Below are 71965 nucleotides of genomic sequence, written 5' to 3' on the forward strand. Positions count from 1 at the left end.
TAGAGAGATGTGATCACAACAAAAGGATCACTCCCCAATCCATGATAAAAATGAAGACAAAATTGGATAGATGTGATCCTAGCAAAAGGATCACACCCCGATCCGAAAAAAGAAAGAAAGAAAAGAAAGATGGAATTGGAGAGATGTGATTCTAGCAAAAAGGATCACACCCCAATCCGAGAAGACAAATTTGGAGAGATCGTGATCCTATAAAAGTATCACACCCCAATTTGAGATAAAAGAAAAATTGAGGTGACATATGATGTCAGACTCCTATTCAAGATTTTGGCAACAAAGCCAAATGACAAAGTTTGAGGCCCAACAGGCCAGCCTCAAATTAAAGATCCACCGTAAATGAAACGGGGTTCAAAATAAGAAAACCACGGCGTGAGAAGCCGGGTTCAGATAAAAAGTCCACCGCTAATGAAGTGTGGCTCAAAGTAGAAAGCCACGGTATGCGAAGCCGGGCTCAAACAAGACTGGCAAAAAGTCTAGTCCAACAGTAAAGCCACGGTACTTTAAGCCGGGCTAAAATCAGAAAGGCAACGATACTGCCTTCAAAAGTGTAGACAAGGCAAAAGCCGAGTCAATTTAAAGAAAGCCATCGCAAATGAAGCGGGGCACAAAATAAAAGCCTCGGTATACGTATTCGGGCTTAAAATGGAGGAGGCGAACTCCTCCTACAAGAATCCAAGACTATGGCAAAAGAAGCCAAGTCCATCAAAAACAAGAGAAGTCATGGTATTCGAAGCCGGACTAATGGTTCAAGAAGGCACGAAAGATTTTCCCAAAATTAACATTGGCAGCAAGACAAATCCAAAAAGGGGGAAGTCGTAGTAAGAAAATTCGTGCTCCCTAAAGTACAATACACATTTGCAAAAGGTGAAATCCATGCTAATAGAGACCTCGGTATGCGAAACCGAGCCAAATCTAGAACCACGACACTTAACGCCAGGAAGTGCAAAGTCAGGTTAATTATTAAGGAGGCACAAAGTGCCATCCTAAAACTTAGGCGAATGCCTATATAAAAGACTGACTATAAGCCTAGTCAAAACTAAAAAACCTCAGCAAGAGAAGCCGAGCTCAAAGTCAACAAAAAAAAGGCAAACACTGCCTCACTACTCAGAGACTTCAAGAGAAAAGAAGCCAATATAAAAAGCTAAGCCCAGAAGAGGTAGTCACACTAGACCCAAGGCAGGATCATAGCACCTCGGTAGGGTCGACTTATCAATCAAACTTAGGCACCCCAACAGTCCGAGCTTCCGAACTGCCGGGCTGGGGGGAAACTGTTATGGAATATTTCCATATCCTAACCACCTACCCAAGGATCCCTTAAAGGATAATTCTCCAATTATCCTAACAATATAAAACAGTAAGGCAGCTAAGGATAGAGGCTCTATCCCAACAGAAAGGAAGTTAAATCCTACTACAACTGGGAGATCTACACAAGCCCAAGAGGTAACCCTTATAAATAAGAGGTTAAAGACCCCAGGTAGATACTCAGAACTCATTTACTACTTCTGCCCACACTGTGCACACACCCACCCCTTGGCTATAAGCCTATTGCTTGTGCGCAGTGATTGGGACATCGGCTATAAGCCTAGTATACACTTGATATACATTATCTCTGAGCGCATACCCTATGGTATAGCAATACGGTCTATCCAGGACTGAACACTATTGAATCACACTCAATTGTGTGTGATCTAATCCAATATTTCTTGAACAGATAATATCATTTTTAATTAAATTAATATTAAGAATTTATGATTTAGGGTTTAGTATAGAGACGAACTTAAAAATTGAGTGTGAGAAAAAGTATGGAGGAGAGAAAAATTAAGGGATAAAAAAGAAAACCCTCGTTTTTAGTGATCAAGTCGGAAAAGAAACGTGGGGCTGCCAAATTTGATCAAGCCGTGATTAAAATAAAATAAAAAAGTAAATATTCTTTTAGTCCTTAGTAAATTTCTCGATATCTGTTTTAGTCTCTAGTAAATAAAAAAGTTATTCATGATCACTAACAAATTCAAAATGAACCTATTTAGTTGAAATCGTGTTCCCTTACAAATTCAAAAAGATCCACATTAATCCAGTATTAAAATGGATCAATTTTGAATTTCTTATATACCACAAATAACCTTTTTATTTACTAGGACTAAACCAGACATCATAAAATTTGGTGAGAAAAATAAAAAAAATAAAATCAAAACCCTCCTCCGTGAGCATGACCTTCAAATTTCAATCACCAAATGGTCCGAGATTTGTCACACTTAAATGAATCGCACTCTCATCTCACGCTTCATGCTCCATAAGATTCAAACTTTAATAAGCTTTTCATCAAACAGAAGAAAATAAACGGCTGTGATCCACCGCAGGGTCCCGCATCAATAGTCACGAGAAGAATCACATGAATTGAAAGAACCCTAACGCAAGCAAGCTGGCGGGGCACGTGTCGAGTAGCAGAAGCCGCTCCATCGGATCAGAGCGTCTCCTCGAACCGTGACCCACACCGAAAGGGCTATTGGATCATCGTATCAAACTCGTTTCGAGAATAAAGATATCGGAAGCGGGACCCACCCCCGCAACCAAGAGCAACGCAAGTACGCCACTTGTTCGTAGTGCAGGATGAGACATAGGAGAAATTTTTTTTGTTAAAAGGGAAAAATATTTTAGACTTAAAAAAGTTATAAAAACAAATGGGATAGGATATTGTGACATCTAAGTTATGTTACACCCATGTGACACCCAGTCAATTTCACCGTTAGATCGCTTATGTTGATCCAACGATTATATTTATTTCCATCTTTGTATGGTCATGATTTTTTAAATTTAATATTTTATATTTATTTCTACCTTTGTATGGTTATGATTTCTCATATTTAATGCTTTCACTTTAAATTTGGGAAATCATGACCATACAAAGATGGAAATAAATATAACCGTTGGATCAACATAAGCGATCTAACGGTAAGATTGACTGGGTGTCACATGAATGTAACATAACTTGGGTGTCACAATATCCTATCCTAAAACAAATATAGGAAAGAGAGAATTTCTTTTCTTTTTGATAAAAATAAGTACTGAATTCCATACTGCCGCATCATTAAAAAAATTTCCGAGACATAGAGAGATAGATACATGTAACTGCCTCGGTTTCAGTTAATACGACAAAAACCCAAACTCTTCCTAATCCCTTAATTAATTTTAAAAAGTAGTTGGTTCTTTGAAAATTGAAAGTAGGCAGATATAACTTAATTTTCTTTGGGCGATAACATTTTCACTTATATTATAATATATGTATCAAATTCGAAAACGAAGCACCCTTTCAGACTCTGACAAAAAACATGCCGTCACGCCTACTACTGGACAAAACACGTGTCATGGTCAGTGGTACTTTGGGAATTTGGTTGAAGCGAGGAGGGTAGTTTGGAGAATTGGCGCGGAGGGTGTGTTTGGCAAAAGCGTGGAGACGTAAACGTTTGTCGCCACGTGCCTTGGCGTCGGCCACACGCAGGGAAACTCTTTTGTCTCCTTCTTTCAATCTTTTCATATTGATCGAAATTTTTTCCAGTGTTATGCATGTACTGAATTGTCCGTGTATCTTTAACTCATAATATAACATCTATTTCATTTTTTTAATTCATTAATAAATAATTTATCTTAAAATCAGATAAAAGAGTTATTTAATAAAAAAATAAAATATATATCACATTATAAACAAAAATATATATAAAAAATTGAGTACATTCGTAGCATACCGAAGATATTCTCCGTATTGATCTAAGATTGTAGCTTCTTTTTCTTTCTTTAAATCAAGATTTTTCGTTAGGTACGGCTATTGCCAGACCCTGTTTTTGACTACATCCAGATCTAACGTCTCTTCAGAAAATGTACTTTTTGCCTTTTGGCGTAGGAAACTGAAGGCCTCAATTCGTTACAACAAAATTATTATCCCCGTGAAAAAGTTTAGTACATTTTGCGTAGGAGTAATGGATAATTTGATCTGCTACTTCGTCAAGTTTCATAAATGAATTCAATTTTTTTTTTTTTTTGCTGTAAATTATTATGCCTGTAATAAATGCATACTCGAATAACAAATTTGAGTCCTCAATTTTTTTAAGAGTAGATAACTTTTCTTTAATTTCTTAAATTAACATGGTACATAGTAAGATATTTGTAAATTCCTAAGGGTTTTATAAGAGTTATGTTATAGGAAAAGTGATTGTGTAATGTTATAGAGATTCGTTTTGCGTGCCGTAATTTTTCTTTTTTTTTTTTCTTCAAAAAATGTGGGCCCCACAAAATGTTGTGTGTGTAGGAAAGTTTGTTGTGTCATGTTAAATGACAAATACAAACCCTAATTAGTAATATAATAGTAATGAAGGTTAATACAACTCGTTATGTAATTTCACTTTAAGCTAAAATATTACAGGTAAAATAATATTATATCAATTAAACTAACTTTAGTATTTTTTAAATAAAAAAATCAAATGTCTATATTTTTATACTTAGTGTACTTTTTCCAAAAATATATTTTATTAATAAATTAATATTTTCTTATTTAGATTTTTTAATTTATACTTTTTATATAAACCATGTGTTTAAAAATAATCGTTGAAAGGTGTTATCCAATTAAAAATTCGAGCTTTATTCTTTTACTAGTAATATAGAATGTGAATTTTTTTTGAAAGTACAACTGGCAAATGTATGAGTCGATATTAGGTACATATTTAAAGAATTTAACGTTATATATATATATATAAATGATTAAGTGACGTGTGAAAAATATATAATTACATATTTAAATCAAAATTAAGTTAAATAATTAACGACTTATTTTGGTTGGATCAAAGATAAATTAATTGAAATATACATAAATTATTTTGTTCTTGCCATAAACGTTGAATTTTTTTATATATTTTTTTTTATCAGGACATATTGTAAACGAGGCCAAAACGGATTGGTCAATACGCAATAGCTGAATAATAGCCATCGATACACAAAGAGAAAAAGACAAAATAAGAAAGAGAAAATTCGACATTGAAAGAAATTTTTATGAAAAAAAAAAAAAAGGAATGGAAAGTAAATACGAAAAATGAGTGGGACCCATATAAACAGTTTAATTCGGCCGCCCGCTTTGTCGTCTCTCTCGTCTCCGTCCATTCCCGTCGTTCGTTTGCGTTTGACTCTCATCTCTTCTCTCTCTCTCTCTCTCTCTCTCTGTTTTGCACCTTCTTATCCTTCTCACACCTCACACACTCTGAAATCTGTGATCTCTCTGAGCTCCCTCTGTTCCCTTTTGTTTCATATATGAGAGTACCTTTCTTCTTCTTCTTCTTCCCCATAACCTTCAACTAGGAATCAATCAAAAGAGTTGCCACTGACACCAACCTAAGAGAGGCATACACACGTATATACGTACGTACATGTACGTATATATACACCCTTTTCCAACCCTCTTGTGATTGTTATTATGAGGCGGCACAGGAGAGCAGTTACCATGAGGATCACTGTTGCTGTTTCTTAGGCCTTTTTTTTTTTTTTTTGTGGGTTCCCCCTTTTAGTATTTGCTATACAGATAGAGAGACACGACGAGACATGGCTGGCAGTAATGAAGTCAACCTCAATGAATCTAGGGTAATAACGTCTCTCATGGATTCATACTTCATTAATCATAATCTTTTTATTTTTTATTTTTGGAAGCTCACATTATGGTTTGGTTTTGTTGCTTGCTTTCTTGTTGATGTTGGGTTGTGAATAAAGTTCTAACCTTTAACTTCCAAGTGCAAGGACTGCATCTTCTTTGGGGAACATATCTGAGTTAATGGGATGGATTGGTTTTTGGTTCTTCTCTTCTCACTGGGTTTTAGTTAATAATGGAGAGAAAATACACCAATAGGATCATATAGCTTTTTTGGGGTTGGTTTAAATTTTTAAATTTTAATTTTTTTTTTCCCTTGTACTTTCTATTTCTTCCTTGTAGGCCTTGGGTTTCTTGTTCTGGTAAGTTGGAAATTCTCGTCTTTTTCTGAAGATTTGTGTGGTTCATATTTAGGCGCATACCCCTTTATTTTCCTTCTTCTGCACTGGTTTTTCTCAATCCTGTTTCGAATAATTCCCTGCTTTTGCGAGTGATTTGATTCCCCAAAGTATGAAAAGATGCATCTCTGCTTTGTTTCACAGGAACACGATCAATTCACAGTTTGTTTTAAGAACTAGTACAAAGTGATGTTGGATAAACGTTCTAATATCCTTCAATGTTTTGGTTCATTTGTTTTTGCAGAGTGTTGTTCCGCTCAATACATGGGTGCTTATCTCCAATTTCAAGCTGGCTTACAATCTTCTTAGACGTGCGGATGGAACATTCAATCGAGAGTTAGCAGAGTTTCTTGATCGTAAGGTCCCAGCCAATACAATTCCTGTTGATGGGGTCTTCTCTTTCGATCATGTGGATACAAACACTGGCCTCTTCAATCGGGTATACCTACCAGCTTCTGAAACCGAGGCTCGTATCAAACACCTGGATAGGCCTTTGAGTACCACGGAGATTGTCCCTGTCATAATATTCTTCCATGGTGGAAGTTTCTGTCATTCCTCTGCTAATAGTGCTATCTATGACACCTTATGCCGCCGCTTTGTGAGCATTTGTAAGGCTGCTGTAGTCTCAGTGAATTACCGGCGATCACCGGAGCATCGGTATCCGTGTGCCTATGATGAGGGCTGGGCTGCACTTAGGTGGGTGAAGTCAAGAACATGGCTTCAGAGTGGAAAGGAATCAAAGGTTTACGTGTACATGGCTGGGGATAGTTCTGGTGGAAATATTGTTCATCATGTGGCAGTGAGGGCCGCAGAGGCAGGAATTGAGGTATTGGGAAATATTCTTCTTCATCCATTGTTTGGTGGGGAGAAGAGAACAGAATCAGAGATGAGACTTGATGGGAAGTACTTTGTGAGATTGCAAGACCGTGATTGGTATTGGAGAGCTTTTCTTCCTGAAGGAGAGGATAGAGACCATCCTGCTTGTAACCCATTTGGCCCGAGGGGTAAAAGCCTTGTAGGACTCAAGTTCCCTAAAAGTCTTGTTTGTGTGGCTGGTTTGGATCTTCTCCAAGATTGGCAATTGGCATATGCGGAAGGTCTTGAGAATTCTGGCCAAGAGGTCAAACTTCTTTACCTTAAGGAGGCTACTATTGGTTTCTACTTCTTGCCAAATAATGATCATTTCTATTGCCTCATGGAGGAGATTAAGAACTTTGTCAATTGTAACTGTTAATATACTTCGACCACTACTTAACTTTACCTACGGAGGCCATACATAGCAAAAGCTTGACATTTCACTTGGGTTCTCTTTTTTGCTATTTTTTGTATCGTTCTTTTCTTTTCTTTTTTGTTCGTTTCCCTACTTTGTAGTAATGGTGTGTAATTATAAGATTGTGTAGCATTACATCTTAGTGCCGTAACATCTGTGGTGGTCAATTTGAGAGTTCTGTCGCCTGGGGACTACTGCATCCTGTTCACTCTGCTGATGTCTTTTGAAAGGTAGCACCAGTTTCAGCAATCTGATGTACCAGAACTCAGTTCATTTGTGGGGTTTGGCTCAAACCACCGTATACAAAGCTTTACCCCATTTAACACTTTTTGACCTCAATAGGAGGATTGGAGATAGAAGATAAGGATTGGTTGATCTATCACTTTGATTAAGTGAATGCATTCCTCTTGTAGCACTAATTATTGAATGTGAACCGGAGAAGATCCCAACCTGTTATGAATCTGTATGTTATATAATACCTATGTTCTCGAGTTATATAATTGTCTTGGGTGTTTGTTTTTTTTGCATTTTAGTTGGATTCTCCTCCTGGCAGAAGCCAACGTTGTACTTGTCTCTGTTGCATCCTGCTATGTTTCCAATTAAGCAGTTTCAATTTCTCATGTCACAAATTGTGTGGCTTGTATTGAGCTCTTCGTGATATGTTACATTCATTGAGATGCTTGCACAAAAACTTGAGTAAATAAATAAGACCACAAATAAATAAATAAGTTTACCCTTTTGTATCTTCTAAAGGGCAATTCTTCTCATTTTTGCCGTTGGGACCTTCCAAAATATAAAGTAAGCTAGTGCACTAGTGGTAGGAAAAGGTGAAGCATTTGAATTATTCTCTGCTTTTCCCCGTTTGCACTATGGTTATGTTCGAAAAATAAGATTGGCCTGAAAAAGTTGATACCGAAATGTCAAGGGGGAAAAGAGAGATTTGCGTTTGGTTAATGATTTGTTATGTTACAAAGGAAGAATGAAAGGTGTAATGGAACCCTGGGGGAGGAGCGAGGACTATTCTTAATCCACCTAGCATGAAGCCAAACCCCATCTACCAAAAGGACATAAAAAGCTTTCACGCGAAGAATGATTGGAAGAGGAGTTTGAATCATAAATTTCGCCATCTTTCAACATCAGTCTGATTAATTCTTGTCATCTCCTAATTGCCTATTCCATGACATGTCTGTTTGGAGCTTGGGAAAACAGCAAAAACGGGAATTTGGCATTGTTTTCATGGGGGGAATCCATTTCTCTAGTGGTTGGGATTTTTGGATGTATTCTTTAGGGACCACTTTTTGGAACCCACGAACCCCAAAAGTCCAATTAAAAAATTAAACCTGTTGTTGGGATTGCTTTTAAACAATGGTCACTAAGTGGTAGGAACAGCTAAGCTTGGACAAGGACATGGAACCCTGTCTTTTATTGACTTTCTTGCTACATATATTTAAAACTTGGGTTTAGTGTTGATTTTGGTTTGAAGCTTGGCTTTCACCTTTCTTGTGCAGATTACCCTGCTTTATTTCATGTCATTTTGTGAACTGTCCTTAGTAAATTAGCTGTTTATGTCTTGAAAAATATTCCCTAATGCGACAGCGGGAGGAGTCATTGTCAACAAAATGGACTTTCTTTATTGGGGATTATGGACAAAAAACTTCATTTGTTTGGTCGCTACATTGCTTTTTAATACAATATATAAAAAGCTATTCATTGCTTGTGGTTTGCGCGTTCACAACATTATGATGATTCTTCTATTCAGGTGTGTCATTAGTGCCTAATTTTATTTAATTATACTAAAAATCATAGTTATTCAATCTTAGTTACTTTCAACTTTGCCAGAAACTGCTTGAGAGAGTAATGATTCTAAATCTTCGGTTATCAGAAGTCAAAAGTAATTTTCTATTTCCTAGATGAGACATGGACCTCCTAAGACCATTGCTGCTAGCCATGTGATCCACGACTCTTTTCAGAAAATGCTATATAGCTAGGCTTATCTTTTTTGAACAGCTTAAACCCTGTATGATCTCCTTATTACATTTTCAAAGTGTGACCTTGAAAATGTGACACACGCTTCCTAAAGATAAAATTAATGAGCTTTGAACGAGATTGATAAAACAAAATATTCACAATACGATATTCTTTATAGGCTTTGAATAATTGTAGGTAAATTGGACCACACCAAACCACCTGGCAGGAAGCAATCCTATGATTATTAGTCCATAAGCCTTAGGGTGGTTTCACTGTCTTGTCGAGTCTTGTTTTTCGTAATAAATTTTGGGTTTATATTTTTTCATGTTATTGAAGATGAAATATCTCGTGTTATAAATTTAAGGTGGGATGAGATCCATACTCATTAAAAAAAACTATAACAGGAGAATCGAATAATGAGAAACATGAATATTTTCTCCTATAATATAATAGAATAATTTCCATAAACTATATTAAGGTTGTAAAATTAGTGGCATCTCATAATTTGGGTCTGTTATGTATGCAAAATTGAATATGAATGAAATGTTATCTCACTAATGATAATGACTATTGAGAAAAAAGAAAGAAAGGAGCCAACAAAATTCAACACCTACCTATTCCCTTTATTTCTTCCCCTACCACAATACAAGCAGTTTTCTAATATGATCAACAAAGATAATAAAAAAAGGGAGATAGGGAATGGAAAATGAATGATGATTTTCAATTCCATGCCTCAATTTATAGATCTATAAATCATTATTGTTTTCCAATAGAGGTGACTCAGGTGAGAGTTGAAAATGACAGTTTAATATTCCATGGAATGAGATTTATTTATTCATATAATATACTCTTCTTCATTTTATTATAATGAGAATTTCATTAAATTTATCTTTTATTAATTTTTTTATTTTTAACCTACCTTTATGCATATATTAAATAATTTTAAATAATTGTGTGAAATTTTAGCTAATTATAGTTACGTAACTATGTGAAAAAAATATAATAAATTTGTGAAATGTATTTATTATCTAACGTATCATAAATAAAATATCATAAAAAAATATGAATATTTTATCCAAAGCACTATGCATGTTAATTTTTTCACAGATAAAACAATGTTTGCTCTCATTTAGCTATGATATTTATTATAAGGATATTAAGAAATTGAGTTCGATTATTATACATGATAAAAGTTAGTCCTTTTTTTTTCATGAAGGTATCTATGTTTAAATAAACCAAATCTGATTTAATTCCATATTAATTTTATGCACCAAATAATTGAATGAATTGAAAAGTCATTTCATTTTAAAATGTATCAAAATATAAATTGGAAATGCTCATTTATATTCCATATTCATATCATACAGAGTGATTATTAACGGCATAAGTTTTTTAAAATACCAGTAGATGGAACGTGAGAAAATACAAAAAGTGACTAAGGGCTTAGTAAATGCAGTTTATGCATAAGAGGAACACAGGCATTAGAATGAGTTTGGATGAGGAAAAAAAACTATAGAAGAGTGTCCTAGATGGAACGTGAGAAAATACAAAAAGATACAAAGGGCTTAGAAAATGCTGTTTACATACGTGGTCGTGGAAAACTACCATTAGAATGACAAATAAGATGAGGAAAAAAAACTATATAAGAGTGTCGTAAGAAAAACATGAGAAGATACAAACATGGAAAACGCTACAATCACACTCATCTATACGCTTGAGTTTGCTGGTTGAAAAGTTTTAAATAGTAGTATGAACTATGAACACATAAAAGCTCTGCCTTTTCAAAATTTAAAAACTTTAATCTTTTATGCAAAAAAAAAAACAAAAAACTTTAATCTTATAATAGTAACAGAGAAGTTAATCAGTAAACATATTTATTAATTAATCATACAATTCATCTTCAAATAAAAATATACAATTACTTGAAATTGTTGAATATGATTATTTATAAAACAAAGACCTGCCCGACCAACTATACTATTTAAAAAAAAAAAAATGCTCTGCATACTCTTTCAAGTTTTTGTGGGAATCAATTTGTTTTCGTGTGAAAGGAGAGACATATTATTCATTATGTGGTTATAATTTCTGCAATGACTACAAAAATTATAACTTTGCAGTAGATACAGATTTTTGATGAGACCCATAATTGTTAAATAAAATAAATAAATAAAGGGTTTTCGTTTTATCCTTTAACATAACACAATAAACTTTTCTACACTCACAACATTTTGTGGGGCCACACTTTTTAAAACAAAAAAATAAATAAAAAATTAAGGCACGCAAAACGAATCTCTATAACATTACACAATCACTTTTCCTACAACATAACTCTTATAAAACCTATAAATAAATGCGCAAATTCTTTCATGTCTATGCGGGAATCAATTTGTCTTCTCCTGTACAGACATATTGCCCATTATTTATATAACTTATAGTTGTGTTGGAAGGTTTTTCTCTCGATAAATCCACTTGACATCACATAAAATCTTCACGTTCATAAGCAAGTAATTTGTCAACAATAAGAAAATTAAAATAAAAGACAGGTTGTATATTTAAATGAAAATACTACTCTCAATTTATATAAGATAATTAGTTTATATTATCTTACTTCAAAAATCTCATCTATTTTTTTTTTAATCCTTTAATGATGGCTCCACATAACTTCTCTTCGTAGCATAAGAGAAGTATAACATTTTCCATATTTAAAAGAACAAGGAGAGAATCAAAATCAAAATCAAAAATCAAATATCAACTACCGCAAAAGACAGAATTTATAACAAATAGGTTGTTATTAATGATCTGATTTGGGGTCAAAATCAAGTAACAAGACACGTCTTCTATGGGTAAATGAGGTTGGGACCTACTTACGTTGTCGGGTGTATCTAGCAAACAAACTTCCAAAATCTCTCTCTCTCTCTCTCATTCTGCTGGTACCGAAATCAAAAGGTACATAATCCATATGCACAAGGAATTTTCTTTTATTAGAAAGAAGGAAAAAGAAATTGAACCAACCACGGATTGCCAAAGTTGCTGAAGTTCCTCAAAACAAAGAAAAAAGAAGAGAGAGACCTTTTTCTTTTTCTTCAGTACAGTTTATATGATATTTTTACGCCAAAATATTTATATTATATTTAAACTTTTTTTATTTAAGAAAGAATAAATAAATATATATTTTGCTTTTTTTTTTAAATAATATTAGAATAATGCAATAAAAATAAAATATAAGAAAAAATATTTATCCTTTTAAAAGATATAATTTCGTGTTATTTTAAATAAAATGATCGTGTCTTGGTATATATTTATTAACCTTTTTCATTCTTCCTCCTTTATAATACTCTCTTTTTTTCTCCTCCTAATTTCATGGGAGAAAGAATATAAAAAGTTAGCATTGCTAGAAGAGGGTTCATTTCATTTAAAATGATATAAAATTGTATCACTTAAAATGAAAAATATTTTTTCCTTTTAAATTTTTGACTAATAATTAATCAAAAACTTTCTATTGAACCAAAAAAAAAAGTAGTTTGGAGTTTTCTTCTTTAATTGATAAAAAAATGCACAATCAACATGAGAAAATATTTAATTTTTATGAAAAAGAAAATAATCTATCAACAAACATCTTGTTGTGACCGGGGAAAAGAAACAACATTTTCCTGGAAAATCTGTTTCAGAGGCAGATATACTCCAACAAATTCAACTAGGGAGGTGACACTAACCAAAATACTGTAGGTTGTGCGGAAGGGGTTCTGAAGTTTTGAGTTTGTGATGTTGAGTAGTAATTGGGAGTGAGTGTTCTTGAAGAGGCTACACATTGAAGATTTTGCACTTGAAAATGAGATCAATTTTTATTTTTTGGGTAATAAATGATGGAAAACATAGCTCCCGTGTAATAGCAGAAATTTTCTTCTCCTGCAACGAATTAACACTATACTACGAGTAATATATAGTTATAATTTTAAAAGTTATTTTTTCTCTCCTCAAAGACTGTCGATTGACATGGCAGAGAGAGAGAAAAAAATCAATTTTAATAATACAACTATGTACTACCCATAATATACCGTGTTCGTTGCAGGAGAAGTCTCTTTTACTACCACATGAGAAGTTGGGACCCATAAATGATATCCTTTTACTATTCTGGTTCTTAACCTTGCTTTGAGGTTTTGGGAAGGGTTTATGAATGTTTTTGGTGGTTTTTCTAATATTCTTAATCATAGCGGGGTTTAATACAAAAGCCTCTTCACTTTAATGGATTATTGAAGTTGGCGAGCATTTGAAATTGGTAACAAATTTCTTTGGATAAACAGATTGGATTATACATGACTTCTGTTTTATCTGGGCTTATAATGGTTTACGGAGGAAGCTACTCAAAATATGCATTATTGTTTTAGGATCCTACCTTCAAAGAGCAAAGATCCTTGTGATAAAAAGTGTATAAAAAATTAGAGAAATTCACACCTGAATATCTGGGCAGCGATGAGGTGTAGTCCAATTAGAGAAGACTAAATGATAAACTCACAATATAGGATTTCACGTCATATCTTAATCCAAAACCTTAAGGTATTAAATTTATGGATTCTTTCATTTATATGTAATATGCTTAGCTCATTACCAACCAATATGAGATTTCATCACACTTGGATATCCAAATATATGGGGTCACTGTTCGAGATCTAATGCTCCGTTACAATATTTTTATTTGACTTTATCTATTTCATTTCCCTATTTTGGCTTGAATTTGAGACTTTAGTTAGTTTTTAATTTTAATAATTTCGTTCTGTTCATACAGCACTTAGGCGAGGTAGGGGGAAGGTTAACTGGAGGAAGATAAAAATAGCAATTATCTCAACTAATGAAACTCTGATTCAAATAAGCTAGCATGCCTAATTTCAAATGTTAAACGAAAATTCCCCTAAATTAGTGAAATACTGCGTTATTTGAAACATAAATCAAAACAGGCAAGGAAACAATAAAAATATCGTGATAATCACCACAGATGAAATATTGATTTGAACTAAGCTAGTATAATTTACAACAACATTTCAGCAAAAGACTCGAGAGAACTTTAATCACCAAACTTTCTCGCAGGCAAAAAATTATACCACGTCTCCTCCTTCATCGAATTAAGCAACCTCAGTTTCAACCTCAATCCATGCCCATTGCCCTGTAAATTCTCAGTAATCGTTTAAATCAAGGATGGTAATGGTAGCTTAGGGTTCGAAACAGAAAGAGCGATTAGAGGATGAGGAACATTGGCAAAGTACTCGAGGAGAGAGAAAAATAAAGGAAATTCGAAAGGTTTGCTTACTCTAAAAGCCGGCCCATTATGTTATAACATTACTCTCCAACTTATTTTTTTTTTTTACTTCTTATCATCTTTGTTATTATCTTAACTATATTGAGTTTTATAATTATGTACTCTTTTTTATAATTTTAATTAGAAATATAGATTATATAAGTTATATTATTAAACAACTTATATAAAGATTGATGTTTAAATTAATTTTGAATTTAAAAAATTATATAATTATCGAATAGTTTTTACCTTTATTTTTGTAACTTTTATTTTTTGTTACTTTTATTTTTTGTTTTAACTTAAAAGTAACTTTAAAGTTAAATAAAAAGGTCATGCCAAATATGTTGTAACTAAAGTGTTTGACCAAATAATGGTAGCTCAGTTAACGCATAGGAGTCGAGCAGGTGACGATGAGAGTATATGTTTGATCTTTTCTAGTACCATTTTTTAGAGAGTTTAAATCCTTAATTCTGCACCCGCCTTAAATAAAATTGTCATCTATGGAGAATACACGTGGTTTATAAAAAAAAAATTAATAAAAAATCCTTGGAGAAGATATTTTAATAATATCGCCTGTGATTTCAGTGAAATCAGTAATAAAATCAGGGAGACCCATGTTGTTTATGTTGTATATGGTGTTGGCGTAATAATAAGTTGTAATATGAACAACCAATTTGATTTTGTACATAAATAGCCACGTAAATTGACATGGAGGACGATTAATTTGTAAGCAGTGCATATATAATAAATTATGTGCCATTGCATCAGAAATTGATATTACCTTGGAGTGAATCTAGCCGTTGGCCCTGTAACCAGTTGCCCGCAGTATACCACGATTATTGTGTTGATGAAGTATATATAAAGCCGAATGCTTCTGGCCTGGGTATATCTAACGTTAGGTGCTTCCAAGATGCCTATATTAACTTTGGATCCCCATTAGAATCTATATAATATTCTTAAGTGGTTCTTGTTTGAACTTAATCATCACAAGTTGTGAACATTAAACTAATGGATAATTGATATATTATTACTTTAAATATATAATAATTATGTGTTATATACATTTATGTAACTAATCAACATTGAGTATATAGCAGTCTACAGGCTTATAATTTTTCTATATTCTCATCATTTATCCTTGTCTTTGGTGATTAACCATCTCATAATATCTCGATTCCTTGACTATGGTAGGCCTTACTTATAGTTATAAAAGAGCAGGTACCTCTGTTGCTTAAAGCTTAAGTGTCTAACAGAAATTATTATTTTCGTAAAAAACAGAATTATCGCATCAATTGTGCTAGATAGCTGCTTCTCTGACCATTTTTTTGTTCATTTATAGGGCCCAGATTTGGATTTGACTTATTAAGAAGAGTGGTGTTAATGAAATTAAAACACAAGTAATACTAATATAAGTGCTAGTGCATTCCATATTTTACCAAGGTCATTCTTGTTTCATTTGTCTCTAAACATTTATTTACATAGATTGAAATAACAAGAACTCCAATAATGATTTAGAAATAAAATAAGGGAAAAAGTACTCTTATGCTACATGTAACAAGTTTTTCTCCTACACATCTTTCGATAATGTGCCATCTTTTTTTTTCAAGTGACGGAACCCACAAATTTATCTCTATGACATGAAATAACTTATCTCCTTTAACATGAGATTAATTAAACCCATAAAATAAATAGAAGGTATATGATAAACAATTTTTGCTTTGCTTTTCTGCTAAGAGGAATATATTACATTAAAGTAATACAAATTACACTGCAATTTAGAACTTGCCCACTACACTCTTGCAAGTATCCCAGTTATCTTATCATACTATCAGAAAAATGAAATAATTCCAAAGGATATAAAAAATATAAATAAATACAAAAGCAAGTTAAACTATATGATTTTTATTTCAAAATTTGAATATTCCCTGTGAATTATTTTATATATATATATGAATTATTTTTAATTCATCCCCTCCATTGGTTACACTGTTGTGAAGGCCTGATTTTTTGCTTGCCAGCTTTAAGGGGACACGCCGTGTGAATGGGTGGCACCATACAATTATAATCCACACACAGCGTGCTACTCTCTGGAATCTCCGCCGTTGGATTTATCGCAATTCCGGTTAAGTAATTGTGTTGCAAATAAAGTATTTGTATACTCGCTGCCAATAACCGCTCCACGAAGCTACCCGGTACCTGACCCGTAAACCCGTTATTGTTCAGGTACAGGTTCTGCACGCTAGCTAGCATGGGCGATACTTCACCCGATAATCGGTTATAGCTGAGATCAACGGTTTGGATTGCGACCTCATTAACCGGTTGGACCGGACCGGTGAATTGGTTCCTTTCTAATTGCAGATCTGTTAGCGGGAACAAGAAAATGTGAACCGGAATGGGGCCCGTGAACTGGTTCAAGCTAAGGTCAAGGTAGTTCAGCTTGTTGAGCCGGTTTATAACCCGGTCCACCGGTCCACTCAGCCGGTTCCATGACAGAGAGAGGTATTGCAGTGAGGAAGGGAGAGAATCTGGAGCTAGCGAACCGGACAGAATGTTGTGTTTGAGTTCGAGCCGGGTTAGGGCTTTCGACCACGCGAACGAGGGAACCGAACCGGAGAGACGGTTGTAGCCGAGGATCAGGTTGTTCAGCTCCGGCAAGGTTCCGATGGACGGAGGGATAGCTCCGGCGAGCTGGTTGAAGCTGAGATCGATGGTTCTGAGATTGCGGAGCTGACCCAGGCCGGCGGGGATCTCGCCGGAGATGAAGTTGCGGCTGACGCCGAGGAACCGGAGGTTCTTCAATTGAGAGAGAGACTGAGGAAGAGGACCGTATATCCGACCGGGAACGACGGTGAATTCGGCGAGAGAAGAAAGCTTGCCAATGGCGATGTCTAGTTTTCCGGTAAGGCCGGGAGAAGCAGCCCTGGGGTCGCCGAGATTTAACGAAATGACTTTATCGGCGGCGCAGTAAACGCCGGCGAAGTTACAAGGGTCTGAAGTGAAGTCCCAAGAAGCAAAGAAATTAGAACCGGGAACATCGTGGAGTGCCTTACGAATTGATTGCAGAGCCAAGAAATCAATGGGGTTTAACATAGCTTTCACTTGCAGGGTTTGGAAGAAGCAAATGAAAAACAGAGAATAAGAAGCTATAGCCATTGGAAATATTCTTGGAGAAGAATGGAAGCTTTTGTTGATGGGTTTTTATAGTAATTTGAATATGAATGAAGCAATATTAATATATAGAAGGTTCTGGCTTTTTCTTTCCGTGAGTACCGTTTTCTCGTGTGAAGGTTTTAATGGCGTAACTGCAAACTATCAGCATCAAAATTAACTGTATATGTTTTAGGCTTGGAGGAGAAGCAATTCACTTTCCTGAATTAGTGTTGCTTTTGCATCACTCGCTTTGCCTTTTCATGATTTTGGCTTCTCTATCACACACACACTTTCTCTCTCTCTCTCTCTCTCTCTATATCTCTCTATATGCTTTGGATATCAACATGCATGGCTGGCAAATATTAATATTTATTTTAATTGAAATTCTTACTTAGTTGGAATGGGAACAGGTTCGGATCAAACGGTTGTCCGAGCCGACCTGGGCTCCGTACCGGGAACATGCAGAGTGGTATCAAATCAAAACGCAGTCCAAGTGTACGTTTTACTCGACAAAAACTACAGAGATTAATGTTAGATTGTTAGTGTTAGTCCAACGTAAAAACAAAACACATTAAACACTTAAACGCGTGACACGTTATATATGATATATATATATTTTTCTTGTTATGCGTGTGCATGTGACACGTTAGTTATTATAATGATTATTATTATTTTGGTTGTAAACGTTAGTTATTGTTTATTTATTAATTTTTTTTTAAACGTATGCGTTTTAAGAGAGGATTGTTGGGTCACGGTCTGAGAGTGACAGGTATATATAACTAAGCAGTTCATAGTCAAAAGTAAGAGGTGGACTTGTCTGAGATTCAGTTTCACCCACTTCAGTTGGATTCATGTTGAAGAGTAAGGCGAGTCAAGCTCATACTCACATGTTTCTTGTGTACTGCAATGGTAGCTGTCCTATTTCGCTCGCTCTATCACAAAAATCTCATCATAGAGTGGTAAGTGTGTACCTTACTCAAAGTAGGCGGTGATCATTGATCATAGTTCGAGACTTGCTAACCAATGACTTCCGTAACCACATGATTTCTGTTTTTATTGCGATCATCTTTTCTACTGGTGCTTTTACACCGTAAACAATGTCAATTATAATTTAAAAATTGCATTTAATGCAATTAGTTTTTTTTTTAAAGAATGGATCATCCGATAAAGGATTGTTCGAGTCCCGAAAAAATTTGATAGAGAAAGTTTGTCATTTATGTAATCTTGACTCGAATCGAATTGAATTGATAAATAATTAATAAATCAATGGATAATATTAAAAAAGAGAGTAAAGGATCACTTTCATTAGGTCCTGAATAATATCACTAATTTGAAGGTAATGTGATCACCTTTTTTTTTTGAAACAAGGGAAACGAACTTATACAACACAACAAATCCTAGGCTAGAAATGCCCCTTGAATCTCTACCTAACATAGTCACACATATCTCGGGAGTACGGATGTACATGGGTCGAACTGAACTGATTTCTTAAAAAATGGTTTAAATGGTTCAGTTCGAAAGTGGTTCGATTTAAAACTGGTTCGCTTCGGAAGTGGTTCAGTTCGGTAAGAAACGGATCGGTTCGAAAATGTTTCGGTTCAGAACCGGTTCGGGTCGACCTTCTTTTGAAAAGAAAAGAAAAAAATTTAAAAATAAAGTTATAAAAATCAATTTGGTTCATTTGAAAACGGTTCGGTTCAAAATGGTTCGATTCTTAAACTGATTCTAAAAACCGGTTCGGTTCTTGAACTGGTTCTAAAAACCGGTTCGGTTCATGAACTGGTTTTTTTATGAACTGATTTTTAAAACCCAGTTAATTTAAGGGGCGAGGCGGTTCGGTTCGGTCAATTTTTTGGTTATTTTGACACCCTACCTAGTCAGGAGGGTCTAGAAAAAGATGTGTGTGCCAATATGTGCCAATAGGAATATCCGCTGCCAATGTTAGTGAGCTTATCAGCAACCATATTGCCTTCCCCAAATGTATGCCCAACGTCTCCGCAGCATCTCCCTAATTTGATTTACCAAAGAAGCCAAAGGATGCTGATCCCCACAACCCTTCTCAATGAGGCATAAGGCTACCTTAGAATCACCTTCAATCCATAATTGATGAATTTCTACGTTCCAAGCCATCTCCATACCAAGAAGTAACCCCCAAAGCTCAGCTCTGATAGAAGAGCCAACGCCAAGGTTTCTACTAAAGCCAATCACCCAACTACCAAACGCGTCCCTTAACACCCCACCGCAGCTGGTTCGTCAGCCATTATCCTGGGACGATCCATCAATGTTTAGCTTACACCAACCATCCTTTGGAAACACCCAAGCGATAAGCCTCTCCTCTTTAGTAGGTGCAGGATAATATCACTAATTTGAATATCATGGGATTGATCCAAATCCACATCAGTCATCACCAATTAATATCCATTAGTCGTGTTACCTACACATCCTAACTTACATACCAATCAAGCACGTACTCCGACAACAACGTAGTTGTTGTCTACTAGACATATTTGTTGTATCAATTTTTGGCTATTTGGATGAAGTAGTGAATTTGTTTTGATTCTGAAATATGAATGCATAATTAATTCCGTAGAAAATACAGGAGCTGCAAATGAAGTGACAATTTACGTTAGGGTATTCATAGGTAGAAAGACATGTATTTATGATATTAGTGGATTAATTTGCTATAGTTTAATAAGGAATGTTTGCAATTTTACATGTAGGCGTATATATTGATTCTTCAAATATATGAATTAATTGATTGAATTCTTCATGGAATAATTTTAAGATATATAGCTAAACAAGTTTAACTATCATAGTTAGGGTGATTGAATGCATAACTATAATCTCGGCATCTTTTCTGCATATTTTCCTTGTTTCGTTGAATGTTTTTATTTATTGATTATTACTTTTTTTTTCTTCTTCTTCAAGAAATAGCCATGAGAAATATTTCACAGGTCAATAATTTGGCTTCATGGAAGATAAATGAGAGAGTAAAAACTATCATTGAAAGCATTGCATTTAGATATGTTCATTTAGTAAACAGCGTAACCTCTGATTTCTATTTCGCGTATGTAGTCGTCAAACATATTATAACAATGAATATATTCATTTGTTTTTAATCATATAAAGTTGCATTTTGGTTATGCGAAATATACATTCTAGGTTTACCCATAATGGGCAAGCCTGTAACTGGGTCTGATGTTCGTAATAAGCATTTAGGAACGTCATTGCATTGATAAATACAACACTAAATAACAAAAATCAGAGAGAAAATGTAGGGTCAATGGTATTAGACTGGCTGAGGAAAATATTTAAGGAAGTTCCCAGTGATGTTTTTGATGGGTCGGATAAATTTAATTATCATGTTAATTCCCAGAGATGAGGCACATATAAGAAGCGACTTCTGAGAGGCTTTTAGCTAGGGGTATAAGAATAAATCGAATCAACATCCGAACGAAAGGGATGAGGCACATATAAGAAGCGACTTCTGGCAGGCTTTTAGCTAGGGGTATAAGAATAAATCGAATCAACATCCGAATGAAAGGGATCCAGAGGCTGTGCAGGTATGAGATTGTAAGTTGATGATGACTTAAAGGATTTGATATGTACTACCTATACTAAAAAGATGTATATGTTTTTGGTAGCCCATAACTTAAGAATTTCATAGTTAAACGTGCTTGACTTTGAGCAATTCAGGTATAGGTGACCTCTTGGGAGAAAGTGTGTGAGTGAGGACAAAACACACTAAAAAGTCTTATGTTGGATTGTGACATTGATCCTGCAAGTAGCTGGGCGTTACAAGTAGTACTAGAGTAAGGCCTCTCTCCTAGTACGGTGTGGTTCGAGAACGAACCAAGCGGAAGCTGGTGAGCATGTAACATCCCAAGGGCTGAGAAAGCTGAGAGCGATCGCCGGTGCAAAAGGAGAAGAAGTACGGACAAGGAGCGGCTCTTGACAGACTTCTTGCTAGGGGTACATGAATAAATCGAATCAGTATCCGAACAAGAGGGATCCAGAGGTTGTGCAGATATGAGACTGTATAATTGATGATGACTTAAAGGATTTGATATGTACTACCTATATTAACAAGATGCATACACTTTTTGGTAGCCCATAACTTAAGAACCCCATAGTTAAGCATGCTTTATTTGGAGCAATTCTAGGATGGGTGACCTCCTGGGAAGTTTCCCAGGAAGTTTGTTAGTGGGGAGAAAGCACGTTGAAAAGTCTTGTGTTGGTTTATGGGGATAGTCATTGATCCAAGAAGTAGTCCGGTGGAGTCAGGAAGGGGAACCGTGACCAAAATGCCACTGTCCACCAAATTTTTTACCCAAATGCCACGCGAACATTGTTATTTTCCAGTATGCCACGCGGACAAGTTCGCTACATTGTCCAGCGAACTTTGTTTGCTGATGTGGCACGTTCTGGTGAAAAACAAGTTCACTACTCCCAATAGCGAACTACGTTGTCAAATGTTAGTCTGCTCTGAACAAAAGTAGGACAGATGTCAATCACGTAGAAGTTCGCTAGAGTACATAGCGAACTATGTGCAACTGTAAAAGAAATAGGCGTTTAAATTATAACAAGTTCGCTTCTCAATTTAGCGAACTTTGGGTGAAGTGTAGCTTCCTTTTTCAAGTACCGGGTCTGACACCAAGGAGAAAAATAAGAGAACACGTTTTGTAAACCATACTCAACCTTCCTTTTACTTTCACCTCAACCTTCTATTTACTTTCACGTCATACTCAATCTTTTGGATAAAATAACAACCTTCCTTTCCTTGTAAAGTTGTTATTATTAATAATTTGTTTTATATTTAGGGATGCACCCAAATCAGCTGAACTTATAATAACAAAATTGAGGTTGGTAACAGCTTTAATGGATGTGCCATGTATCATTCTCATATTTTTAATTGCATTTCTTGTTTCTGTTTCTTTGGCTATTCAAATGGGTTCAGTAAGTGAACTTCAATTATTGTAAAAGTCAGTGAAGCACAAGTTCGCTGGATCGAGAAGCGAACTTGTTATAATTTGACACACAATCCAACGTCTATTTTTCTTTGTCAGTTGCACATAGTTCGTTATGTATTTTAGCGAACTTCTACGTGACTGACATGTGTCCTACTTTTGCTCAGAGCAGACTGACATTTTTAAAACGTAGTTCGCTACTGGGAGTAGCGAACTTGTTGTCCACCAGAAACGTGCCATATCAGCAAACCAAGTTCGATGGGCAATGTAGCGAACTTTCTCGCGTGGCATACTGGAAAATAACATTGTTCGCGTGGCATTTAGGTAATAAGTTGATGAACAGTGGCATTTTGGTCACTGTTCCGTCATGAAGGCAAGGGACGTGGATTCGTTTCTAAAGGAGATAGAAAATCGTGTTAGATAGACCTGCGTGACATAGAAAACGAAGGGCTCGAAGGACAGATCCAAGATTTGAAGCAAACTCTTGAGCAATTGTTAGACAAGAAAATCCAAGTTTTGGAGTGACTACTTGTGCGGGCGCAAAGAATGAAAATTCAAGATTTGGAACGATGACTCGTGACGCAGCATAACGAGAAAATCCAAATTTTAAAGGTGACGACCTGTGAAGGCGCAGAGCATAAAAATCCAAGATTTGGAGCGGCAACTTGCATAGACAAAGTTGGGCATTCAATTCGAAAAAGAAATGGAATTAGAGGACACATCTGATGATGAAGAGGACGACACTAAACCCTTGGGGATTCTGAACTAGGGATAAATTTTGGAAGTACGACCTGAAAATCAAATCAACATTCCTGACTTTGATGTCTATGATCATAACACAACTTATGATGATTATCCCATTTATGATGATTATTCATCTTATGATGAAAATTCAGTTTATGATGATAATCCAATCTATGATAAATCTGATGGAGAATCTAATGATGGATATCTAATAAAGAAATGATTATCAATTGAGTTTTTACCTAAATTTGGAGCAACGACTTGTGCCGGCGTATAACGAGAAAATTCAAATTTTGAAGCGACAAATTGTGAAGGCGCAGAGCGTGAAAATTCAAGATTTGGAACGACGACTTGTGCGGACAAATTTGGGTATTCAATCCGAAGAACGAATAAAATTAGATGACGCATCTGATGACGAAAAGGACAACGTCTATCCCTTGGTGATTGTGAACTAGGACAAAATTGGAAAGTACGACCTGAAAATCAAATCAATATTCCTGACTTTGATGTTTATGATCATAACACAGCTTATGATGATCATCTCATTTATGATGATTATCCTTTTTATGATGAAAATTCAGTTTATGATGATAATCCAGTCTATGATAAATCTGATGGAGAATCTAATGATGGATATCTAATAGAGGAATGATTATCAATTGAGTTTTTACCTAAAGAGATTGATATCAGTGAAGATGAAGATTGTTCGAGGACGAATCTTTTTCCAGTAGGGGAGAGTGATGCACTTACAGTTGGCCCATTGCACATGGCAAGAAAAGGAAAGTATTATATTTGGCATGATTTGAGATCTAAGATTTGGGACGTGTTTTGAATGATTTAATTGTAGTTATTTATTTGTTTTTAAAATTTAATTACCTTGGGAATTTTTCTTATTTTTAGAAATTTAGATTATAAATTCTGGATTAATTTATAATTAGTCTATAAAAGGGTGCTTATGACCCTTATTGTAGAAGTTAAATTTTGTTAATAGAAAATGAGTACCGGAAGGTTACTCTTTTTTGAAATCTCAACTTTCTCTTTAGACATCTTTTCTATGCGCTTCCGGCATCAAGTTACACAATTCAACTTAGATGGGCCAAAAAGTCAAATTTATTATATTTTTAACCGTCGCACATGCTAGCCGCAACCTAACTTTATTTTATCACTATCCTCAGCCATGTAAAAAACTATGAAACGCCTTGAACCTGTTTTGGGGACATTGACCATTGTGCCACCCCTTTAATAAAAATTTACTTGATTGTCACGCCTGAAATTTTTTTTGCCAAAATGCCACGTCACAATCTCGCTGGTCTGACAAGCGGGAATGGGCTGGACACGTGTCAGCGTCTGAATGGTCAACCATTCTAGCTGGGCAGCCCATTCAGGCGCTGACACATGTCCAGTCCATTCCCGCTTGTCAGACCAGCGGGATTGTGACGTGGAATTTTGGCAAAAAAATTTTCAGGCATGGCACTCAGGTAAATTTTTGCCCAAAAAGTGGCAATATAGTCATTGTCCCCCTGTTTTGTGGGCACGCCGAGTGTTTGTTGACTTGTAGCAAGCGTCGCCCTAACACTTAGGTTTATGGTTCTTTTTTGTGGATAAATCACAGGTATAACCCACGGGGGGAGGTAATTCTTTTTGAGCTGGGAACATCTTCATCATGGTGGGACTTGCTTTACCAAAGACAGTTTTTTGCATTCAAGTGGACTTGAACCCAATACTTTATTTAATCGGAATCAAGTGTGTACCACTTGAATCAACCCTTTGGATACATTTACGATTTTTTTAGCCCACGTAAATTAGGCTATGCTATTTAGCCCATCATTAACTATTCCATAGTTTAGGCCTTGGTGCCTCAACATCCGCGGAACACCTTGACACTCCATTAAGTGTGTCACATCTCCTCACGTGTCACTGTGATGAATGACAAAATTCAGGGACATTGATTATATTATCACCTTTTGCAATAAAAATAACTTGAATGCCACCGATCCCATTTTTTCCCAAAATGCCACTTTGTGAAGTTGCTACACAACCTAACGACTATACCGGAACAGTGACCAAAATGTCACTGTTCACCAATTTTTTTACCTAAATGCCACGCGAACAGTGTTATTTTTCAATCTGCCACGGGGGCAAGTTCGCTACCCGGTGTAGCGAACTTAGTTTGCTGACGTGTCACGTTTCTAGTGGACACCAACTTGATTTTAACCAAGTTCGCCTACATGGTAGGCAACCTTCATTTTTTTATTATTATTTTTTTAAATTTGATACTTGTTATCCATTAAAAATGTTACACGTCAGCAAATCGAGTTCTCTACACAGAGTAGCGAACTTGCCCCGTGACATATTTGAAAATAACACTGTTCGCGTGACATTTAGATAAAAAAATTAATAAATAATGACATTTTAATGAGTGTTCCCGACTATACCCTCACTGCATGGTGTTCCCCCAGCAGTCAGAAAAGCGTGGTTTGTGTATTTGGCCAAAGTAGCTAGAGTGGGTAGCTACTTTGGGAACCATAATCACTTCCCACTGAAGCTACTTAGCGCCTGCATGTGGGTCTGAATTTTTCAGCACCAGTTGCTATCCAAGGTAGCTACTATGGTCCAAATTGTGTCAGATTTTGCAGGCCTGCATGCAACATGTTTTTGCTTAAAGTTTTCGGTTTTTTTTCCAGCACCAAAGTCTTTACTTAAGGTAGGTACTTTGGTCCTCTTTAATTCTCACCATATTTGCTACCATTCCTAGCAACTAACAAAAGCTTAAAGAGATATGGTTTAAAAAAAGCAAAGGTACTTAAAGTCATTGGCGGACCCACTTGCGGGCAAATGCCTGCAAGTGCGGTCATAAACTTTTTGATTTTAATTTTTTTTTTTTTTTGTAGATTGTTATTTGTCTCTTGATTCAATATATATATTAGGAGTAAATAATTTTTTAAGTCCCTAACAAAAAACATGATTCTCAATTTTCCTTTACAAAAAAAAATTAGTCTCGAGGTCCTTAAAAAATTTAAAATAGATCAATTTAATTAAAATCGTGGTCCATCACAAATTCAAAAAAGACCTACACTAGTCCCACAGAAAGACCAAAGTGGGTCCATAGGGATCAGGTGACTAATTTTTTTTTTATAATGGACTAAAGTGAGGACCAAATTTTTTTTAGGGACCAAAAAGGGATATTTATTCTTATATTAGTTAGCAACGTAACAACGTACGAAGATAATTAAAACAACGCAACAACGCACATTGATTAGAAAGAAAACTTATTCTTCCTCCCTTGTCACATACTCATTTCCACGTTCTCTTCATCCTTTGTTTCCTTTTTTATTTTTATAAAAAGAGATGATTGATTGTAGGTCTGACATTCTCAAATAAGTTAATATCTAGAGACGAGACCTTCACTGTGATTTTGTTTTACTTCTGTATAGGTAGTGTTAACTTTTTTATTCACCACTATAAAATAGAAGGGATAGGTTATTCTACTTACCATTTTTTTGCCTACCTCTACCTACCACCCTCCAACACCGTTAGATCAGAATCTTAACTAACATTTATCTTTTTCTCTCTTCTTGAGATTTTGATCTAACGGTATTGGAGAGTGGTAGGCAAAGGTAGGCAGAAAAATGTTAGGTAAAATAACATATCCCAAAATAGAATGATGATGTATGGATGTACTGGAGTATATTCTCATATTTGTTTTGAAGGATTGATAAGATTTAGGGGGAAAATAATTGGTCAAACTATTGTCTGCAGCTTGTTATGGAAGCAACTAGATTATGAGCGGGTTCAAGCGTTGATTTAAACTTTTATATAAAAAAAAAAATTCTGGGGCGCTGCCCCCGAACCCCGCCACTGATTGTGCGGACATAAATTTTTTTTCCTGGGTCCGCCACTGCTTAAAGTTGTTGCAATTTGGCAAAGACCATTCATCATGTGATGTCATATTTATACCCATCGACTAAGCAATGCGTGGGAATTGTTTTAGTTTGTAGTTTTTCCTATTTATACATGTGATTCCTCCTAAACAAAAATTCACCTTTAAAAAAATAAAATAAAATTTCTATGATAATTACTAAGCTTAGATAGCAGTATATGTATTATGTAGGACATTTAAACCTTGATTTGAATATTGGTTAGTTGAATATTTTTAGAACTTGAATATTTTTAAATTAGAAATACAAATGTTTAAATATTTTTATTATATCTATATTATTTTTATTTAATTTATTTTAAGACTTGAAATCGTATGATAAATGATATTTTATTATTTTATTTTTTTGGTAAACATTTTATTATTGCTATTAATGTAGGGATTAAATCATAGATTAGTTGGTATGTATTATTTTTCTTATATTAATTAATTTAAGTTAATTATAGAATGATTAATATTTAATTTTATATTTAAAATTAAGATTATAAATGAAGTTAAAATATACAACAATAATATTCAAACTAATGTTAGGATATTTTAATATTTTATAACCTTAATTTTAAATAGGTTGAACCTGTTTTGACCCATTTTTAGGCGGGACAGGTTGGAATAGGTAGACGGGTTGAAAACCTCATCCTGTAATTACCGAATAAAAAAATAATAATAATCAAAGTAATAATGTATAAAATAATAATAATAAAAATAATATATAAATAAATTATTATTGTTATTATTATTATTATTATTATTAATATTAATATATTTGCTGTAAATAAATAAATTATTATTAGTAATAGATAAATAAATAAAATTATGTTACATGTGTAACTACATAAAATGATAAGTGTAACATTAAATGTAGTATATGATAAGTCTTATGATGAATACTATTAACTTATAAATATTTAAACACATATGATGAATATAATATTTAATTTTTAACAAGTAAATATAAGAATACATTATAAATATACATTATACCACTAACTGTAAATAGTAGCTAATATGACTATTAACTATGAAGCATTGACACTTCAAAATCCCTAATGTGTCGTGTCCGACACTTCCCGACACTTCCTGACACTCACTGACACTCCGACACTTCCCGACACTCCAATACTCGTTGTAAAGACTCAAAAAAAGTTCAAAGGCTACGTTGCGTTGCATTTTGAGATCCAACTATTAGATTCGTTGGATTATGATTACTATTTTATTGTGTTTAATATAAATATTTGGGATATCTTACGCTTATTTGCAAAATTGAAGGGTATTATAAGTTTAGCTTTATTTTTTTGTTAAATTATTGAATATTAAATATAATATACACCACATAAATTAAAAATATTATATAATATCAAAACATGTCCTAATGTGTCAAAATTTGACATTTTTTAAAATTAACGTGTCATCGTGTCGTGTCGTATCCTGTGTCCCGTGTCAGTGCAACATAGACTATTAATATGAAACATTGATTAGTTAATAAAATATTTAACTAAATGATAGATAAATTATAATAGATATGTTAATATAATATTATAACAACTGTTAATAAAACCTTATGTGTTTTGAAATGATAAGGGAAATAAACTGTACTAGTGGAAAATATTAATAATAATCAATAAATATATATTAAATTATATATAATTTACTTTCCTAAAATTCTTATAATAATCACAGTAAATTATTACTATACCCTCCTAAATCATTATTATTAAATAATAATGATACTATAATTATTATTTATTAATAATTAAATGTATATTATTTATTATTATTGAATATATATATATATATATATATATATATATATATATATATATATATATATATATATGGCAAGGAGGGGGCCACCTAGAACACCCCCTCCAAGCCACAAATACATGCTACTAGAATGTGATGATGTCAATTAAGTGAGGTAAGTAAAATGATGCGTGGGTAAAAAAAAAAGAAAAAGAAAAATGGGAATGAATCATCATTCAACGTGAATATATATACATATATACATATATATATATATATACATATATATATATATATAGAGGTATGTATTGTCTCTTTCATGCTGTTAGAAAAGAAGGATTGAGAAGGGGCTGTTAGAAAAGTGAGGAAAGTTTGAGAAAATTTATATAGAGAGCAAGAGAAAATACGAAAGAGGAAGAAGACGAGGATAAAATAGTGGAAAGGTAATATTGAGAGAGTAAAACTTTCTCTCTATTTCCTTCCTTTCAGTTATATTCTTTTTATTTATTTTTAGAAAATTGTAATGCTGTTATTCTGCCAAAATATTTTTTTTATTTCTTCCTTATTTAATATTATTTGCATCTATAGTCTTACCTTAATCTTTCTTTTAATTTTGTTCTACCTCTCATGTTATCTTGATTTTCATCAAATTTTAAATTTTCCTTAGTAGTAAGATACAATAAATTATTTGATACCAAATAAATATTAAGAGGATATGTAAATTTTAACTGCATGTTACTGCTGTGAACTGACCCTCAAAAGTTTGGGATCAGATAGTTAGGGTAAGGGACGCCTTATCATGGCTTGAGCACCGCCATATCATAACTTTTCACAGGCAGGAGATCCACAAAATTGGAAATTAAATTGGCTTCAGTTAAATATTATACAATTTGTTATTATTATTTATGTTATTATTTTAGTTATAAAATTAACTTGGGAGATTGATATTTTCCATTATTATGGCTGGAAATAGTTATAGTTTAAAAATCTTAATATTAGTGAGAATTATCTCACTTTTGTTTATTTTGAGCTAACCTTTCTAGAAAACCATCATGCCTAACTTTTCTTTTCCTGGAGAAGGATGGAATGTGAATATTTGTTTTTATGATGACCGTTGGGAATTCTACATAATAGTTTGAAACCAATGAGCAGTAGCCATATTTCATGCATGCAGTGTGGAATCCTACACCTACAGGCTATACTAGAATGAGAAGTATGTAATTATGTATTGAATAAACATTGTAACCTGATATAGTTAGGAATGTAATATATGAGTGGAATTGATGTAAAATATTTAGAATGTAAAATATTTGTACTCACTTACATCCTTGCATAAATAATGAAGGATATTAGTATTTCCAATTAATCTTTCTAGATTTATTTTCTCAGATATTTTTATTTATTTAGTTATTATTATTAAATATATTGGAAAATTTAGAGGATGTTACACAACCCAACTCGCCCCGTTTTGGCGGGTTGGCGAGTTAACCCGCCGGACTCAACCTATATTGCCACCTCTGACCAGATCACAGATCAGTCTTTCAACATTATAATGTTTATTTATGACATAAGGCATGTTTGGTATATAATATTGGATAAAACCTGATAGTAGAAGACCTGATAATATAAGGTCTGATTATATAAGACAAGATTAGATTTTAATACTATACAACGTTTGGCATGATATTGTATAAGATAATATGATCTAATATTTGGTAAGGCATTATATAATACTAGATAGGATAAAAATAAATATTTCTAACAAAAGTACCCTTTAATAAAGAATTTATACAATTCTTCCAAATATGTCTTATGATATTAATTTTTATAAATTTTTTTTGATCTGTGTGTCCAAAAAATATATTAAATTTTATAAAAATAAAAATCTACAAAATTTAAAAATTAATATATTAAAAAATTATTTTTTTTAATATATTAATATTAAAATAATATATTAATTCTTGAGAATTGCACCAGTTAGCGATGTTAATATACAATAATACCTTGTCAGGTATAATCTCATATCCTTAGATTTGATTAAGTTATACATAATTTTTTTTTTTGATAAATAAATAAAAGGCTAAAAACCCAAAACAAAGAGACTAACCAGAGAGTGCCACAGCACGAACCCTACCTACAGAAGCTAAATCACCCATAAATAAACTATGAATACCCAAAGGAGGATGACTAAAAAAACGATACTCAGCTTGCTCAGAAGCATCCAACATAAAGTTAGCTAGCCAGTCCGCACAAGTATTGCCTTCCCGGAAGATATGTTGAAGACGAACCTGCCAACTCTTACCAAGCCACGTCCGTATACGAGAGACCAATTGTACCTCACGGACTACCACACCACAATTGGTGAGCACAATGATTGCCATAAGCGAATCACTTTCTAAAATATTTTTCATATAACCACTACACCAAGCCCTCTCCAAACCTCTTAAAATACCCCACAATTCAGCTTTAAAAGAATAGCAGTGACCCAACTTGTAAGCAAAGCCATCCAACCAATTACCTTGAGAGTATCTAATTATTCCTCCGCAAGCAGCCAAGCCAGGATTGCCACGGGAAGCACCATCAGTATTCACCTTTACAAAACCTTCCTCAGGAAAATTCTAAGAAACTGAAACAGTGCTGACATGAGGATTACAACTATGAAACTTGTGATGAACAACAGCCAACTCGATATCTTTAGCAAGATTTTTAATTGTTTCCACTCTACAACCAATCGGAGGCACCTCTCGGCCATGGTTTAACAGGTTCCTCCAACTCCATATTTTCCAACAAGCAACCATAAAGGTCGAAAACCACCTTTCATGATTCTGAAAAAGATCCACACCGAAATTAAATTCAAATCAGTGCTCTATAGAAGCAGTGTAAAAATTAGCGGAATGATTAGCTGGAACAAGGCACTCCCACACCATTTTAGCCCTGTGACAGTCTCTTAAAGAGTGAATAATAGTATCCAGCTCTCCACTACCACAATTGCACAACCCATCTCCACCATACCAAGAAGAAATCATACTATTTGTTAGCAATTTCTGATGCAATAACTTCCAACCGAAAATTTTAATACGTTGGGGACCCTTCCAAGACCAAAGCCTGCTCCAGATCTTCTTAGATTCATCATCAATATCTTCATTAGTATACAGAAAATCATAAATAGCACCAACAGTAACAGAATGGGATTTTTGGATCTCCCAAATTCTGTTGTCAGGACCATCTTCCTCCAAGGGAGGGAGGATACTACGAATGATTTCAACAATGTTAAAAGGCAGCCAACTCTTCAGCTTATTAAAATCCCACTGACCTGTTTGATTTACTACCTCAGCAACTTTTAAGTTTTCCATCTGGTGAATGTTCTCATTAACTGCAAAATTTTCCAGAATAATTGAACCAAGCAACCAATTATCCTTCCAAAACCTAACCTTCTTACCATTACCAATTTCCCACACCATATTATCCTCCAACACATGCCACATCCTGCAAACATTTTTCCACAAGCTAGAATCACCCTTCTTTGCCAAAAAAGGGAATTACTCCTATTACCACTCTTGTATTTGGCAAAAAGCACCTGCACCCACAGCTGGTCTGGCTCAGTATAAATTTTCCACGCTTTTTTGGCCAGAAAAAACATCATTCATCTTAATCAAATTCCTCAACCCGAGACCACCAAGAAGTTTAAGGGATGTGACTATATTCCAGTTAATGGGATGGTGTCTACGAGTATTTACTTTATCCCCCCAAATAAAATTTCTTTGCAGCATCTCTATATTCTCAGACACCATCAAGGGAAGCTTACAACTTTGCATTTGGTAAGATGGAATTGCAGCCAAAACAGATTGGGATAAAGTGATCTTACCCGCTTAAGAAAGACATTGTTGCTCCCAACTGCTAAGCTTACTCTTAACTTTTTCCACCAACCCTCCATATAAATTCTTAGGAACTCTACCTTGCCGCATCATAGCTCTAAGATACCTACCTACAGTATTAGCACGCTTAAAGCCGCTTATTTGGACAACTTTCTCCATAGTCTCCATTGTGGTATTTTTAGAAAAATACACACAGGTTTTTTCCACACTCAGTTTTTAACCAGACATCTCCTCAAAGATAGTGAGACACTTGAGAAGGATGTGAATTTGCTCTTCAGACGCTTCCATAAACATCATAAGATCATCTGCAAAAGCAAGATGAGATATCTTCGGACCGTCTTTTCCAACATGCATAGGCTTCCACAAACCCTCATTTACTGCAGTAGAAATAATATGACTCGGTTTTTCCATAGCCAGAACAAACAGGTATGGTGAAAGGGGATCCCCCTGCCTTAAACCTTTAGAAGGAAAAAAATCTTCAGTTTTACCCCCATTCCAGAGAACATTGATGCAAGTAGAAGAGATGCACTGAGTAATAATGTTAACAAAAGCATCAGGCAAATGAAGCTCTTCTAAAGTTTTACGCAGAAAAGACCAACTCACCCTATCATAAGCCTTTACAAGGTCAATTTTAATTGCCATATAAGTTTTCTTCCCTCTCATCTTGCTCATCAAATGAACTAACTCTTGAACAATAGAAATATTATCCTGAATTTGTCTATTCGGGACAAAACTAACCTGATAAGGAGACACCACCTTTTCCATCACATGCTTCAGCCGAGAGACAATAATTTTAGAAAAGAGCTTATAGATAACCGAGCAGAGAGAAATCAGCCGGAATTGAGAAATACACTCTGGATTCCTTACCTTTGGAATGAGAACTAGAAGAGTAGGGTTAACCTCCGATATTGAAGCTGGATTGAACCACATCTTCTTAATAGCTGCACAAACCTGCAATTTCAATTTAAGCCAATTTCTTTGAAAGAAAACCGCAGGGAAACCATCAAAACCAGGGGCTTTAAAGGCTCCCATTGAAAACATATTCTGTTTGATCTCATAATCACTAGGGGGAATGACCATTCTCTTCAAATCATCTTGAGATAAAACGGGCCACATATTTTCTGAAATAATCCATACATCATTTTGATTTATTAAGGGACTTGCTGTATAAGCTTATATTATACGATGGTCACACAAAACAACTAAAAATCTCATAACATATAATATTAGTTTATACTATCAAGCCTTATATATCACATCAAGCAGAACCTTAGCTACATCAATACTTGTAAAGAATGTTTAACTAATTTATATCTTTTTTTTGTTTTTTATAAGTTTGTTCTGAAATATGATAGAATATTGAGACTCAAATTGAAACACGTAACAAATACTGAAAAAAGGAATACAATATTTCTTTAACACATCAACACCCTTATAACACCACTAATTAACTACTCATAATGTCATAACGTCAGCCATTATGTCCCTAATAAACATAACAATTTAACTTCATAACTCACATAAGAAAAACCAAAAGACAATTAACTCTTCAATATTGTAACTGACACAAGAAACTAAAAAGACTTCAACATTCCCTCCTTTAAATTGATATTTGCTAACAATCAGCTTAAAGTTACAGACACCTAATAATCTTCTTAACTTCACAAATGACTCCATCTTGAGAGCTTTAGTGAATATATCAGCAATCTGATCTTCACTCCTGCAGTAGATTAAATCAATAGCTCCATCATTACAAAGATCTCTTAAAAATAAAACTTCACATCAATGTGCTTGCTTCTTCCATGTAGCATAGGATTCTTGGATAATCTAATTGCTGAATTATTATCACACATAATTTGAGTAGCTTTGAGTTGCTTGAATTGAAGCTCCTCAAGAATTCTCCTTAGCCAAATGGCTTGGCATGCACAAGCTGTAGCAGCAACAAATTCAGCTTCTGTGCTTGACAAAGTGACAATTGGTTGCTTCTTCGATGCCCAAGAAACAACACATGTACCAATCATAAAAACATAACTTGATGTGCTCTTCTTGTCATCTTGATCTCCTGCATAATCACTGTCAGTAAATACCACTAAATCAGATTTTACACCATTCTTGTAAAATATCCCAAAATTTTTTGTTCCTTGCAAGTAGCGAAGGATTCTCTTGGTTGCCAACAAATGCATTTCTATAGGATTCTCCATATACCTGCTAATTAAACTCACAAAATACATTATGTATGGCCTTGTTGCAGTGAGATACATCAAGCTTCCCGCAATTTGTTTGTAGAAGGTACTGTCAACCTTCTTTCCTCCATGATCTTTGTGTAGCTTCAAGCCACATTCAACTGGAGTGTGCACAGGATTACAATCCTTCATCTGAAACTTGTCTAGAATATCTTCCACATATTTATTGTGAGAAATAAAAATTCCATCACTTGATTGTGCTACACTTATGCCAAGAAAGTAATGCATCATACCAAGATCAGTCATTTCAAACTCATTCATCATAGACGTTTTAAATTCTTCAAACATAACATCAGAATTTCCAGTGAATATGAGATCATCTACATATAAGCAAACAATAAGCATTTTTCCTTCATCGCCAATCTTAACAAAAAGTGTATGTTCATAAGGACACTTTATAAAACCAGACTTAAGAAAATAAGACTCAATGCGACTATACCAAGCTCGAGGGGCTTGTTTTAGTCCATAAAGTGCCTTTTTCAGTTTGTAAACTTTATGCTCATTTCCAACCTTCTCATAACCAGGGGGTTGTTCAATAAATATTTGTTCCTCGAAGTACCCATGCAAGAATGCCGATTTGACATCTAGCTGGTAAATAGGCCAAGAATTTTGTGCAGCCAATGCAATCACCAACCTGATTGTATAATGTCTTGATACAGGAGCAAAAACTTCTGTATAATCAATCACATATTGTTGCTTGTACCCCTTGACAACCAAGCATGCTTTGTGCTTGTCAATTTCACCATTTTCCTTTAACTTTATTTTGAACACCCACTTCACACCAATAGTTTTGTGTCCATTTGGAAGATCAGTTAACTCCCAAGTATCATTCCTCCCAAGTACCATTTTTCTTCTTTGACAGCACTCTCAAAAGTCACGGGATGACATTCTGAAAACAAAGCAAAGTGAGTAATTGGATCTTCAATTCCAGTTACCTCATAATCTTCCATCCAAGCAGGCCTTCTTCTAACACGACGAAGAGATTGAGTTCCTTCTTCGTTAACTCCAACTACTGTTGGTGAGGATTGACTAGCTGAAGAAATTGCAATGGACGAATTTTCAGGCATACTAGATGCTGAAATTTGTTCTTGTTCAGAATCAATATCACAAAGAACTTGGGTAGGCTGCTGCATATTCCAATCCCAAATGTTTTCTTCATCAAAAACAACATCCTTGCTAACCACAAATTTTTTTATCAGTGGATTAAATAATTTATATGCTTTAGATGTATCACTTACACCTAGAAAGACACATTTTTCAGCCTTGTCAACAAGTTTTTTTTTTCTTTTCTGATCCGGGACATGAGCATATGCAATGCATCCAAAAATTATAAAGTGATACACATTTGGTTTTCTCCCACTCCAAGCCTCTTCTGGCGTCATATTTCGAACTGCAAAGGTTGGACTTCTGTTCAAGACATGAATGCACCAGTTTACTGCTTCTGGCCAAAACGTCTTTGGAACTCTTCATCTTGCCAACAAGCTTCTAACCATATTGAGGATGGAAATCTTCTAACACGACGAAGAGATTGAGTTCCTTCTTCGTTAACTCCAACTACTGTTGGTGAGGATTGACTAGCTGAAGAAGTTGCAATGGACGAATTTTCAGGCATACTAGATGCTGAAATTTGTTCTTGTTCAGAATCAATATCACAAAGAACTTGGGTAGGCTGTTGCATATTCCAATCCCAAGTGTTTTCTTCATCAAAACAACATCCCTGCTAACCACAATTTTTTTGGTCAGTGGATTAAATAATTTATATGCTTTAGATGTATTACTTACACCTAGAAAGACACATTTTTCAGCCTTGTCATCAAGTTTTTTTCTTTTCTGATCCAGGACATGAGCATGTACAATGCATCCAAAAATTCTAAAGTGATCCACATTTGGTTTTCTCCCACTCCAAGCCTCTTCTGGCGTTATATTTCGAACTGCAAAGGTTGGACTTCTGTTCAAGACATGAATACACCAGTTTACTGCTTCTGGCCAAAATGTCTTTGGAACTCTTCCTCTTGCCAACAAGCTTCTAACTATGTTGAGGATGGTTCTATTATTCCTCTCTGATACACCATTTTGTTGTGGTGTATACGCAGTTGTAAGCTCTTTTCGGATGCCATGTTCTTCACAAAAAACTTCAAATTCTTTTGAGCAATATTCACCACCACGATCTGTGTGAAGTGTCGGAATCATCCTTCATGTCTCATTCTCCACACGAGCTTTGAAATTTTTAAATGTAGAGAAAGCTTCTGACTTTTCCTGTAAAAAATAAACCCACGTTTTTCTAGAAAAAGCATCAATGAAGGTGATTAAATATTTTTTACCTCCATTAGAAATTGGATTTATTGGAGCACAAATGTCTGAATGCACCAATTACAAAATTCTCTTTGCTCTCCATGAGTTCCCTTTTGCAAATTCAGATCGATGTTGTTTGCTAACAACACATTCTTCACATACTAAGGAATGAGGAATTGTGATTTGAGGGAGGCTTGTCACCATATTTTTCTGTTGGAGCGTCTTCAACCCACTAAAGCTCAAATGGCCATAGCGAAAATGCCATAACCATGAAGGATCTTTCATTTCAGCCATTAAACTAGATTGGATTCCTTCAATCTTTAATGGAAACAATCTGTTTGAACTCATCTGAATAACAGCAATAGCACCTCTAGCAGAATCATATATTTCACAAACACCATTTTTAATAGTGATCACATAACCCTTTTCTTGTAATTGGCCAGCACTCAATAAATTACTTTTCAAATTAGGAACATACAATATATTAGATATTGTTTCCACAAAACCATTCTTCGTTTTTATTTTAATGTCACCTTTTCCCATTACTTTCACAGTAGAATGATCACCAAAACTCACAGTAGATTGAAAATTTTCATTCAGATGAGAGAAAGAAGACTTACTACCACTCATGTAGTTGTTGCAGCCAGTATCCACATACCAAACATCTGGCTCAATTTTCTTTTCATCTTTAGCAACCATCAATAAGGTTTCACCTTCCTCCTTTTCTGCAAAGTTTGAACTTTCTCATTTTTCTTTGCTATTTGGCAGTCTAGTATAACATTCAGATTGATAATGACCAAATTTATGACACCTGAAATATTCTACCTTGGATTTATCAGGGGCTCCTCCTCTGCCTCTGCCTTGAAATTGATCCTTATTGGCTCTGAAATTAGTGGACCTTCCTCTGCCTCTACCTCTACCTCTACCCCTTCCTTGAAAATTGTTGGAACGAGTATCGGTAGAAGCCTTTAATGCTTGCTCATCTGTGTCTTCCTGTTTGAACTTCTGTTCATGCACCACCAATGAGCTCTGCAATTCATCAAGTGACAAATCATCTATATCTTTAGATTCTTCTATAGCACAAACAACAAAGTTAAATTTTGTTGTTAATGATCGAAGAATTTTTTCTATGACAGTTATTTCTTCAGTCCTGTCTCCATGAATTCGCATTTTATTGAAAATGGTAATCATGCGAGAGAAATAATCTGCAATTGATTCTCCCGACTTCATTCGAAGTTTTTCGAATTCCGAGCGTAAAGCTTGAAGCTCTTTGCTCTTGCAGAGCCTTGATACTTCTTTTTCATGGAGTCCCAAATATCCTTGGAAGTTTCTTTGGAAAGAATGGTTTCCAAGATAGAACGGTCAATGGCATGGAAGAGATAATTCTTCGCCTTCAAATCCTTCAACTTTACCGCTTCATGAGCTGCTCGTTGTGCTGCTGTCAACTGAGCTCCTTCTGCTAGTGTTGGTTCAACAACGCCATTGGTAACTACATCCCAATATTCCTTGGATCGAAGGAAGTTCTCCATTAGCATGCTCCAATGGTCATAATGACCATCAAGACGTGGAATGGCTGCTTGCACAAAATTAGAATCTGTGGCCATGACTCTTCACTTTTTTTTTCACACATCTATTCCCTGACGTGTTTAACTCTCAACCTGGCTCTGATACCACTGATAGAATATTGACTCAAATTGAAACACCTAACAAATACTGAAAAAGGGAATACAATATTTCTTCAACACATCAACACCCTCATAACACCACTAATTAACTACTCATAATGTCATAACGTCAGCCATTATGTCCTAATAAACATAACAATTTAACTTCATAACTCACATAAGAAAAATCAAAAGACAATTAACTCTTCAATATTGTAACTGACCTAAGAAATTAACTAAAAAGACTTCAACAAAATAAACGTTTCAGAAAATTCACAGAAAAATTGAAAAATGTACACAATATATAAAATACATTAATTTTTGCAAAGATTTATTTCTCTTTTGTAAACTTGTATTAGAATTAAATTAATACAATGGTTTTTAAAAATATGGAAATTCATCTACATAATTTTAAATGTTGAGGCGTTATTTCACATAAAATTGTGAAAACATGTGTGTGTATGTTTGGGGGGGGGGGGGTTGGGGTTGTTTTGAGGGGTAATACTTATGTTTCTTCTGATTTATAATAAGAGAAAATTGTCTGTACTCAAGTTATGTCATTTCACTCGATGAGATCTATATCTTTATTTTTTTTTTGTCTACTCTCTCTTCCATGATCTATTTTTTTCTTTCATTTAAAATAATACCACTTTGTATCCTTTAAAATGATACACGTTTTTCCCTTATAATAATATTCTTCATTGTGTCGGGGTCTATTCACTATTCAATTAAAATTTAACAGTTTTCCTGATGACATATTTTATCTATTCAAAATCTTGGTGAAAAGTCTAATCCAATTCTATTCCAAAAAGACTTTGGTTGAACCACTTGGTCGAAGTGCCGGATCAATAGGTCTTGGTTAATTCAGTGGGTTATTGCTTGAATTACTTAGATTAAATATATATAAAAATATATAAATAGAAGTAATATGATAATCAAATTAATTTGGTTTAGTAGTTAGTATTTTATTGTTCTTGTCAATTTTAAATCCTAAGAGTGTAACTGAGATGGAATATTTTGTCGAAATAATTTTGACTTAGTGAAATTTTTCAAAAATTAATTTAACCAGAAAACTAGTATTAGATTATCACCGGTTGAACCCAATTATTGACCCATTCACAAATTCATGACCCAATTATATGCATGATTAATTAATTAATTGAACCAGATCATTTAGTGATCCAGTCAGTGGCGGACCCAGGAAAAAAAATTTATGTCCGCACAATCAGTGGCGGGGTTCGGGGGCAGCGCCCCAGAATTTTTTTTTTTATATAAAAGTTTAAATCAACGCTTGAACCCGCTCATAATCTAGTTGCTTCCATAACAAGCTGCAGACAATAGTTTGACCAATTATTTTCCCCCTAAATCTTATCAATCCTTCAAAACAAATATGAGAATATACTCCAGTACATCCATACATCATCATTCTATTTTGGGATATGTTATTTTACCTAACATTTTTCTGCCTACCTTTGCCTACCACTCTCCAATACCGTTAGATCAAAATCTCAAGAAGAGAGAAAAAGATAAATGTTAGTTAAGATTCTGATCTAACGGTGTTGGAGGGTGGTAGGTAGAGGTAGGCAAAAAAATGGTAAGTAGAATAACCTATCCCTTCTATTTTATAGTGGTGAATAAAAAAGTTAACACTACCTATACAGAAGTAAAACAAAATCACAGTGAAGGTCTCGTCTCTAGATATTAACTTATTTGAGAATGTCAGACCTACAATCAATCATCTCTTTTTATAAAAATAAAAAAGGAAACAAAGGATGAAGAGAACGTGGAAATGAGTACGTGACAAGGAAGGAAGAATAAGTTTTCTTTCTAATCAATGTGCGTTGTTACGTTGTTTTAATTATCTTCGTACGTTGTTACGTTGCTAACTAATATAAGAATAAATATCCTTTTTGGTCCCTAAAAAAAATTTGGTCCTCACTTTAGTCCATTATAAAAAAAAAATTAGTCACCTGATCCCTATGGACCCACTTTGGTCTTTCTGTGGGACTAGTGTAGGTCTTTTTTGAATTTGTGATGGACCACGATTTTAATTAAATTGATCTATTTTAAATTTTTTAAGGACCTCGAGACTAATTTTTTTTTGTAAAGGACTAAATTGAGAATCATGTTTTTTGTTAGGGACTTAAAAAATTATTTACTCCTAATATATATATTGAATCAAGAGACAAATAACAATCTACAAAAAAAAAAAAAAAAAAAAAAATTAAAATCAAAAAATTTATGACCGCACTTGCCGGCATTTGCCCGCAAGTGGGTCCGCCAATGGATCCAGTGACTGTCTGGGTTGGACTGATTTTAATAACACTACAAAAGTATTAAAAAGTAAAAAGCCAAAATGATTAAAAAAAAACAATAAACATGTGATGGCATTTTAATTAAATTCAAGTGGCCTCAATTCATTTGCTGCATTTGCACATATTGCCGATTCTAATTCGCCCGCGGTTGATTGCCATATTCCAAGGGCTGGTAAATGTAATATCATCATCAAACGGAGCTCTCGCAACCAAAAAGGAAATATTCTTTTTTTCCTTAAGCATCTGTTCCCGAGAATAAAAAGATTTCCTAATTTTAAACTGCAAAAAAATTTACAGCCAGAGTCTCTATTGACCCCCTTATATATATATATATATATATATATATATATATATATATATATATTAGAGATGCTAGGAAGAAGAGTAACTTAAATAGATACTTCCAACGTCAACATTATTCTTTAAATAAGATTTTCTTTATTTAAAAAAGACCTGAGTTGGTTTCAATTGAATAACAAGTTTGTTAGCACAACTTTTTGCCTTTTAATATGAATTATTTTCACTCTAAATGTGTATTTATCTTCATAATCAGTTCGATATCTCTTAAAATAGAATTCTAGGTAAACTTTTCATACAGTATTCATCCTTTAATTTTTCACACTTATATTCAAGAAGATATTAAATTTATCCTAAGAAAAAAAAAATGTAGATGAGAGAAAAGAATATGTTTCTTTCTTTCAAGTGGTTGAGTGATTGACTTTTACAAAAATCCACTATGTGCACGTAGAGAAGACAATAGGTATCGCGGTGGGACCAAAATTTTTATTTTTTTAATTGATGCTTAACAAAGTTAGGTGCTCGTCTTTCAAATGCCTTGTCAAGCATAGTCCCATGTTACTAGGTGCTTCTGGATATTTTTTTTTTTTTTTTTTTTGGTATTAGGTATCTTACGTGTTTAAGTTGAAGGGTAATGATATTTATTTATAATTTTTTACATAATTTTTAGCAATCTTTTAGGTGGCGTTTGATTACAAGCTTTTTAACAGATACCTATGCAAATGAAGTTTAGATTTTAGAATAACCACGTTTGTTTCAACCGATTTTTATCAAAAACCATCCATATCATTTGCATGGATTTTTTAACTTTTGATGAGAAAGATTGCTTTTTGCACTGTTGAGAAAGTTAATGTGAGGATGGTTTTTTTGAAAAACCCAGACATCGCACTATTCACACACTTTTTGGACTCTCATTATACCCTCTCGTTGATAATGATATTTTCTTCTTTTTATGTTTATTTGCATTCAAATAGTGCCTGGGGCCTGCGAGTGCGAGCCACCCTTTCATGAAGAAGGGTTATCGCAAAAATGCTTTGCGAGATAGATATAGCTCTTTTTCAAAGACGGGCTAATTATATTTTAAATTTAAAGAAGAAAAGTTAGAATATTAATTCCTTCTGGTTTTAAAAAAAATTCAAACAATTAAGGCTGTGATGTGAGGTGAGGCACACTGGAAGTTGAAAGAGCAGAGATGGCGTTTTCCTTCTGAAATGAAAGCTTCGATTGGTTGCTACTATACTGTGTGTACGCCAAACACAGCTCGTGAAACTCAACACTAAGGTTTGGATTTGATGGCGGAGGAGAGAGAGGAGATCAATGGCGGATTCTCGATGGAATCCACCGAATCGAGGTGGGTTATACAGGAGGACGATGAGGATGCGTCTGATATAGAGGGCCACTATTTGTTTGTTTAGGATAAGGGTATCGGGGATAAAATTGTAATTTTATATCATTTACCTATCTATATTTTTTTTCAAAACCAAACATAGGTTTTCAAAATTTTCATATATTTTCCTGGTAAAATTTTATCCAACCAAATAACTTTTTTTTTACATTTTTCTATCTATCTCACTTTCTTACCATTTCTCTATCAATTCTATTTTCCTACTATTCCAAAAAAATTTCCTCAACCAAACACCCCCTTAGTTATGTAATGAGCATTTGTATTTAGCTTTATTAAATTAATTTTAGGAATCTGAAATCGAAAAATAAAATGTTTTTTAAGTTAAATTTAAATTTTTTAAAAAATAATTATTTCAATATGACCACATTTTGATATTTTATTTTTATTAAAAGATTTGGATATTTGTTATTTTCATAATGTGGGAATTTTTTTTTTGGACATTACAGGGAATTAAACCACACACTTAATACACACTAAACACACTCCACACCACTAGGCTATCCCTAGTGGTGCATAACGTGGGAATCTATTGTATTGTAAATAAATAAAAAACTTATTCGGAGCATCTCAAAATATTTTTAATATGTCTGCTAACAAAAACATGGTTAAAGGTGTTTAATATATGAAAAAAAATATTTATTATTTTAAATAATATAAAATTATGTCATTTTAAATGAATCAATTATGTTTTAATATATATTTAATAATTTTTTATATTTTCTATCCTCCACAAAATTAAAAGAGAGAAAGAGAAAATATTTTGAAAGAAATAGAGGGTAAAAAAAAAACATAAAAATACAATCTTTCATTTAAAATGACAATTTTTTTTTGTATTTTTTCCTTAATATATATATATTTAAATTGATAACTTAATAAATTGGCAATCGAGTTTGATAGAATTGCATCATTCTTCCGTCGTCAATGTGGACTAGTACGTCGTACCAAGATATAGTAAAACAAGGAAAATAATGGTGCAGTTAAGACTTTTACAACCATAGCAGAATTGATCAGTTCTCAAACTGGAGACTTTTCTTTCTTGAAACATGTCTCTTGAAGGAGTGAGTGTAAGGTGGACCACGATGAACCACCCTCTTGCACAGCCACTTTGGCCATCTGAGCAAGTTCCCTCACCTTCTTCCTTGCTTCTCTCCCTTTCTCTTCTTCCATCAACTCCCTCACCTTATTCCTCACTCCTTCCCATTTCACAAACCCTTTGACAGAACCATTGGAAGTTTCAACCCTCAAACCAACCTTTATCTCATCCACAACCATTCTTGCATTCAGAGGCTGCTCTGCCATCATTGGCCAAGCAAGAATAGGAACCCCAGCACATATGCTCTCCAAAACAGAGTTCCATCCACAATGGCTCAGAAACCCTTCCACGCTCTCATGCATTAGTATTTCTCTTTGATCCACCCACTCTCTCACAACCATTCCTCTCCCTTTCACTCTCTCTTCAAACCCATCTGGTAGACCACCCCACTCATCATCCTTTCTCACCACCCACAAGAAATTCACCATCGATTCCTCCAGCCCAATTGCTATCTCTTTTATTTGTTCTTGTGAAATCTCTGCCTGTGACCCAAAAGCCACATACAGAACAGAACAACTCTTCTGATCTAGCCACCTCACCCAAGTTGGTTTCATATCTGATTCGGAATAAATCTTGGGCGTTTGTTCACTCAAACAAAGTGGACCAATGCACCAGTTCTTTGGACTGGACTCTGTGTTCAAATAATCAACAAACTTAGGCTCAAGCTCGTAGAAGCTATTAACCAAAATACCAGAGCTGTTGAGTGTGGATGAGATTGATTTCATGTTGAACACGTTTTCAAGGCTATCTGGTTCTCTGTTTCTGAACGCAGGATCAAAGTCTTCCTTACTGAGCCTGATCCATGGGAAACGAGTCAAAGTTACTAACTCATCGTCGGGCTGTGACCCACTAAAAATCCCTGCTTTCATCGCTTCCATGGAAAGGCAAAGGCTGTAACAGTTCATGCCGAAGTAGACAAACCTGGGGACACTGAACTTGGTGGCTGACTCTAGTGTCCACCAGAGGAAACCATCGGTGACCATGAAGCTGACACGTGGAAGAGTCTTGAGGGCTTCTTCGAAGTGTGGCTGCATGGCTTCGGTGGCCATCGCGAACTTGCAGAACAGACATATGGAAGGAAGCTTGTCGGTGCTCTCTATTCCGTTGGGGATGTCGGAGGCGATGTTTTCTGGGAAGGGAAGGGTTATTATGGTGGCGGCGGTGCCGTTGAGAGACTCTGCAATGAATGGGCGGTTGGCAGGGGTGGTGAAGACGGTGACCGCCGTGTCGCGGCGATGGAGGAGGATGCGGGCGAAATGGAGAAGGGGTATGGTGTGGCCTTTGGACATGAACGGAAAAAGAACAACATGTGGAGGACATGAGCTGTCGGAAGGGATTAAACCCATTGTTTATTTTCTTTGGGAACTTGTTTGCCTGGCTCATGTGTATGAGCTTGCAGTTTCGAAACATTTATAGACACAATAAAGGGTTTACTGTTTCTCAATTTTGTTTTTATCTTCTACACACATACCACATACTTTTATATATACGACAAACGTTAATTTCCATGATAAATGTAGATTAAGAGCATGGGTTTGTGGTTAAACTGGTTGTCATTTTAGACAAAGTTTTGGGTTTTGACTTTTGACTTTTGAGCTGGGGTGTTAGCTGGCATATATATTTTGTCATTTACTTAATTAATGGTATTTAAGACGGTTTAATGAATTCATATATATTTCTTAATGGACCGCCATCATGAAATTTAATTATTTTATTGTAAAATATTAACACGAGAGTATGGTTGATTAGCTTATGGTTGTTCAGGTTGAGAGACAATGGCTTGCTTCTTTTGTTCTTCATAAACTGCAAAAAACTTTACAGTTCCTTTGAGTGCTGCTGTTGCTCATATGATTCGTGTTCCTTTCAACTAATCAGAATCAAGGAGCTCTTCTTGAAAGAATTTTTGCAAGTATGGAAGTCGAGATCTCTTCGTGAACTTAAAAGCAATTAATGTTGCCATCCAGAAGCTGTACAACCTGCACCAATTGGTCAATTGCCAAATAATGATCTTTGTTACAGCTTACACAGACAAAGACCCTTTTGTTTTGTACCTAAAGGTTTCATGTTCCTGGGCCTTAATTTACATTTATAGCCGTGAAGGGTCACATGAATAACAGATTTAACATTGAGGGATAGAAACTCATTTTCCAAATAAAGATTCACCTTAGTTTTGCTCACATCTCATAGCTAGAATAAAAAAGATAAATTTCAATATTAAAATTAAGTTCGGATGAAATTTTAAAAGGACTAGAGAACGTGCCTGTCTCATAGAGGGACGACGAATTGAAGATTTTTGAATGCATAAAGAAGCTGCCAAGAGCATAATATTAATCTGCCGACAGTCAAAGTCATTGGCTAGTGAAGGATCAATCAGCTCCCTAATATCATTCTTTTTCAGCAAAGGTTTTGCCTACAAAAGTGTTAGAAGAAGAAAAAAAAATTACCCAATAATTATCTTTCATAACAGAAGGTCAAACAAGGCTTTGTTTTTTTTTATTATTTGGGTTAAATTGCACAACATACCCACAAAACAAGGCTTTGCTGTGAGTAATCAAGTGCTCGCCGCCCAGTGGCTAATTCTAATAGCACTACACCAAAGGCAAATACATCTGTTTTCTCGTCTACTATGCCATGAAGCAAGTATTCAGGAGCAAGGTAACTGTGGCAGTCATAATTCGAAACCTGAGTTAATAATAACAAGTTACAAAAATGTATAGCAGAAAATCATTTCTGAAGGTCACAAACCCAAAAGTTCCTTCAAATTTTGAAACGGTGTGATGAGTCCATTTCTCTGGTAGCCATTTTGCTAGCCCGAAATCACAAATCTGCACAAAAATTTCTTAACGTTTTAAATTCCACTTTATTCTTAAAATACTATGCAGAACTAAAGTCCACTCATGCATTAAACTTATAAAATATTGCAATTCATTTGAGGTGGATTAGAGTACTCACGGAAAAAGCGACAGGTTACTTAATTTCATCCCCAACAAAAAAATCAGGAATCTTCCAAAAATTGTTTGTCTTTAGGGGCCATACAAAAGGCCAAAAATTAAGCTGGAATATGTGGTGATCAATTATAGAATCAAACTTGTGTAAAAGAATCCAAAGCCATATCCATACCTGTGGTTCAAAGTCCTCAGTAAGCAAGATATTAGCAGCTTTGATATCCCTATGGATAGTTCTTCTTTGACAACCTTCATGAAGATATAATATACCCTCAGCTATTCCTAATGCTATTTTCTGCCTAATAGGCCATGGTAGTTTCTCCTTGGAACCTAGCAGCAAGGAAGAAAGAACAGAAAATTTTACTGCAATGGTAAAAATTGGGTCAATAATGAAGTAAAATAGGAAGGACATAAAGTCATTAATCTCTACCACTAAGCATTGAAGCTAGGCTTCCTTTTTCAGACAATTCAAGCACTAGATGCATTCCTCCTTCCACACCATAGCCAACCAATTTAGCAGTATTGGGATGGTTCACATGCGCCATTATGCCTAGTTCTGATAAAAAATCCCCTATGATTTCATCAGTTGTTCCTCGTGTTAGTCGTTTAATCGCTACTAGCTGATGATTTGGCAAACACCCTTTGTAAACATCAGAATAACCACCCTTTCCAATCAAATTTTCTGCACCAGCCAACATAGAATTCTAACTAGGTAACTGAGTTTGTAACTTAATGAGAATACTAAATTCTGAAGCATGTTGCATACATACCTTGGCTGAAATAATTGGTTGCGATTTGTATCTCATGCTGCGTGAAGATCTTCCACGGTGAAATGTGCAAGGACGAATCTGCATCTATGCTACAACTTGGAAGTATAGTCTCCCTCATGCTACTGCTCATTCTTCTTGAGAGCTTGAGGACACTTAGAGGATGCAATGTGGCTAAGGGCTTCTTTGATTTGGTCCTCAACAATTGAAGAAATGCATGCCACTTAGAACCAAGTTTTGACTTATCTTGAGACTCAGAATCCACAGTGGGTTCTCTTGAAGAACTTGTTTCTGACTCTGAGCTCCTGAAATTGTCCTCAAGAACACCAACAGGGGAATCCACCTCGTCCTTCATTTTTGAGATCCACAAACCCAGAACCCTCCTAGTAAAGAGAATAAATTACAAATCCACCACCAAAGTAAGAAACTTCATGAGGCAGGAGTAACATATATAGGTGAAGGAACACATAAATTGAAGGGCATTGTGGGGAACACATAAATAAAACTGTCAACAGAATTTCCTAGTAAATAATTTAAAAAGTGATTGGTTCCGTGTAAGAATGAACAAAGCCTGAGGGATTAGTGAAAGCAACAAGAGGAGACCAAATTTCATAGAGACCCAGAAGAGAGAGGACAACAAATTATGTATCAGAACAGTTGCACTGAAATCACTCTGCAAATTAAAAAAGGATGACAGAAAATCAATCAAACACGGTGTGAATAAAAGAAGTTGGGTAGCTAGAATGCCATGGAGAAAATCTCATATTTTTATTTATTTTTGTTTCTAATGAGAGTTGTAAGAGAGAAAAAGAGAGGGTAGGGAGACCAAGAGACAGTAGAGTGAATAGAGATGTGCAGACATGAGACATGAAACGTTATTACTTAGCCTTCTCCTCTGAACAAACAACTATCACTGACTTTTTCAATGTTGTCCAGGTGCTGCTTGCAATGTCGCTTTCTAGTTTAAACAATGTTTTTATTATCAATCCACATGAGAAGAGAATGGTTTGATGATAATAAAATAACATGTTAGACTGTTATGTTGGTTTTATTGTTAGTATTAGTATTAGTATTAGTATTATTATTATTATTATTATTATCGCTATGGAATTTGGAATGTTGAGTAGGGAGAAAGAGGAAGTAAATAAAGCTTTAACTCCTTGTCACGGTAGCTTCTTTAGTCAGAGACGCCTCTGTTTTGTGTCTGTGGTCTTCTCTTGTATGCGGCTCGTGAAAAAACATAGTGCTTATGGGCTCTGTCACTGCTTAGAAAGTCACCCACCTCCCACTTGGCTTCATTCACATTTAATGTATATATAAAAAATGCTAGAAATATATAATTTTGTCTTTTTTTACATAAGATACAGTTCCCACTAACGGATAACTTCCACTAGCTTATGTGTAATATCAATAATAAAATGTAAATGGACCCCATTATCATTTGTCACTTGCGTACATAATCAGCCTCGAAGCAACGTAGCGTACATAACCTACAAATTCCGGGAAAAAAGGATTTAAAAAAAAAAAAACTTGATTCGATATCATTTCAGCGTAATTAACACAATCACTATGCACAAACCAAACCCCTCAGCCAAGAAACTGCACTGCAGCACTCAATTATTATTATTGCTTTTCATTCTTCACCACCAAATCAACTATACGAGGGTCCACAGTTCATTGATCATAACTACGTATAGTTTCCATGTATTATATCATAAATATTTCCCCCCCTCTCTTTACCCCCATGTATTTCATATGTGCATATATGAAATATATGGGATTGCTTGAGATTTAAGCAGTGTCAACATTCATTTGGTTAAGGACTTAAGGTTGGTGACTCTTACCCATCAAGCTTCAGAATTCGACTTTTTCATTCGTTGGAGGGTTTAGTCAGATTAAACTATTTAAGGGTTTTATAATTCTCATTCAACATGAGAATTAAAATTTTTCTACACACCCTTTGATTTCCGTGCTGACATGGGTCTTACATATAATTTTTTCTAACACATGGGTCTCACATGCTTTTTATCTCTACAACATGAGAATTGAATTCTCATTCAACATGAGAAAATCAAACCCCAACTATTTAAATACATTTATGCATACCTCACCTCACGTCACTCTTCTTTTTTACATATTTATACTTTGATTCTATCATATACCTTCAAATTTGAGATGGTATGTTTCTTGTAGAAAGAATCATATTTCTTCAACTATGTCACTACCCAACAACTCTATTCTTGTACATTTTCTCTTCAGTGTGAAAGACACGAACAAGTTGATTTTTTATATCAGACACGACAAGCTTTAACGGTTTTCTTTGTCCAGAAACTGACTGAATACCTTATTTAAATATTTTGTTTTTCCAACCCCATGCCCCCAAAAATAATAATAAGAAGAAGAATAAATAAAAAAAGAATAAAAATACAAGCTTCACTGCTGAAATAATAAAATTTCGACTTGAAAAATTAAAAAAAGTCTCGGACTTTCTTCCCCTTGCCTTGCAAAGTTGCAGTCAATAACACTACCTTCATGTTTAAATTTTTTTTTTTATTTTTTGTATTTATCGTCATGTTTAATTTATTTCTGAATGTTTGCGCTAAAACCATTATTGACCACGTTTGATTGGATATAATTGACTAATCAAACATGAATTAATAACGATTCAATCATATATAGTAAGATGATTTATTTATGCTCAACTTCTTCACGCTGTTTATAAGCTAATCCAAACAATAAAATAACATGCATGTTTCAATTTGGTTATGTTTAATTGAGTCTCAGAGTTCAGATGTTTTTTCTTAATGTGAATCAGAGTTGAACATTCGAAACTTAATTAGGAGGAAGTAAAACGAATGGGTTTTCTGAATAAAGAAATGCACACTGGCTCTGTTTAAAATTGTGAGACTGTGATTTGTATAATCGCGAGAGCTTCCGTTTCTGATAGTGTATACACTTTTACAATGAACCCTTTTTAAATTTCAGAAAATCACGTGCAGAGGATGATTATTCCTCAATTTAATCTAGCATGATTTATTTGACGAGTTCCTAACTTATGTGAAAGAAATTTCAAAAGTAAAATCGAGAATAATGCAAGTTGAAAGTGATATTGACGTAAATTAAAGTTGTTTAGTTTTTGTGTTTTTCTGGATAGCTTAATATCTTTTTTTTTGGATTTTGGATTATGCTCATAAGTTTAGTTGAAATAAATTATTTTATTATTTTATTTAGTCTAGTAAATTTATGATATTATAGCTTATTATTTTCATACTTTTCACAGATTTCGATTCAAAGGCGATATTTGAAAAATACATATAAATAATGTATTTGTTTTCATATTACATGTACCAGTGGCAGACGTACTGAGTGCAAGTTCACACACAATTTTTTTTAAAAAAACAATAAAATATATTTTGGGTTATCAACAAAAATTATAGGATACAATTTAACTTTTAAAAAAAAGTGAATTCGTGATCTCTTTAAATTTCAAAATAAACCCATATTAGTCATTCTAAGGGATTAATGTGGTTCTTTTTGAATTTCAGAGGATCATGATTTTGATTATCTGGATCTATTTTTGAATTCTTAGGGATCACGAGTAGTTTTTTCCCTAAGAGATTAAATTGAGGCCGGTAATTTTTGTTGACGACCCAAAATGTTGTATTGTAACAGTTTAGTTGAGTCTTGATTATTTTTTTTTATATTAAATTAAAGTTTTTTTTATATATTCTTTTGTATTTTAATATGTTCAAATTTTTCTTTAAATTTTTTTTCTTTATTCTTTTATTGTAAATGTCCATACATTAATTTTTTTTTTCTAAGTCCGCTATTGAGATGTACGTAGCTGAATTCCTCAGCAGCAAGAATTACATTGGACTTTGGAATTACTTGGAGGTGCTATGCTTGGGTTGGTACACTATTTGGTTATTATATAGTGAAATATTACTCTTCTTTCATATATGATATCTTTTTTCATCTTCTCTCATTTAGATTTTCGTATTTCATCTCTTTTTTTTCTTCTTGTGATGGCGGAACTCACGTATTTTCTCTCTACAACATAAGATAACTATGTTATGTGAAAGGTGACTAATAAAGCCCTATTATATATGTGGTATGAAGGGGCTTTTTGACCATTATAACCTTTCACTAGTAAAAAATTACCATCTTGCCCTCATTTATAAATTATTTCAAAAGTTTAACCTTTTCAACAAATATAACACCAATCTGCCCCTGTTTGATCGTTGACCATTAAGATACCTGGATATTTCCCTCCCTACCCGGGTATATTTCGCGAAATAAATCTGTTCTTACATATATTGAATATTTACCCGGGTAAGTAAGGGGATACCCGGGTATGCAGTTATTTAACCGGATAGGGAGGGAGATATCTGGGTACAGACTACCCGGGTACACCAATACAATGGAGAACTATTTACCCGGGTACAACCTTTACGTTGACAGAAATAATTAAAAAAGAGAAGATAACAAAGAAAGTGCAAGATTATGTTGACATAAATACGTTACTGCATAATATGCGTCTGAGACTAAGTGAAATAAGTGAAGTCATGATATTTGCAGCATAGGCTAGCGACTTTCTCTTTCCTAGAGAAGACTAAGTACTTGTTGTTGAAATAAAAAATGAAAAAAAAATGTAAAGAAAAGAAAATTAATAAAAACGATCAGGGAACAAGTTTTTAGGAAAAAAAATTTTGGAGTAGACTTAGCAGTCTTTTTTTTATTTTAGTGTTTTTCAGATTACTCGAGTATTCTCACCCTACCCGGGTAAATAATTCAAGCATTTTTTCATACTACAAATAATATCCGGGTATCCCTTCCTTACTCGGATAAATAATTCCAGCATTTTTTCAGATTACGAACAATACTCGGGTATTCCCTTGACTACCCAGGTAAGGTGAACTTTTTAAATTATACCCGAATATCTCCCTGCTTATCTGGATATTTCACGTAAACAGAGATAGATGAGTGATATGTTTTGATTGAAGGATGAATTATTAAATTAAGTCTACAGTGATAAAAAGCCGGTATGGACATAACTTAGTCGGTACACTATTTCAAGACGTATATAAATTATTAAATAAAATAAAAATAATGGCAGTTTATCACTTAAATATGTTAATCTTAATAAAAGTTTTTTCGGAAATAGTGTTATGTTTTGAAAGCGAACTGCTACAGTTAGGCCCGTCGTCAATATTGAACCTCACTATTTTCTGATCACCGCCTTCCTAATTTTAATGATCTTTTCACTTCATCATGTGGCCTCTAGAAAAAACACAATTCATGGACTAAACGATATATCAACAGCGCTTTGCATCTAAAAAAGATTAATTCATTCATTGCACAAAACTATACAAAACGACAATGGATAGAAAACACTCAATAGGCATACTGAGGAGGGTCTAGCCAGTGCTCAAGCTCAATTTCATTGTGTGAACAAATGTTAAAAAAGAAATTAGAAAAATAAAGTTAATTAATAACAACACAAACTTCAGGACCCAATGGTTGAGATGGACTGGAATACATGAAATGCCTTGAGTAGTGAATAAATAAATAAACCCCAAACTGGCAAGCAAGACAAGGCAAAAAACACAATGTCAGAAAATGAATATCATCTAAGTTAATTATTGTTGCAAACATTGGGCACAAAATATTTTCAGCTTGACATTGAGCAATGGTAGAAGGTTATTGAAAGATTAACAACAAAAGAATCAAATGACAACACTAAATAGAGAAAAAAAGTAAAATTCTACATGACCCTAATCACAAGCCTGGGCAAGATTTTGGTGCATTTCTTTTACATTAGCATGTCTAAATGTTATCAATTATCCATATAACAATTCAATGATAATTACTAAATTTCACTTAGTATAAATGCGTCTAGAATACTGAATTAATGCATATAAAGATTCATTATTAGAGATACGTGAGAACGTCTTATGATAGGCAACTTGACAATTACAAAATCTTAGTAGAGGAGTGTGTATATAATCAAAAGAGGCAAGTAAATATGTAAAAAAAAAAGAGAGGCAGGTAAAATGAGTCATTCTTTTAAAAGCATTATAAGTGAATCTAATGGACTTGACCATTAGATGCCTAATTATTCGCTTTAGAATCACACTAGCCAATTTATATTAAATTATTAGAGTCTGTATATATCACACAATAATTTTAAATAAAATACAATTAATTAATATCCCAAATTAAATATAGTATTATAAATAATGTTTCATTAATGCCTCATAAAAATTTCAAAGGCCAACCTGCTTCCCAGCGAACAAGACTATCTGCATGTATGACAAAAAGTTAAACCCTTAGCATTTTCCCACTGAAAAATCAAAATTAACAAATCATAAAGCTCTGGGCCTCTGGCTTGTTAGCTAACATATAGCACTAGCATAAATGGACAACGCAGCCAAGCCAGATCATGAAAATCAAGATCTGAAACACTCTGACGCATTTTTTCCGCATGGCAAGGCATATACTTATCTATGAAACGACTTTTGGGGTTTTTGATGAGCACTGTAGGTGTGTCGTACTTTAAGTTTTTATTGGTTGTTTTAGAGGTGTTGGTAATAACAAGAAGGGCAAAATTCAGCGTGAAGTATATGCCATTCTTTGGAGCATTTGATTGAAACCCTCAAATAATCAATATTAATTATTTGAAATAGCAAGTACGATATCAAAAGAAATTAGGCCATTATATACTCTGTTGAACATGTTCTGCAATAGAGATTTATAAAATGACAGAAGATGTCTCCGCAACTCGCCAACAATGTCCATACCAAAACAAATACCTCTGATAGCTTCGTTTGCAACCTAACAAAGCCTCCTGTAATTGGAAATCCACACACAAATTGAGAAAACTAAATATAATTAAAAATGGACACACAAACAGAGAAAGAAAAAGAGAATTAGGCACTGCGATTTATCCTGATTCACTTAATATAAACTAATCCAGCTTGTTTGTACTATATTCATCTTATCGATACTCGTTACAAGTCATTTACAAGAGAATATAAATAGGATTTAAAAAACCATGATATACAATTATTTGTTGGAATTAATTTTGTTTGTGAATGAGTTCCAGCGAGTTACCGCCAACGCTGCCATGAATCTCGTCGTCTCAGATATCAACGCCGTCATGCACGAGATCCATGAACAGATTAATATGATGACTGAGCGTATAAACAAGATGGTTGAGTGTCCTGACTACATTAAGTGCAATGCAAACCGGAGCCAATGATCTCTGAGTTATCTTTGTAAAACTATTTGTGTCTCATGTGTAACGTGTGTCAATCGGTTTAATTAAATAATAAAAGAGGCTTTATGGTAATTGACGTTTCGCATTAATGGTAATTGACGTTTTGACGTTTTGCATTATGGCAACGTTTCACATTAATGATAATTGACGTTTTAACGTTTTGCATTATGGTAACGTTTCGCATTAATGGTAATTGACGTTTTGACGTTTCGCATTAATGGGAAGTTACACGGAGTTAATTGAAATTCTGTAACTGGTGACATGGTTCAGTTATATAAAGTGAAAAGTGGTGAGTCTCTGATAATGATTTTTATCTCTCAGAATTCTCTCCTTCATGGTCTGCCCATAAAAGTTGTATCAGATCCCTGTCATAGACGATACAAGGAAAGCAGAGGGTAAAGACTCTGAGAAACAATCTTCCATCATCAAAGTTCTTCATCAAAGTTCTTCCGCACTAATGGAGAAAGGTACGCTCTTATGTGAAAATCATGAATTCTAAAGATCCTGTATCATGTTATTGAATGATCATTGTTGAACATGTATTAATGAATTACTGATGAATAGCTTACATGTGGTATCAGAGCATGTGTTTAAGAATTTATGGTTTTCCATGTATGATTATGATGGATTCTTGATTTTGAAAAATTAGGGTTTCTAAAATTTATTTAACGCATACAGTAACGAAACCAAAAAGATACAAAGGTTTTCATATCTATTAATCGGTTTTTTAAAGGTACTGTGTGATTTTTGGAAAACGTAAATATGAAAATTATTAAAGAAAAGGAATAGCTTTTGAATAGAATTGTGAGCGCCGTTCCATTTTCGATTCTGTGTTCTGAAGCAAAATTTTGATTTGATTTTGTAATACACAAAAGGACAAAACGAATTGAATGGTGAATGGCTACTTGTATGAATCGCTACTTGTATGAATGGATACTGGATAAATGTCTCGGTTTTTGTGTTAATGGACAAAGCCTTTGAAATTTACAATCATGGAATAGCCTTTGACAATTCACGATCAACATTCAAGTTTTATACACAGATCGCTATTTCATGTTGATTTGGATGTGACTTTTCGGTAATCGTGCGTTACTGTTGATTTCATAATATTCTTGAATCAATTAACCGTGCATCGTGATTACTTTACTTCACGGTTTTCATATTGATTTAAATGATTATGTGATGTGGTTGGATTAAAATTAAATGTGAAAATGTAATCCTATTATTGTTTATGAAATATTAAAGTTTTGGAATTAATTATGGTAGATTTGTTAGTCACCAAAGTGGCCAAATCTTGAAGAGTTATTTTAATTCCAAATATTATGAATTTTATTTCAATTACCATGACTGTGATGCTGTGAATAGTATGATATAATTATTCAAGTTGTGGTATATTGAAGTTCATTATTATAGAACAGTTAGGGATCAACCCAAAGGTTGATTATTTGTTTTATAAAATGAACATGGATGTTGGTATTGTTGACATATTTCCTCACATTTGGACATCCAAAGATGACAAATAATTATGATAGGGGTATGCATCATTGCCAAATTATATGAAATTTATATAGCATCATTATAGTTAATGTTGTATGTTAATGGATCCCCAAAGGCGAACATTAATATGCATTGAAGTTAGTATAGTTGAATCTATGCATTGAAGTTAGTATAGTTGAATCTGTGAAGTATGTCAGTATGTGACATGTATGACTCAAAGCATTAAGTCAGCTCTTCCACAAACTAAAAGTACCATCGAAATGATGAAACTTGTGGAAGAGCGCTCCCAAACCGCTGATAAGTCTCTTGTTGGGACACTTATGAGTACACTGACCACCATGAAGTTTGATGGTTCGCGTACTATGCATGAGCATGTTATTGAAATGACAAGCATTGCGGCAAAATTAAAATCATTGAGCATGTTATTAAAATCATTCTGTCAATTATGTAAAGCATCAAGAAGCTGAAAAGTATAAAGGTAAGATGCATGAGAAGAAAGGAGGAGGAGGAGGACCCCTTAAAGTGAATGAGACCTCTTCTTCTAAAATCCACAAGGCCAAATGAAAAGTTTGTCTTTATGGGCAATAGAGTGAAAGTTCCGGTGGAAGCTGTTGGGACGTATCGTTTAATTCTCGACAGTGGATATCATTTGGACTTATGTGAAACTTTGTATGTCCCTAGTATATCTAGGAATTGAGTTTCAATTTCCAAACTTGATGTTGCTGGATACTCTTTTAAATTTGGTAATGGTAGTTTCAGTTTGTACAAGCACAATCATTTGATTGGTAATGGTACTTTATGTGATGGATTATTTAAATTATGTCTTGATAATCTTTATGCTGAAACACTTATGGCTCTGCATCATAATGTTGGTACTAAACGTACCTTAATTAATGAGTGTTCCGCTTACTTGTGGCACAAACGTTTGGGACATATTTCCAAAGAAAGGATGAAAAGATTGGTAAATAATGAAATCCTTCCGGATTTAGACTTTACTGATTTAAATGTTTGTGTGGATTGTATTAAAGGAAAACAAACAAAACACACAAAGAAAGGAGCCACAAGGAGCACTCAGCTTCTTGAAATTATACACACTGATGTATGTGGTCCGTTTGATGTTAATGCCTTCAATAAAGAAAAATATTTTATCACTTTCATTGATGATTATTCACATTATGGTTATGTCTATTTGTTGCATGATAAGTCTCAAGCTGCAAATGCTTTGGAGATTTATATTAATGAAGTTGAAAGGCAATTAGACAGAAAGGTGAAGATTGTCAGGTCTGATAAGGATGGTGAATATTATGGAAGGTATGATGAAAGTGGACAACATCCGGGCCCATTTGCTAAATTTCTGGAAAAGCGTGGTATTTGTGCTCAATACACAATGTCCGGTACACCGCAACAGAATGGTGTATCAGAAAGGCGTAATAGGACCTTACTGGATATGGTTAGGAGTATGTTAAGTAATTCTTCTTTACCTGTTTCATTGTGGACTTATGCTCTAAAAACTGCCATGTACGTATTGAATAGGGTTCCTAGTAAGTCAGTTCCAAAGACTCCTTTTGAACTTTGGACTGGAAGGAAACCTAGTATAAGACACCTGCATGTTTGGGGTTGTCAGGCAGAGATTAGATACTACAATCCGCAAGAAAAGAAACTGGATGCAAGGACAATCAGTGGTTATTTCATTGGTTATCCAGAAAAATCGAAAGGGTATAGATTTTACTGTCCTTATCATACTACAAGGATTATTGAATCTGGAAATGCAAGGTTCATTGAGAATGGTGAAGTTAGTGGGAGTGAAACACCACGTAAAGTGGATATTCATGAAGTGAGAGTACAAGTTACATTACCTTGTAGCTCTAGTAAAGTTATTGTTCCTTATGCTATTGAACCAATCAATAATAATGAAGGACAAGTTAATGATCCCACTACTTATGAAGAGATCATTGTTGATGAACCGAATGAACCTATAGTAGAAGAACCACAACAAATAGCATTAAGAAGATCTCAAAGAGAAAGGAGACTTGCTATTTCTAATGATTATGTGGTATATCTACAAGAGTCTGATTTTGACATGGGTATTCAGGATGATCCAGTAACGTTTTCACAAGCCATGAATGGAGAAAATGGTGATAAATGGTTAGATGCTATGAAAGATGAGTTGAAATCTATGGAACAGAATAAGGTCTGGGATCTTGTTGAGTTACCAGAAGGGTGCAAGAGAGTTGGTTGTAAATGGGTCTTTAAGACCAAACGTGACTCTCATGGTAACTTGGAACGTTACAAGGCCAGACTAGTTGCAAAGGGATTCACTCAGAAAGATGGCATTGACTATAAAAAAAAAAAAAACTTTTTCACCAGATGGATGTGAAAACTGCCTTTCTAAATGGAAATTTAGATGAAGATGTGTACATGGACCAACCAATGGGGTTCATAGAAAAGGGTAAAGAGCACATGGTGTGCAAACTTAAGAAGTCAATATACGGACTTAAACAAGCTTCACGGCAATGGTACCTTAAGTTCAATGATACCGTTGTTTCCTTTGGATTTAAAGAAAACATCGTTGATCGATGTATATATCTGAAGATCAGTGGGAGCAAGTTCATCTTATTGGTTCTGTATGTTGATGATATTTTGCTTGCAACTAACGATCTTGGTCTTTTAACTGAGACTAAGAAGTTTCTCTCTAGTAACTTTGAAATGAAAGATATGGGTGAGGCAGTTTATGTGATAGGAATAGAAATATTCCGTGATAGATCACAAGGACTGTTAGGTTTGTCTCAGAAAGCATATATTAATAAAGTTCTAGAGAGATTCAGAATGGAAAACTGCTCATCATCTTCAGTCCCAATTCAGAAAGGAGATAATTTTAGTCTCATGCAATGTCCTAAAAGTGAATTGGAACAAAAAGAAATGGAAGGAACTAAAGGTCACATGCTTACTTATAGAAGGTCTAGCAACCTTGAAGTTATTGGATACACAGATTCGGATTTTGCAGGATGCGTAGACACAAGAAAGTCTACATGTGGTTACCTATATTTTTAGCTGAATGAGCTATATCATGGAAAAGTGCAAAGCAGACTGTAATAGCTGCGTCCACTATGAAAGCTGAATTTGTGGCATGCTTTGAAGCCGCGATTCAGGCTAAATGGCTACGGAACTTTATTTCAGGGCTTGGATTGGTCGACAATATTGAAAAGCCGCTGAAAATTTATTGTGATAATTCCACAGCAGTCTTCTTTTCTAAAAACGATAAGTATTCCAAAGGTGCTAAACATATGGAATTAAAGTACTTTGCCGTTAAAAAGGATGTTCAGAAACATAGAGTGTCAATAGAGCATATTAGCACCGATCTTATGTTAGCTGATCCCTTGACGAAGGGACTATCGCCCAAGACATTTACTACGTAAAATGGGCATTATGTCAGCTAGTGAATGATGAAAAATTATAGTTATGCATTAAGTGTTGACACTCTGAGCTCATTGATGAATATATGTTTCTGATATTGTCTTATTTTCAATTTATGAATGCATGCAAGTATATGTGATGATATTGAAAATAATTATGGTCCGTTATGAAGACATTATTGTTGGACATAATGTACACTTCCTATTAAAGTATCATGTTAGGAAGAAGAGTCAATATAGTAGTACATGGAAGGGACTATGCCGACTTGATAGCATACAACCGCTATGACTCATGTTGATTTTATTTCTAATAATGAATTATGATGACGTCAATGTATGGAACCTTTAGCCTAGTAAATGCGCATTAAAGTTAATGTTAATTAAATCATGAAGGGACACCTTATGACATGAGCCAAGTGGGAGAATGTAAAACTATTTGTGTCTCATGTGTAACGTGTGTCAATCGGTTTAATTAAATAATAAAAGAGGCTTTATGGTAATTGACGTTTCGCATTAATGGTAATTGACGTTTTGACGTTTTGCATTATGGCAACGTTTCACATTAATGATAATTGACGTTTTAACGTTTTGCATTATGGTAACGTTTCGCATTAATGGTAATTGACGTTTTGACGTTTCGCATTAATGGGAAGTTACACGGAGTTAATTGAAATTCTGTAACTGGTGACATGGTTCAGTTATATAAAGTGAAAAGTGGTGAGTCTCTGATAATGATTTTTATCTCTCAGAATTCTCTCCTTCATGGTCTGCCCATAAAAGTTGTATCAGATCCCTGTCATAGACGATACAAGGAAAGCAGAGGGTAAAGACTCTGAGAAACAATCTTCCATCATCAAAGTTCTTCATCAAAGTTCTTCCGCACTAATGGAGAAAGGTACGCTCTTATGTGAAAATCATGAATTCTAAAGATCCTGTATCATGTTATTGAATGATCATTGTTGAACATGTATTAATGAATTACTGATGAATAGCTTACAATCTTTGTCAGGACAGTAGTTTCAGCAGGTTTTTGATTTGTTTTTATTTTTTTTATTACGATCTCATAATTTGAAAATGTTTTGATCTTTTTCTTTCTATTTACACCAACTTCTACTTCTAGGTAGTCTTGGAGAACACGACCGACCGATGTGCTACAAGGATGCAAAGTGGCTAGAAACTTGTAGTTAGGGGTGAAAGTGGGTTGGGCTGTGCTGGGTCAAGCTTTGCCTCAAAAAGTCCAAGTCAACGTCAAAAATTTTTAATTTGGCCTGACCCAAGCTTGGTACGAGTCTAACTGTTAGCCTGACTTGATCCGTTTATAAAAAAACAAATGGTCTGGCCTAGCCTATTAGCCTATTAATTTTTAACTTCCAAGTAGAACCATGAATCAACTTTACAAAATACTCAAATTCTGTTACTAAACCAAAAATCATAATTTCAATGTCCAAACAGAATCATGAATCACAACAAAACTCATACAATCTGCATTTAAGTCACTTTCAAAAGAAAAATACTCAAACTAAATAACATATATTTCATCAGATCCAAATAAAAAATGCATACTATGTAAATTAAAATAACTACATGAATCCAACAAACACATCATGATACTTGTAGTAAGTATAACCTTTCCCGAAAATCTTTTAATATATTCATATACACAATCTAACATGCTGAAATCTTGGTTCCTCCTATATAAGAAATAAAATCAGATTTTTATTAAAATATAATTGAATATAATTAACTTATAAATTGCAATTGATTAAATTTATATCTTTTTTTTTCAAGGCATACTTATTCTATTTTATTTTATTTAAGATAAATAGTACAATATAGGTCCGGCCTGTAGGCTTATAGGCCAGGCCTTGTGAAAGTGGACCTATGACCTTTTTATTAAACAAGTTTTTTCAATGTCCAAGCTCGGCCTATTTTACGAAATATATTAAGTTCGGTCTGGCCTGACGTAGGCCGAGCCGAAGGCCCATGTAGGCTAGCCCGGCTCAGTTTCACCCCTACTTGTAGTACACTTTCATTGCAGTAAGCACTTTCAAATGACAAGACACTTTCATTGTAGTATGCACTTTCAAATGACAAGACATTTCTCACGGAGTCACGGTTTAATTTTAGTCGAGGCTAAAAAATTTGACATATTAATTTATTAAAATATTTTTATAATTATAAGAATTTATTAAGAAAAAATTTACTTAAAATTTCAAAATAATAGGATTGATGTTATTTTAACAAATAATAAATATTTATTTAAAACTTAAAATATAATATAAAATTAAATTAGTAAAGAAAGTGCAAATTATGTGTATATATACATATATGAAATTTTCATGTGATTTTTATGAATATTTTTCATGAATATTATTTCATGTGATGTTAATGAAAATTTATTTCATGTGATCTTTGTGAATAATTTTTTTTATCTTTTATCTTTTAATTAGGTTTGGTCTATATACTTTAGTTTGCAACTTCGTAGCCTTACAAGTCGTATTAGGTTTTTTAGTTTTTTATAATAGGTCAAGCCAGACCTATAAATCAAACATTTAATAGGCTAATATATGCTATAAGTATTTTACATAGATTTAGGCTATCAAAACTAAAGTCTGGCCTAACTTGACCCATTTATACCTCTAGCCGTAATCTGTGAAGAACATCAACGTAGAGGGACTAAATTCTTCACAATTAAAAAAAAATATGGAACAATTAGCGAAAAATGTCTAAAATCATTTAAATGTCATTTGATCCACATAAATCATTTAATCAATGTTTAGATATTTTAAAAATTTTAAAAATACAATTAAAACAAAGAAGTTGTAAATGAATATGTACATGAAAGGAAATTTTCATACTTCATATATATATATCTTCATTGATTTTTCTCTTTAACAGTTTTCACTGATTAATCGCTAAAATTCTCATTCTTGTTGTGAAATCAAATACAAATAACACCAAGAAATAATTCAATTCCATTACCAATAGCAATTATAAGCTCTATATTAAAATAATTTATTTTTAAAAAGGTAAACGTAAATAACACTCTATTTTTCAAAAGATATAAAATCAATAAATACAATCATACAAAAAAAAAAGTTGTAAATAACAAAAGGGAAAAAAAATTCACTAATGTTAGAAACACCTAATAAACAATTATACTCAGCAAAAATTTGGATGTCAAAGAAGAAATTGTCGATAGTAGCATTAGATGAGGTAAATGTAGTAAAAGAAGTGCAGCGACAAAAAATGCATCATTGGGCCGGGTATCGTCATTAATCAGCTTAGGAATCGATTCTTAATATTAACACTAAAATTTTGGAAAATCAGTACAATACAAACGAGGTTTATAATTTGTAATAGGAAAATTATTGGGGTTATAAAGAGAAAGTTTTTAAATGAGTTTGTATAATCAATTTTAATCTCACCGCAAAGTGTCATACTCAATCAAGCATAATCTCAAAACACAGTGAAAATTTGAGTTCAAGTGCACCTTATATTGACTGGTCATTTATATGCCATCCTTTATTACCATCCTTTATTATTTTTCCGTGTACACATTTGTAGCTTGTTAGGAATCCAAGAAGTTTCACTGTCAATATTTGTACATTTTTTGTACAATTCGACCATTATAGTAGTTTACTTTCCTATTTAAGTTATACAGCCATGATCTATTATGAAAACAACAAACTGAAATAATTATCACAGTTAATAACATAAAATATTGTCCATATCAAAACAGTAAAACGAATTAATCATTGCAATTAATAATATCATCCATATAACAAATAAATATGAAGGCAATTAAAACAAAAAATTCGTGTTCTAGATGAAACATGAGGGGCCCGTGGTCAAAAGCACCGTTGCAAGTTTTAGAATTGAAAAATATGTCTATCATGTTATATTAGATAAAATTATCTTGTTCGTACATAAAAAATAGATAAGATTCACTTTTTTATATATATATCTCTATTTTCTCTAGTGGATCCTACTTTTTTATGTGTTATATAATATAAAATTAGGGTTTTATGAGTATAATATTGTAGGATATAAGAAAATTTTCACTTTTTTTTATTGTGTGTGTAGGAAAGTTTTATTGGGTTATGTAACATGATACTAATAAAACCCATAAAATTATCTCATACAATGTTATAAATATATTCTCCGGTTTTTTCACCATTTTGTCCCTTATTAATTAATTAATAATCATTTTTCCCCTGATTTTTTTCGACTACCTTGCATTTTTAGTCGATTATATAATATAAAATTTTTTAATCGATTAAGTAGGGAGATTTAGTCGATTAAATCTCTCAACAACTATTTAGTCGATTAAAAATTCAAGTTAGTCGATTAAAGATGAGCAGATTAGTAGATATATTAATATTATTCAAAATGATCAAATAGCCTATATTCCCCACTACAATTTTACTAAAAATAGTTAGCTGAAAGTTCCTAGAAGCACGTGTCTGAAGTCAAGTCAAGTGTGTGTGTTTTGGACTTTTAAAGTAAGGGTTGAATATTGAGATAAAATTATCTCTTCTACATTAAATATGTGAGGTTTATACTTTATATATAGAGTAAACCTACTATCATGTAACATAATCTAAAGCATTTTTTCTACTCAAACAAAAATCATGTGGGTCTCATACATATAATAAAAATAAAAAATGCTGATACGGAAACGAATGGGTGAGTAGGTTAAAAAATTTATATCATGTTAGGTAATATTAGTTTTCCCCTTATATATATATAAATTTATCTTGCCAAACATAAAAATATATTATATATAGAGGTAGGATTCTTTGACACGGGTGTTAAATTTAAAATTTGACATCTCATATGAGAGCCGTTAGATCAAAAAATATCAACGACTCTGATTTGTAAGTATGTGATACCATTGATATTTTTTGATCTAACGGCTCTCATATGAGGTGTCAAAGAATCTTACCTCATATATATAATATAATTTTATTTTGCCAAACATCAAACCGTTAAATTAAAACGAATCAAACAATTGTTTAAAGAAAAAAAAAAAAACGAATCAAACAACGTAAAAGTGGTTGGCTGCTAAACATTGAACAACCTCAGCAGACAGCAGTAGTAGCAAATAATACCACCATTTTAGTCAAAATCGCAAACCCTCTCTCTCTCTCTCACACACACACACACATGTTCAAACTCTAACCAATCCCTTCACTCTCAGAACCATAATTCCCAATGTCCCTTCTTTTCTATCTCCTCCTTCCCATCCTCATCCTAACTTTCCCAACCCCTTCCCTCACCCAAAACGCCACCGTTTCATGTCCCCTCAACATCACCGTCCTCACCGTCGTGGGCGGCGGTTCCAAACCCTCCTTCGACTCCGGAACACAGTGCCATTACATCCTCCAAGCACTCCATCTCCTCCAGGCCGATTACCTCCGCCGCACCGGCCTCTTCGTCCCTCCTCTCAACTCCTCCGAATCATGCTGGAACACTTTCCAATCCTTCATCGACCAATACGTACCAAACTTCGATATTCGCTCCTCCTGTGGCCTTCAAACCTCTTGGATCTCTCAGGGTTGCATGAACATCACGACCCTACAACAATTCGAAGCTTTTGTTCCCACCGCAGCACTTCAAGGCGTTCAAGGAAACTGTAACCAATCGCTTCAGAACAACGCGCCCTGCGCTCTCTGCACCACCAAGTTGTCAAGTTTATTATCCTACTTGACAGGAACAAGCGTTGGGAACGTTTCTGATTGCAGAGCTTATACCGCTATTTACGCCGCTTCTCTCTCCGGTCAATATGGACCCACTGACCCTGGAACCGCTCAGTGCTTGTTCGGGCTTGATTTTTCGTCTTCGGGTTCTAATCATAAGGTCGTTACTGTTGTTGTTTCGGTTATTTGTGTTTTCGGTTTATTAGTATTTGTTGGGGTTTGGGCTTATTGGAGATTGAAGCATAACAAGATTATGAGGGAGAATGGTATTATTGGTAATAGTAGGACTGAGATGGCTTTGGCTTCTGGGTTGGATTCGATTAACCAGAGCACTACTTTGATTAGGTTCACGTTTGATGATATTAGGAAGGCAACTAGGAACTTTTCAAGGGATAATATAATTGGGAGTGGGGGTTATGGGAATGTTTATAAAGGGGTTTTGATGGATGGTAGTCGAGTTGCAATGAAAAGGTTCAAGAATTGTTCTGTTGCTGGGGATGCAAATTTCACTCATGAAGTGGAGGTTATTGCAAGTGTTAGGCATGTGAATCTTGTTGCCCTGAGAGGTTATTGTACCGCAACTACTAATTTGGAAGGTCACCAGAGGATTATTGTTACTGACTTGATGGAAAATGGGAGTCTTTATGATCATTTATTTGGTTCTTCAAAGAAGAAACTCAGTTGGCCAATTCGACAACAGATTGCTCTAGGCACGGCTAGGGGTTTGGCTTATTTGCATTATGGGGCTCAACCTTCCATCATTCATAGGGATATTAAAGCTAGTAACATACTTCTTGATGAGAAGTTTGAAGCCAAGGTAGCTGATTTTGGGCTAGCAAAGTTTAACCCTGAGGGAATGACACATATGAGCACTAGAGTAGCTGGCACTATGGGGTATGTTGCACCTGAGTATGCTTTGTATGGGCAATTGACAGAGAGAAGTGATGTCTTTAGTTTTGGTGTTTTGCTTCTTGAGCTCTTGAGTGGGAAAAAAGCTCTTGAAACGGACCATGATGGCCAACCCTCTGCTCTCACTGACATGGCTTGGTCATTAGTTAGAAACACTAGAGCTTTGGATGTTATTGAAGATGATATGCCAGAACCTGGTCCCCAACAAGTTCTTGAGAAGTATGTGTTGGTTGCTGTACTATGTTCACATCCACAGTTACATGCTAGGCCAACAATGGACCAGGTTGTAAAAATGCTGGAGACAGATGAATCAGTACCCTCAATACTTGAACGGCCAATTCCTTTTATTGCAGGGAGGATTGATATTGAGAAATCTGCCAGTAACTCGGGTCAGCTTTGCAGTCCAACCGGTTATCAAGCATATACATTAGGAAGTCACCGTACTTCTCATTCTAAGGAAGAAGAAGGAAGCTCGGGATCCGGGACTATGAGCACAGATTGAGATTGAGATTGGAGGAATTGAATTTTCTTCCAGTAGCTAGTGTCAGCATGATTTGTTTGTACATTTAGATTTTAGAATGTATGTTTCCTGATGCATTTTCTGTTGTAAAGTCATAAAGGGTGCACAAAATTTGATTATTTGAGTCTATTGAAGGAGAGTAGAGTTTGAAGAAGTTTTGCTGAAACAACAGTCTCTTTGTTAAAATATGTAAAAATGTTAAGTATAAGACTGCATACACAACGCTCTCTTTGTTAAAATGTAAAAATATAAGACAAACTGCATATATAAGTTGGAGTCTTTGAGCACTGAGGTTTACACTATTAGAACTAATGTTTCATACTCAAAATCTTCAAATATAAGACATTTATGTTTCAATTTAAGCAAGCGCACAGCTCAGTTAGCTCTTGTTTCTCTCCTTGTAACTCAATTTATTACTGTAACAGCGTTCAATCATGCACTAAAACACTTCAAAAAGAGATAAAGACAAATGATTAATTATATAAAGTGTAAATAAGGAAATTTTCGGGTTAATCCAGGCAGCCTCTGTTTATGATGTTTGATTGGATTATTCTAATTCTTGATAACTTGCCCAGCTGGCTTTTGTTTCCTTGTACAACGGAACCTGAAATACCAGCATCATACCATAAGAATAAAAGAGTTGGCAAGGATATTAATATTATCAGACAAATATACAGATTCCCTTGTTTAAATACAGGATAACAATAAGTGGCGTTAACATAAATTAATGCATTATTTGCTAGACAATATAGGCAACAGGCTGAATGTAATAAATTATTCAAAAGCTTCTTGATATTTTGGAGCTTTAATCGGTGAAATATAACATAATTGACGATGACAACATAATAATTTGGGTGCGTGTGACTGTACAAAACAAATTAAAAATAAAAGACCCTATTATTAATCTATTATTACAGCTGTTATGTCTTGTATCATTGTGTGATTTATTTAATTCTTAAATTTTAGTTCATTAACATCGTAAAATATTTTAAAAATAAATGTACGTTGCAATTTCATTTTTGAAAAAAAAAAAAAAAAAAACTTTCTTCTTGAGCTGTTAATCCATTCTATATTCTATTTCATTTGCAAAAAAAATTTGTGCCAAGATCAATCTCAAACAAATTTCAAAGGGAATTAGCAGTTGAAAAGTCAACAAACTGATGACCATATTGTTACAGGAAATATAAGCCTCGTGTTATAAGAGATTTATTATTTCATGTCATAAACATAAAATATATAAGGCATGTTCTTAAAAAATAAATAAAAAAAATATCAATCATTTTTAATGTACCAATAGGGAAATATATTATCTCAATATCTCATATAACATCAGAAAAACATATTCATTATAAGCATCATCTTCTTCAGCAAAGACAGATAAGTAGTAATGAAGGTCCTTCGTCGTAAAATAAAGTACTATAGAATTTTCAACTTCTTGTGGGCTGCGCTTTATAGTGAATTTGGACCTTGGCCTTTATATATATATATATATATTTCTCATGCTGCCGGAGATAATTTTATCTCCGACTAATAAATCATAATTGTGCAAAGATGGATCAATGGTAATAAAGAAAGAGAGAGAAAAAGAGAATTATAATCATTCAAAGGTGAATCAATTAATATAAGAAAATAAATAAAAAAAGCGACGTAGTTTAGAGTGGCCGGAGATAAACTTATCTCAAGTGAAAAATATTTTTCCTATATATATATATATATATATATATATATATATATATATATATATATATAGGGTTTTATAAGAGTTATGTTGTAGGAAAAATGATTGTGTTATGTTATAGAGATTCGTTTTGCGTGCCAGAGTTTTTTTTTTTTTTTTTGGTTTCAAAAATTTTGGGTCCCACAAAATGTTATGTGTGTAGGAAAATTGTTGTGGTCATGTTAAATGATAGATGCAAAACCCATATATATATATATATATATGAGAAAAGTGATATTTACAAACTCTTACAAACTATAATATATCTGACCGGTCATACTTCAATCAAGAGTGCATGACCGATCAAACTTAATATAATTTGTAAAAAAAATTTGTAAAGAGATCATTATCCTGTATACATAGAACTGTAGCTTGTGCTACTGGGTCTCTTGCGCGTCGCCCTTTCCTTGCACTACTACGTCTACAGTAAAGGCAGGCGCATCCCACCCAAACCAGTTTGAACATTTTGTGGAAAATATTTAGATAATCAGATGCAGTACCTTAAACTTCGTTATTTTGTGTCTATAACAACCTAGCGTTATAATGGTAATTAAGCTTAAGACAATTTGAAACAAACGAAGGAAGTCAGGTTAACTTAGTGATTCCTTTTGCTCTCTGCATTCTTTATTCGTATTTGTTGTAAATAGTAATTCTGTAGTCATTTATTAGTAATTATGTAGTCATTTATTTGTATTTATTTAGTCCGTTACTTGTATATTGGGCCAAGCCCATTAGGTCAAAATTAGGTCAAGAAGTCTCTATAAATAGAGACCCCTATGTACAGATTCAAATACAAAATGAATAATATTTCATAACCCTTTTTCAAGTTGGTATCAGAGCTCTCGATCCTGAGGGCTCTGCTTCCGCGCCTATTGTCTTTTTTTTTTTTTACAAAACCCTAATTTCTTTGCCTCTTGCCGCCATCAGCCGCCACCGGAAAAATTTTTCCGGAGACCTTTTGGACCAAGGGGATCACTGTTGACCTTCTTTTTTTTTCGTTCTATCATTCTACGCAACGTTCCTCCGCCACAAACGACCCAAACACCTCCGACCGCCTTCAACCAGTTCTGTCTTCACCGTTTAGAACCCTTTCCGGTGACTTTTCAACCGCAACCACCCGCAGCCAGGTGCGCGCTCACCGGACGACCACACTGGAAAAATTTCAGCCGGAGAAGCCTTGCCACGCGCTCTCACGCGCCGCCTCTTTGTCCGAGAGTGAGGCCCACACGCAGCTGCTTTCTCCGGCGCGTGGAGGCGCGTCCAACGGTGTTTCTGGACCGGACCACCACCATTCTTCTCGTCTCCTTGTTCTCTTTCTGGATCTGTGTTGTTTTCTCAGATCGGACATCGTTTGATATTTTTTCCGAATTTTTTGGCTTCTTAAAGCCTTTTTCGTTGACTGTTTTTTGTGAAGTATGGCCTCTTCTCAAAGGAGTTCCTTTACAAAGTTTTATGATGGTGCATCTTATAAACCTAAGAGAGATGATCGATGGTGTTCTTATTGTAAAAGAACAGGTCATATCAAGGATTTATGCTTTCGCCTCCATGGAAAGCAAACTGTCTTAGAAAAGATGGCAATGATGCGTGGTCAAGCGCATTTTACTTCCTTTGGAATAACTCCTGCACCTAATGAGACCCAACCTGCATTTCGTCTAGATGAGTTAGAACGGCTCCGAACCATCCTTGATTATCTGAGTAAGCCATCTGATACTAATGCTTTGGCTTTGACTGGTATGAGCCCCAAAACTCATTCTTTCCTTTCTTCATGTAATGATTTTAAACATTCCTGGGTTGTTGATTCTGGTGCTACTGATCATATGGCTTGTTGTGCTGACTCCTTTGCTTCTTATCATCCTACCATTGGAACTCATACTATAGCCATAGTTGATGGCTCACATACATCAGTTGCGGGTTCTGGTGACATAAACTTACAGCAGTCCTTACATCTTAAAGATGCTCTTCATGTTCCTAAACTCTCCACGAATCTTCTTTCTATTCATAAAATTACAAAAGATCTGAATTGTACTGTAACCTTCTTCCCTACCCATTGTGTTTTTCAGGATCTCGCCACGGGGAAGACGATTGGTAGTGCTAAAGAGCAAGGTGGGCTGTACTATCTGGTGTCACAATCTCCCGCAAATAAAGTAACAGATCACATCTTGATGTCTCATGGTCAATCAACTGCTGATTCTTTGATTTGGCTTCATCATAAGCGCTTGGGACATCCTCCATTTGGTTTACTCAAGTCTTTATTTCCGTCATTGTTTTTATCTAAGCCTGTTGAGTCTTTTCATTGTGATGTTTGTGAGTTTGCTAAGCATCATCGTGTGTCTTTTCCTTCTAGTAGTACTAAGAGTGTTGAACCTTTTGATCTTATTCATTCTGATGTTTGGGGTCCTTCTAAAGTCCCTCATGCTTCTGGAAATAGATGGTTTGTTTCTTTTATTGATGATTGCACTCGTGTAACTTGGGTTTACTTAATGCATGAAAAGTCTGAGGTACCACATCTGTTCTTTCAATTTTATAAAATGGTTGAGACCCAATTTGGTAGAAAAATCAAGAGACTAAGAACAGATAATGGTACTGAATATGTTAATCACAGTTTTTCCCAATTTATACGAAATCAAGGTATGATTCATGAACTTACTTGTGTAGACACCCCTCAACAAAATGGGGTTGCTGAAAGAAAAAATCGTCACCTTCTTGAAGTTGCTCGTGCCTTACTGTTTCAAACACATGTACCCAAATGCTATTGGGGAGATGTCATTCTTACTGCAGCGTTCTTGATCAACCGTCTACCCACTCGGGTTCTCGATCATGTAAGTCTTATTCACTCCATGACTTCTTTTTTTCCTTCAGTTCCAACTTTGCAAAGTCTTCCTCCTCGAGTGTTTGGGTGTGTTGTTTTTGTTCATATTCATAAACAG

The 71965-nt window shown here is 34.3% G+C and overlaps 5 protein-coding genes and 2 pseudogenes across 7 annotated transcripts; 2 read left to right on the forward strand and 5 right to left on the reverse strand.

Moving 5' to 3' along the window:
• The first annotated feature begins 4234 nt into the window (after positions 1–4234).
• On the forward strand, positions 4235–7954 carry LOC133287716 (gibberellin receptor GID1B-like). 2 transcript variants are annotated; one of them, XM_061485379.1, is made up of 3 exons: positions 4235–4244; positions 5597–5637; positions 6284–7954. In XM_061485379.1, exons 2-3 carry the CDS (start codon positions 5599–5601, stop codon positions 7271–7273), a joined length of 1029 nt encoding a protein of 342 aa, XP_061341363.1. In that variant the 5' UTR covers positions 4235–4244; positions 5597–5598; the 3' UTR covers positions 7274–7954. The 2 variants fall into 2 exon arrangements, with proteins under 2 accessions (XP_061341363.1, XP_061341362.1); XM_061485378.1 differs by lacking the exon at positions 4235–4244 and having other exon boundaries at positions 5167–5637; positions 6284–7952.
• Positions 7955–16162: 8208 nt separating this feature from the next.
• Positions 16163–17748, reverse strand: LOC133287735 (polygalacturonase inhibitor 1-like). The gene has a single exon (XM_061485402.1). It carries the CDS (start codon positions 17718–17720, stop codon positions 16533–16535), a length of 1188 nt encoding a protein of 395 aa, XP_061341386.1. The 5' UTR covers positions 17721–17748; the 3' UTR covers positions 16163–16532.
• A 19845-nt stretch (positions 17749–37593) lies between these two features.
• Positions 37594–38214, reverse strand: LOC133287697 (uncharacterized). Its single transcript, XM_061485360.1, has one exon. The coding sequence runs from the start codon at positions 38212–38214 to the stop codon at positions 37594–37596; it is 621 nt and encodes a 206-aa protein (XP_061341344.1).
• Positions 38215–38259: 45 nt separating this feature from the next.
• On the reverse strand, positions 38260–38819 carry LOC133287698 (uncharacterized; annotated as a pseudogene).
• Positions 38820–44080: 5261 nt separating this feature from the next.
• LOC133287684 (UDP-glycosyltransferase 90A1-like) lies at positions 44081–46038 on the reverse strand. 2 transcript variants are annotated; one of them, XM_061485341.1, is made up of 2 exons: positions 45872–46038; positions 44081–45612 (listed from the first exon to the last, which is right to left on the reverse strand). In XM_061485341.1, the coding sequence occupies exons 1-2, from the start codon at positions 45916–45918 to the stop codon at positions 44211–44213; spliced, it is 1449 nt and encodes a 482-aa protein (XP_061341325.1). In that variant the 5' UTR covers positions 45919–46038; the 3' UTR covers positions 44081–44210. The 2 variants fall into 2 exon arrangements, with proteins under 2 accessions (XP_061341325.1, XP_061341326.1); XM_061485342.1 differs by having other exon boundaries at positions 44081–45969.
• A 103-nt stretch (positions 46039–46141) lies between these two features.
• LOC133287685 (receptor-like cytosolic serine/threonine-protein kinase RBK2) lies at positions 46142–48380 on the reverse strand (annotated as a pseudogene).
• Positions 48381–65301: 16921 nt separating this feature from the next.
• On the forward strand, positions 65302–67577 carry LOC133287720 (probable LRR receptor-like serine/threonine-protein kinase RKF3). The gene has a single exon (XM_061485383.1). The coding sequence runs from the start codon at positions 65408–65410 to the stop codon at positions 67301–67303; it is 1896 nt and encodes a 631-aa protein (XP_061341367.1). The 5' UTR covers positions 65302–65407; the 3' UTR covers positions 67304–67577.
• Positions 67578–71965: the final 4388 nt, after the last annotated feature.

The sequence above is a fragment of the Gastrolobium bilobum genome, unplaced genomic scaffold (genome assembly GCF_033153095.1).
Source record: "Gastrolobium bilobum isolate Gb01-03AN ecotype WA unplaced genomic scaffold, APGP_CSIRO_Gbil_v1 utg2833, whole genome shotgun sequence".
In the NCBI taxonomy this organism is placed as follows: domain Eukaryota; kingdom Viridiplantae; phylum Streptophyta; class Magnoliopsida; order Fabales; family Fabaceae; genus Gastrolobium; species Gastrolobium bilobum.

Excerpts from the sequence above, each read along its gene's own strand:
- LOC133287716 (XM_061485379.1), top strand. The coding sequence starts at position 5,599 with ATGGCTGGCAGTAATGAAGTCAACCTCAATGAATCTAGG. Across the intron at positions 5,638-6,283 it reads TCAACCTCAATGAATCTAGG|AGTGTTGTTCCGCTCAATAC; the intron begins GTAATAACGTCT and ends TTGTTTTTGCAG.
- LOC133287735 (XM_061485402.1), bottom strand. The coding sequence starts at position 17,720 with ATGGCTATAGCTTCTTATTCTCTGTTTTTCATTTGCTTCTTCCAAACC.
- LOC133287697 (XM_061485360.1), bottom strand. The coding sequence starts at position 38,214 with ATGGTTGCTAAAGATGAAAAGAAAATTGAGCCAGATGTTTGGTATGTG.
- LOC133287684 (XM_061485341.1), bottom strand. The coding sequence starts at position 45,918 with ATGACAAAATATATATGCCAGCTAACACCCCAGCTCAAAAGTCAAAA. Across the intron at positions 45,613-45,871 it reads CCCCAGCTCAAAAGTCAAAA|CTCATGTCCTCCACATGTTG; the intron begins GTCAAAACCCAA and ends CCCTTCCGACAG.
- LOC133287720 (XM_061485383.1), top strand. The coding sequence starts at position 65,408 with ATGTCCCTTCTTTTCTATCTCCTCCTTCCCATCCTCATCCTAACTTTC.